General features: G+C 37.1%; 1 protein-coding gene across 1 annotated transcript; it reads right to left on the reverse strand.

Moving 5' to 3' along the window:
- Nucleotides 1-10392: 10392 nt before the first annotated feature.
- On the reverse strand, nt 10393-41858 carry LOC129234070 (serine/threonine-protein phosphatase 6 regulatory ankyrin repeat subunit A-like; the record flags this gene model as incomplete). The annotated part of the gene is made up of 5 exons (XM_054867961.1): nt 41820-41858; nt 29085-29164; nt 23104-23630; nt 22313-22985; nt 10393-10796 (listed from the first exon to the last, which is right to left on the reverse strand). Coding segments are annotated over exons 1-5 (1693 nt in total), but the record flags the coding sequence as incomplete, so codon positions are not given.
- Nucleotides 41859-72089: the final 30231 nt, after the last annotated feature.

Consider the following 72089-nt stretch of genomic DNA (forward strand, 5'->3'; position numbering starts at 1 on the left):
AGGTAAATATCTGCCGATGAATCCTCAGAAAGCACTTGCATGGTAATCTATTGGAAGGGATCCATCCCCTGAGTCATATTTGAACTTCCTCATCTTAGTCAGGGTTCGCAGATATATATCAGTCGATCTATATCATGATATATATCCGATATTTATTTTGAAAATATCATGATATTTTGATATTTTCTATATTTATTTTTCCAACTACAACACTTTCAATAAAAAAAAAAGTATGTAAATCATATTAATATTGTTCATTCTTCTTAAAAATAACCAAAAAGTTATGTCCTATATTTTATGATGTATTTATACATCATTAATATAGCAAAGTAATATAATATTCCTTTTTTACTTGTATTTTATATTCAAAAAATTATTAGTAATGTAATAATTTTAATTCATAGTAAAATTGCCTAATTAAATATTAAACATTGCTCAGAAAAAAAGAAAATGTCTAAACACTGTGCACCGACTAATGCATATTATTATTTCTGAATCATATACAACTGTAAAAGTAGCTAATAGAAGATGTTAAATTAAATCCATTAAAATTGATGGAAATGTAAAATGAAATATTAGACATAAATAATGAAAGAAACCTTAATTTTAAGTCTACACATTTTCGAACCCTGATCTTAGTTAAGTCCCACACATTGGGATTTCAAATTTTATTTTAATTCATTGATTTTATTAAATTTATTTATTGATTGATTTTTAAATTGTTTATTTTATTCTTTTTATCTGTTTATATTAAATTTCATTGATTTATTTAGGCTGTGTGTGTATGTTATTGACATAGCTCATAACTTTTCTAATAAAATAATGATAATAATAAAGTTATTAAAAATAAATAGATACTGAAGAAAACAATCTGTTTTAAAAAAATAAATAAAATTAAAACGATAGCTAAAAATGAAAAAAGGAAAGAGCGTTGAGATTTTTTTTGGGGGGGGGGGGGGTTTCTGCCATTAAACTTCGGGGAGAGGGGCACCCTTGTGAAAGTAACTAGTTCAATGTTGTTCTTTTTTTCTGCTTGAATTTTAAGGGATTATTAGCACTATTGTTTGTAGAAACGCATCAGTATTTCTGTGTTCTAATTGAGCACACACATTTTATTTGTATTAGTCCTACTATGAAGCATAAATTTTGAGGTTGTTTGTCACTTTAAAAAATACCCATGTATCGGTATTTTATGATCACTAATCACAGTTCTCAAAAATCAGCATAATCTTCAATGAAGTCAACTTTATTTGCGATTTAATAAAAACTGACCAATGTGACAGTCTTTTTAGTGTAAGGACTCCCCCCCCCCCTCCTCCCCTGAAACAGAATCCTGGCTCTGATCTCACATTACTCGTTTGCGATAGTTCCCTGCGAGGGGCTGGAAATCAACCCTTCAGCTGAGCGTTTTCTTTCTTTTTTTTTTCTTCAGAAATTCACATTTAACCTAGAAAGCAGTGTTGCCAGATTGGGGGTAATTTCCCCATTGTGGGGAAATCTGGTGCTCTCTGGAGAAATTTTGGGAAAATGGATTTTGAGGGGAATTTTTTGGGGAAAAATTTTTTTCTTGACGAAAACCTGGGGGGGGGGGGGGGGGGGGTAAACCTCGGGAAAAAAATAATTGTGATTAAATTTGCGTCTTGACATCTGGTAGTTACATTGTTTGTATCAAACAGTGTTGGTTTAGCTTTGCTCAACTTTATGGAATTAGCATTTCGTATTATGTGGAATATTTATGCTACGGAATTTGCATTAATAGTTTTGCGTGAGTTATTAGTTGATAAGTAAAACAGGCAAAAATAAGTGTGATGAAGAATGTTCTTGGATAAATATATACAAAAATCATAGTTTAAATTTTCATACAGAAGCAGAGTAGTAAATGCAAGTAGAAAAAAAAAACATTTGGCTATTTCTTATACTTTGGTCAGGCGCTTGTATTTATGACTAGTGGCACCCACATGGCTTTGCCCGTAGTAGAAAATTCAAAGGTGTTTTGGTTCCCCTGTATGTTTACAAATAATGCACGATGAAATTCTCCCCAATCGGCTTGCCCACGTTACGGTTCCACATTATGATAACTTGGTCATTTAGTGGTCCATTTTTAGGTCACAACTTTTTCATAGTATTAAACTCATTTTTAGCTGTTTTTCGCCAAATAGCATTTACGCAGTGTAGCATCAGTTTTGGGGGATGATAATTTCCTGAATTGTGCACAGTACAAAGCCTATTGAGCTGCGATACAATGGTATTTTCCCTACCTCTTAGCCCTCCCCCCCCCCCCCCCAAAAAAAAAGTTTGAAATAATAGTAAACGACTGTTGAACCTTTCTAACAACCATTTAAATTGCTCTAATTTTCTTAACAAAAAGTAGAATGTGCCTTTGAAAGATCCGAAACACAATGCTAATAAAAAAAAAATTTCACAAAAATAGATTATTGATACAGTACTTTCACAAGAATAGGTAGTGAGAAAAAAATCCTGGATTTGCCCCTGGATGTTGTCTCTACAGTGGCCGCCGCGTATAGGAATCCCGTTTGCTCCAAACAGTTTTGATTGCATAAAGCGGCCGATTCGATAAAGCTGGATTTTGTTCTGTTTTTGACGATTTGATTCCTTAAACAGGGTGTCTATCCACTTGGAAAACATGGAGATGTCCGGGAATTATTTGTACTGGAAAAGTCAGGGAAATTCACTTCTGTATGTAGAAAACCTGGAATTTTTTAAAAAATTATAACCAGTTTCGAAGGATTTGTTTTCCTTTTTTGCAGTTTAGTAAAATTAATTTATTCAGATATTCATGCAACTTGAAATAACTAAAAAATATACATATAATGAGATGTATTTGATGCTTAACAATTTAATAGAGCAATTTCTTTAAAAATCTCAAAGTTTCTCCGAAAACGAAAGCTTAAAAGTTTCCCGAGAAACAAAGTCTGTTTTAAGGATGGATGGATGTAATTGAAATTTACATTAAACAGTGATATAAACGTAAGGTGTATAAAATATGACGTAAGCGCAGTCAACCCTTAAAAAATAGTGAAAATAGGTTAACTAACCTTTAAAATATCACATGGAAAAATTTTGTTTGGGGCATGGAAAACCTGAAAAAGTGAGGGAAGTTTAAAAAACAATTTTTGGGTTTCCACCCTGATTAAAGCGGTTGATTCAATTAACTGGTTATTCAACTAACCGGCGTCCACTGTACATGCCAAAATTAAAAATGTAAGTACAGTCGGACCTCCATATATCGAAGTAGCAAATTGCCGAAAAAAAATCGATATATAGAAATTTCGACTTATAGAAACAACCTTATTTTATCGTACAAATCTCCTAAAACACTAAGATTAAAGCTAATTTTCATGTTATGAAACCCAATTTTCTAATTTATACGAGCATCGGAATAAATGAAAGTTAATAATTAAAATATTAACAAAAATTACATTTTTGCGCCTTCATACATCGTCATTCTTCGGCAATTAACTCGATTCGCAACATTAGGGTTGTTTCGTTTTGACAATGTAATCGAGAGAAAAGTTTTTAAAAAAAATCTTAACTTGAATGATTTTTACTGAAGCTAAAAAGACTGGGAATGATAATCAACAGACAAAAGGAATAACTTGAAACTGGTTTTACAGTGTTACTGGTTAAAACTTAGATTTGAAATAAACTTGAGGGAACTTAAGAACTCCAGAACAGAACAACGACCTATTTACACAGCCCTCAACCCCCTATTCCTTAGGAATTTTGCAGCAACCGTTAGTGGACATCATTTTCTCCCCTAATTTTCATTTTTCACGAAACAAACAGCCTGAAATTGAATCAAAATCTACGAATGTCTCGAAATTTTTTTCGATATATAGAGATTTCTATGTAATGAACATAGAAATTTGCTGAAATTTCGATATATAGAAAATTTAGATGTGTGGTAGTTTGTTATATGGAGGTTCGACTGTATCTCTTTGGAAAAGAGATTCCTACCCTTTGGCGTGCGGGCAGTCGCCATGATTTCGCATTTTGGATTCCATGCAACCACAGTAATAGGAAGATATAAATGAAACTAAAAGGAATAAAACAATTTTTCATGCTACAGGTAAGCAGGAGTGAGGAAACTTTTCTCTCTTCGTAATGCAAAATACATCGGGAGCCAATATGGCCCCTTTCGTCCTTCTAGGTACAAGGTTCAATAATTACTCCTCTAGTCAGTGGCGCAGCAAAGCGAGGGGAGGGGAGGTTTGGGGTGAAAACACCCTCACCTATTGCTTTTAACATAAATGCAAATTCTTGTGCAGTTGTTTATGAATATGAAAGGGTTGTTTTGAGCGAAGAAAATCCTTTCAAAAGGTATTTTTGATCAAAAAACCTCTTCCAGAAGGTATTTTTTATTTAAAAAAACCCCCTCCAGAAGGTATTTTTGATTAAAAAATCCCCCTCTAAAAATATTTCTGGCTGCGCTAATGGGCTAAGACTGAATGATTAAATAAGCAATCATATACGGTCATATTATAGAAAGTTCCTTTCCTTTCAGTTAATTATTATTCGATTTATTGAATAACAATCTGTGCACAAATTCAACGGGCCCCCGTCGTCTTTCTAGTGTCAAAGGTTTGAACGAAACCTTTCTGTTCTACCTCGGGGCCTCTTTTTTTTGGAATTTTCTAATTTTCTCAACAAAACAACTTCAAAAATTTGCTTTTGTACCAAAAAAGAAAGTGAGAGAGCTGAATTCAATCATTTCTAAAAACAACCATTTTGCCTTTAGGAGAAGAGTGGAAGCTTGTCACGATGCATCTGGGGAAATGAAACTCCATCGCGCCGTCCGATGCAGTGACCGGTGCGCAACTCTCGGAATCTCAACGGCTGGACCTAAAGACCTTCGCATGCGAGATGAGGCAGGGCGGACCGCCTTGCATGAGGCCGTCGTTTGGAGATCTGCAGAAGTTGTGAAAATGATGCTCGCAGCTTGGTCCAGCAGCCACCTCGGAGCCACAGACCCTCTTCTCGAGATACAGGACAATAAAGGGGACACCGCCTTACATGTGGCTGCGGATTATGGGTTCCTAGAAGCGGTCGAAATGTTGCTCGCAGCTCGCACTGACTTTAATCCAAGAGATGCCAGTGGACGAAAGCCCCTCGTAGACACACAGAACAAGGACGGGAGGACGGCCTTGCATAAGGCGGCATGTATGTATTCCCCAGAGATGGTGGCAATGCTGCTGGCTGCAGGGGCTAATACGCATCTTCAGGACAAGTGGGGCTGGACTGTTGGATATAATTTGAGGTTTATGGCCTACAGCTAAGCTGAAAATTAGGCAACTCATTTCCAACTAAAAATTTGAGGTAGTGGTCTGCCCGAAGAAAATAAAACATGAATCATTCTTTACACTGAAAAACATTTATTTGACACATATTGAAAATTGGTTACAACACAATGATTTGTTCCCCGGGAAAAATTAGAAAAAGAGATCTTACAATGAGTCCATGCGTGGATTAAAGTCCTGTTGGTGTTCCAAGGTGACGCCTCACCGGTCGTTGGACAGCATGGCAATTTCCACGAATTGCAGGCAGGTCGATTCACACCGCGTGAGCAACAGTTCACCACATCAGGGAAAGGTATACCAGGGATGGACGCGATCTTCTTCCGCAGGAGAACAAAAGACCCACATCAGGGAAACTTAGAACTCTTTGCTTTTGTAGACGTCATCACAACACACGGGTTCCAAACTCAAAACATCATCAGTGCTTTTCCAGGAAAAACCAGACCTCACCAAGAGGCCAATAGCAAAAATTTAGGATGACATTTGACGAACACGTTCACGGGACACAGACAACACGAGACGAGTAGAAGTAAAAAAACGAAGCGAAGCGATCGAGCTCCTGCCGGTCTGCGTATTTATAGCCAGATTCGGCCTTTCCAGAAACAACGTGACGTTACCTAATTTGCATATTGCCAGAACAACACAACCCGGAGAAAACACAGCTTGCCGGTTGCACAATTCTTATTTAATTTGGCATTCAGCACTTAACACCTCAACATGATTTCATCACGTCATCGACACGTGCTCCTTCGGGAATTTACCGACATCTGCCGAATGACAACAACCAATCATAGCATGCCCCATGTTTTCCGAACACTTCCGATTCAAACTCGGACATTTGAGTGTTGGTGGCAGGTGGATGGGATTCTTCGCGCAAAGTTTTCTCTCGGAATGGCAAAAGGTAAGTCACAAAATGATTTTTTTTAAAACAATATTGGTGAAATCCTTCAAGAACCAAAAATAAAGGCATTTAGCCCAACACTTAGAATGGTAACCGCTGCGGTAACCGGTTGATCATAGAACGCCGCGGTTAGTACCTGGTTACTTACCGGTTTACCGGTGAGGTTCGTCGAACGCAACCTCTGATATCATTGACGATTCTGAGGCCGCCGATGCATACGATGACGCGGTGATGACGGAAGCGGACTTTAATGAACTTTTTTTTGCGTCCGACTCGGAATCCGAGTTCGAAGGCTTTTAGAAATGTTTTCCTATTTAATTCCTATTTTATTTGTAAATAAATGTGTTCATTGTTTTGAAATTTCTTTGAAAATAATTCGCGATGTTTTTGGAAAGTATGGGAATCGACTTATACGCGGGTCTTAGATTTTTTTCTCTGAAAAAGGGGGGGGGGGGTCGACTTATACGCGAGATCGACCTATACGCGAGTATATACGGTACTTGATTTTTGTGAAAGTATCAAAAAGCGGCAGCAAAATCCTGTATTGGGCCCTGACTGAGTCGAAAAATTGCGATTTTCCGCTCATTAGTGCATTGTATGTGGAAGCCTATTCAGTATCGAGCCACGTGAACGTCATTCTTTTCAAAAAACTCCTTTTCAATTTTTTACCAGGGTTAAAAGAGGGCACGCCCCATCCTTTGTATGAGCCAGAGAAAGTTTTTCCTCTCTCCCGTTAAATGACCATAACGTGACTCACGTCCTTCTGAGGTACAGGCATTCCAAAACATTGGCTTACCTTGGCGTCAGTTCTGTTTTTGAAAGAAAAAATTCAAACAAAAGTAGTTTCACTTACGGAATTCATCTTTCCTTAGTTTTACTTCTTCACTCTTTCCAAGACTTAATTAAATATCTTCTTTTGTTTTTACTTCCCAGTGCCTGCAATTGCAGTTCCTGTAATTAGAACCAAAAGATAGAGCATAGGTTATGTATTCAAACAGATTTTAAACAATATTTATTATCCTATTCGCAAACATTTCAAAAATAAATTCCTCCCAAATCGAACATTTTAACTCAACAGCACACAAAAGTTTCATATCGGGGAGTCCGAGATTTAAATCGTAAACAAATTGCGCAAATGGTATTGACCGCTGCAGAAAGGCAAAAAAGGAGGCGAGATAAAATAAAAAACAAAGGAATGAAGATTACAGAAATTAAAACGGAGTAAAAGCTAAAAAGAGCAGAGGTTGAAAAACAAATTAATTCATTCATAAAAACCTAGCTAAATTACCAAAGTTAGTTCAGAATAAAGCTAGAAAGAGAAAAATAGAATAAGAGTAGAAAAAAATAGAGAGCATTGAGAAGTGTTGGTGAAATCATTGTTCATTTCGATGTAAACTCAAGTTGTGTTAAAATTTGTCAGACACTTGGTATCATTAACACCAACAGTAACATTAAAAAAGTAATAGAGTGAAACACTGTAAGTTGAATGGATAGAATTTAATTCTCCCATACAAATGTACAAAGTATTTGGAAGTATTTCAAGTAATTTTGAAGAATAAATGAGAGCAAAAAAAAAAGCTTATTTTAAAAACATATATAGGCATTTTTTTAAAAACAAAACTAAAGGTACAGGGGGGAAACACTTTTAAAAATTAAAAAGCAACACTACAGAAAAGTTACTATATTTATGTTACAGGCTATTTTGTATTCTTCATGTCTTTTGCTTTAGTTGTGATTAATTTCAGTTATAAATTTTGAAGAAAGTTTTAATTTGTTCACTACTACTGCTTAATGTAAATTACTTCTCTAATATTACATTTAATTAACTAAAAGTGCTGTGCTCAATTAAAAAACTTCCAACTAACAGATTTATTAGTTGCACAAAACACACATCTCTCACAAATTAGAAATGTATTTTCACATAATTTAGTTCTGGCCAGTTCTATGGTGGTTAAATCCAGTTTTGGCCAGTTTTAGCCAGTGGCTTGAAGGATAAAATCAGTTTTGTCCGGCCAGAACTACAACCCTGCCAAAGTTAGTTCAGAATAAAGCTAAAAGGAGAAAAATAGAATAAGAGTAGACAAAATATAGAGCATTGAGAAGTGCCACGTTTCAAATAACAGCTGCATTATCCCCCTTAAAAATAAAACCGTGTTGGTTAGTCATTCAAAGCACCACTTCTCATACCTTCACAAAAGAAAACAGCAGTTGTAAAAGGTTTTAGTCAAACAGATACTCCCAGATCTCCCTGTATTACAGTTGAATAAAAGTGCTTATCAATGTAAACAGTTAACATGGAATGGCAAAGTTCACTGGAATAACAATGGGTCTTAAGCAGGGTTGGCAAAGTTTGGGACACTACAGTAAAAACCCTGGTTTTTACCGTCCTGTCCAAAACTAGATTCATAGGGAAATTGTATTTTGTGACAAAACATCAAAGACAAAATAAAATCCATCAAAGTAATGTTTTATATTGAACATTTATTCAATGTGAACATTCAACTTATTTGTGCAGCTGACTTTAATCTAGTTACATAGAAGTTAAATTCTTGATCAAACTTTCAATTTGTATGAATTAGTTTATTTCTATTTATTTATTTTTTGGTAATAGTAACCAAGTTTCCCTATGTTTATACATGTGTAAATGAAAGCGGGGTCGGCAAGGTTTTAAACACCCATTCAAAACACTTGTGTACAGAACTATTTTTTGAGAAACTATATTTTGTGAGAAAATATCAAAAACAGAACAAAATTATTTTTTTTTTGACTATTTAATATATTTATTCAACGTGACCAATTCAAGTATAAATATATATGTAACTTATTTATGCAGCTTAATTTAATCTAGCTACGTAAAAATTAAATTCTTCATTAAAAATTTCAATTTGTATACAGGAGGGTTTTTTTTTCCCCCATAAATCAAATTTTTTGACATTTATGCATGTGTGCAAAATAAAGTGCTCAAAATAAATATTTCGAAATTGACTTTACAATTTTTTCTAGTTACAGAATGTATTATATTAAAAATATGAACTAAAAAAAGAATAGCACGAGTTTTATAATGTAAGTGTTTAGTCATCAACTTCTTGTTCTTTAATTCATGATTTGAAAAAAAAAATTCCTTAAAACATCATGTAAATATTACTTGCAAAAACTTTTTTAAAAACTAAGTTTTTTTTTTTTTTTTTTTTTTTGCACCTAAATATTGCACATTTAATACCATTCCTTTGTTATAAATGGAACTAAAATTACTTGTCTTGGTAGTGTTGTGAATTTCCCTTTATCGTACGTAACCAACTGTTACATAAGGAAGTTTTTATGTAATAGTTATTGGCAACTTTTTTAAGTAAAATATTTTTTAAATTAAGATTTTGGAGAAAAATATTATCAAATACTCATTATATATATAATTAAACCTCATCAATATCTATATTTATGCATTGTGAATATTGCAGTAAATACGAATTGATTATATTAAAAATCACCCATCCCGTCCTAAACCAGTTTCAGACAGTCCAAAACCCAATCCCGGTTAAGTTGACCGATACCAATTGAACAAGATTTGTGAAAACTTTTGAGCTTGTCCCAATTAATCTGCACAGAACTGCATACATATGATTACATTATACATTTTACAATCTACTTTTATTTTTGATTCAACAAAAAATTAATTATTAAATATCACAACAACAAAATAATTAATTACAGTAGAACCTCCCAATAAGGGACACGAAGGGGACCAGAAATTTTGTCCCTTAAATAGAGGTGTCCCTTATTCGGAGGTACAAAAATCAAGATTTCCAAACATTAAATAGAGCATTAACGTTATACAATAATAATTAATAAGAATTCAATAATAATTTGTAAAATGCCCTTTTAATTTTCTAGTACAGGCTAAGTCGTCCGGGTAACGCTAGTATTAAATAAAGTTTGAAAATATTTTGAATTTTAAGTTATTTATTTAGAAAAAATTAATTTTAGCAAAAATTTAGTGATGAAAAGTACTTACAGATATTTATTTAAAGTAATCTGTTACAAGGGTTTGTTTTGCAGCACGTAATATAGACGAATTTTTCTGTACATGTATACTAAAGTCGCTAATGAGTCCGAGTCCTTCACTGTCACCATTTATCAACATAAACTTTTGCAACTGTGTGATATGTCTTAAAGCATCACTATAATTTTTGATTTTGCAATCTTCTTCTGGCTCTTCTTCTTCCTCACTACTTTCAAGATCTTCTGGAAGACTTCCTCCTGCATCTTCAATTTTCTCAGAGATGAAAGCAGTGATATCCTCATTGGTGTCATCAGTGCATAAATTTTCATCTATCGCTATATAATCGTTAATCGGAATATCACAGCCAGTGACTCGAGCAAGTTCGGAGAGTTCATTTTCTTCGTTGTTACTTTCATTGACTATTACACCTTGGATTTTAAAGCCTGCTTTTTTAAAACAGTTCTGAACGCAACTTTTGGATATTGAGGAAACCGCTTTAGTGATCCACTGGATTGCATTCAATACATTCACGGACTTTGCGAGCTGAGCACTGTTTTCACTGGAAGCTTGCGAAATAACATGCCTTAAAAACAATTTCCTATATCCAACTTTAAAGTTTTGAATAATGCCTTGGTCTAAAGGCTGCAACACAGATGTAGCATTTGGTGGAAAAAATACCAATTTCACAGCCTTCAATTTTAAATTTTGTGGATGTGCTCTACAATTGTCAAGAAATAACAAAATCTTCCTATTTGTTTTGCACATTTTGTCATCAAGAGCAGTTAGCCATTCTACCATTATATTTTGAGTCATCCATGCCTTTCTGTTGAAATACCACTGAACTGATAAGGTTTTTGAGTTAATGTTTTTGAAACATCTAGGTTTTTTTGCCTTACCAATTACAAGTGGTACTTCAAATTCTCCTTCCGAGTTACAGCAGAGTAACACAGTTAACCGTTCCTTAGAACTTTTTCCGCCAGAACACTTTTCTCCTTTAAAACATAAGGTTTTATTTGGCAAAACTCTGAAAAACAGTCCAGTTTCATCAGCATTGTATATGTCCTTAGCTTCATAACCTTCACAAATTTCTGTCAATATTTCCAGCCATTCTGTAACACACTGCAAATCTACAGATTTTTCTTCCCCACAAACAGTTTTAAAAGTAACATTATGACGTAGTTTAAACTTCTCCAGCCATCCATTAGAGGCCTTAAAGTTCTGCAATCCTAAACTTTCGGCAACTTCTTTCTACTGGAATGTTCTTTCCTCTAATAGCCGAAAACCATTTAAAAACTATTTGATCAATATATTCTCCTTCAGTTTTCCTAAACTTAACAGTTTTAGAATTTTCATTTGAATTTGTAATCCACAATCTTTTTATTTCTTCTTTTTCCTTTAGCACATTACTTACTTGGTTTTTACTTATTTTAAATTTCTCACCTAAATCCCTTAAGCTTAGTTTTTCATTTTCTGCCACATTTATTACTTCAATCTTTTCTTTCAAAGTTAATCTTTTTCTTTTAGAAGCCATGGCTAGAATTAAAGCTTGAAAACTAAACAAATTCCTCTCAGCAACAGAGCTCTATATGACCTACCTGACTGGTGACAGGACATCAAAAGCAAAAAATCTCCTTTTTCCTACCGAATCTAAATTTAGCCTTTAAGAATAGTGACTGGGCCAATCAGTCAAGATAATCCCTGCCTTCTCCATTCTTGATTGTTAGTAAGCAACATTCTATGCATACAGCCTTTTCCTTCTCATAAGAAACCTTATCAAACTCTTCTGAACAACACCCCTCCCCCCTGACTTGCTAGTGAAATCTGCTTAGAGTTGAATACACCAGTGTACATTCCGAGATACCTGTGGAGCTTTTTCAAAGGCATTCTCAAAACTTGAGATAAGAATTTAAAAGATGAGTATGAGTGAGGGTGAGAACAAAAGCAAAATCAACCAGAAGTAATCCAGATCCACACTTTGTAAGAAACACCTTGCAGATAATTTCACCCCTTGCCCCTTCTAGAGCAATAGTATGCACTTTCCTGTTATGAATAGAAAATGTCAAGGGCGGTGCTCAAGTTGTCAGTGCTGAACCCACATGAATGGGGAAAGCATTTGGGAGTAGTTTTCAGCTAACATTTTAGTGTGATAATAGTACTTTTTCTTTGTTCATGTTTTGAAACCTATACCATTATTCCCCAGTTAGTTTGTTCAGAAAAAGTGGAACTTGAATTCTAGAAAATTCAATATTTTTTATCCATTTATGCATTAATTTTTGTTTTTTCGTTTCTTTGAGTGTCCCTTAAATAGAGTGTCCCTTAATGAGAGGTAAATACATTGGAGTCTCTATTCAAAGGGACTGGGACCAGCAAAAGTGTCCCTTAAATAGAGGTGTCCCTTATTCGGAGGTGTCCCTTACAGGAGGTACTACTGTATTATTTTTTAATTCATTATAAAAAAATATTAACATACATAAAAAAGAAGAAGAAAACTGATGGCTGAAGTAATGTTATTAATTTTTTTTTTAATTTTATGTTTTCTTTAATTTTCTATAATTTTGAATATATTAACTATGTATATAACGTTGCAACAACAACTTCTTTTATGTGTTGATGCTTTTCTCCTTAACCATTAGTGCTTTTAGAAAACTTTTTAATTTTCATTGCATTAAATGGCTACTAATAATTAAAAAATAAATTATAAGTGCTCCTAAATTAGCCTGCTGACCACAGACCACCCTTAATATTTTCATGTTTAGTTTGCATAATGTAATTTTATAAAACAATAGTGTGATAGTCCATACCTGCCAACCTCCGAGAAAAAAAATCCGGAAGATTTTTTTATTTTTATCCACAAGATTTTAACGCAAAATAAAATCAAACAGGACACCTACCCTCTTTACATTTAACAATATATTAGTTATGAAATTCATATCAATTGAACTTACTTTCGTTTAGTAAATATTACTTTTATTGCTTTCTTTAAAAGTTTGGAAATAACATTTGTTACTCATCTTAAAAAAAGAACGAAGCAAAAACAGATCGAATTGAGAGAATGAGAAGATAATTGGCGCCGAAATTGTGCCCCTAGTTGCCCGCCGCGACGCTTGCTTTGATTGGATCCCGATGAAGTCATGCGCTGTATCACCCAGTGACGTCATAATCTTGCCTCGCTTCTTCTCGTGCCATTCTCTTACGGCAACCTTTCCTTGGCTACTTGGCCTAAAACGCGGTGCCGCGTTCCACAAAAGTATCGTTAGCGCCAAAATTGGCGAGATAATTATTTTTTCTACAAAACGTGAAAAATCCGGAAGATTTTGCTCATAACCGGAAAAACGGAAAAGGACATAAAAATCCGTAAAACTTCCGGGAAATCCGGAAGGGTTGGCAGGTATGTAGTACGATCAAAAATTGGAATGAAATTTTAAAATTATTTGAGAAAATAACTTCTCTTGGGTAGAGAAAAATAAATAGCCTATTAGCAATGAACTTACGACTATTTCTAAAGCCAAAATAAGAGAAAACATAAGATCGAGAAATCGGCAGAATCAAAAATAATAATTGTGACTCCCCGATTAATCAGTAATCAGCATATTTACTTATCGGGGCATCCGTACCTTAAATAAACTTTCACGACTTTGATCGAAAATATCGATTTTCCATATCTGACATTTGTTTTCCCCCTTTGACTTTCCAGGATTTACATGACCCGTACAAAACCCTGAGCAGACCTTACAATGCTGCAAAATTAAAAAAAAAAAGAAATTTTGAACAGCTAATCACCTTTGTGGTTACTACAGGAGCCCAAACTGAGGAGGAACACAATATTGCAACTAAAATTACATGACTGAATTTTGCAGCATGGTACAAACATCATCTGGTCACTGGTTTATAGTGATGTAAAATACCCGGGTATTTATTTTTAGGGTAAATACCCAAAATGGGTATTTACCCGGGTATTTATTTCAAAAATTTATATTCAACTAAAATACTTTTCTGTATGTATTCCACTATGTATATATATACCCAACCATATACAAAACAATAAATTTTTGCCCAAAAATTGTATTTTGATCACATATGTAAAGAATTATTGTGTGAAACAACTTCAACAATCTAATATGATATTCACATTAAATGTGTCGGATATGCCTAATCAATGTTGATAGCCAAATTTCAGATATAAAAAAGCCATTTTACAAAAAGTAAAAAGCTTAACTGGTTACAAAAAAAAAGCAAACATCAATTTCTTAAGGTCCTACTCTTTTATAACCCAGTAATATGTCCCTGCATGACATCAACATGTAACGAAATGTCGCTCAATTTATTGTTACTATTTATTTACCTGTATCTTTTCCAGGATGTTAATGTCAAAACGGTTTCTATATTTGCCACTTTATCACTTAAACAGCAATAAAATAAATAAATAACATCATTGTCTTAATTACTTCTCAGTTTGTTCTTCTAAACATCCCTCATGCTTCCTTTTTTTCTTTCATTCTGGATATGACTCGCCTAGTTTGTGATTTTGAAATCATCAAGTTTAATCACTGAATTGCTTATACTTCTCCAATAATGACATTGAAAAGAGAGATTCTTTGGTTCACGATATGTTTCTTTCATATTTTCATCAAATCTTTCTATAAAAAATATTATAAACTGTGTAATAGCTACATATATGCATGTATCAGTTTTACCGAATATTTCATATTTTGCTTTTTAAAAAAAAACTTTCACTTTTTGCATTTTTTTTTTTTTTTTGTAAAATACCCAGTTTTTGGGTATTTATCCTGGTCTTTGGTAAATACCCAAAAAATATTTACCTACCCGCTGGGTATTTACCTGATCCACATCACTACTGGTCCACTACAAAATTTTACCGGTTTGCACACTTTTACTGGTCCTGGTATAAAATAATGAAAAATTAAAAATATTACCGAAAACAGTGTCACCGAATATTTGGTTTGGTTTAATACAAACCAAATTCCGAAACCAAACAGTTACAACTAATCGACAATAAACAAACACATATTTTCCTATGCAACAAAAGAAAGTTATAGAAAAGTACCAAAGTACAAAAATTATGATCAATGTAGATTAAATTCAATTCACTCAAACATTAAATTTAAATTCTGTTGCTTTTGACATCATCTCAAATATTATGACACATTAAACTCGCTTAAAGTTTTACACCGTATGAAACATCAATTATTGTTTAAAAACAATCCAAAAAACTAATCATTGTAAGGAAAGTTAAGCGATGATAAACTGTAGTATATTACTAAATATTCGATATTTGGCAAAATATGGCGTTTGGTGCATCTCTAATACGAATATCAATAAATGCTGTTTAACTTATAGTTTCGAACTAAAAAGCTGAGTGATTTCTTTGTTTTATGAAAATGAAATGAGAAATATTCAGAGACAGAATAAGATACCGACGGAGCCAGTCTTTTGTTTAAAATGGCGCCGCTTCTTTTGTTCGAAGTGACGAAAACAGACAGAAATCACAAGTCATTTTTGTAAAGAGTTCTTATAATTCTACCTTCGTAGAAACAACAGATGTAGAACATGAAATAAATTTCCAACTTGGGGGGGGGGGGGGAATAATTATAAAATTGTACCTTTAAAAATCGCAGTAGATTCACCTTTGGCAGCTGAAAAAGCACAAATAATGTTCTTAAACACTCGAGCTGGTTTCTGAACCAAAGTTTACATTTCTTTACATGATAGAAAGAAATTTATTAAAATGAAATCAAGTGGACAAAAACATGACCAAACATGCATGAGCCAAACAAAACACATTACACTACATTAAGTAATTGGAGTAGTAAAAAAGAAAAGAGATCTTTGTAAAAGGCTTCTCCTCTTCGCGACACATATGGAGCAGAAGAAGTGTACCTTTGCTTACGTTCGACGAGCACGACCGGTAGCGTCCGGTTAGTTAATCACATGACAGCTAATGATCACGTGCTCCATTCAACCACTCAACAGCTCAGAATGGTAACCGATTGATCATAGAACGCTAAGGTAATAGGCAAGCCTAAGTAACCGGTTACTTCGGCTTCCATATTCAGTGTTTGTAGCGTTAAAGATATGCGTTTTCCTGTAGCTTTATTTTTTACCACTTGATTTCATTTTAATAAATTTATTTCTATCATGGAAAGAAATGTAAACTTGCGCTGATATGTTTTGCAATAAAGGAAGCATTCCGTCATTCGTCTTTTCCGTTAAGCTGTACAAATACAATACAAACGTGACTATTAGCAACAGGCTCTGGGCCCAGCTAAGCTGATCCTAGTCAGTTTATAAGTCCCAAATGAAGATCAATGGTCTTCTTAAAGCTATCCACCCCCTTGCTCATCACCGCCTCTTCCGGTAAGCTGTTCCGAGTGCCCACGACCCTACTAAAGAAGTAATTTTTCCTCATTTCCGGGTTAGCCTGAGTTTTGGATAGCTTAAAACGGTGTCCGCTTACACTTGCTTTCCGTGAGAAAATGTAACCCGTTAACATCTTTCATTTTGAAAAATTTAAACAACTGAATCATGTCCCCTCTGGCTCTCCTTTGCTCCAGGCTATTAAGTCTGTTATCATAGTCTAAATCTGAAAGTACACTTACTAGTCTATTAACCCTTCTTTGAACCTTTCCAACACAGAAATATCTTTCCTGAGATTAGGAGACCAAAACTGAACAGCATACTCCAAATGAGGTGATATTAAACTCTCCTAGATAACGGCAGAAGAACCTTCTGAGATTTGTTTGAAATAGATCTATTGATAAACTTAAGCATTCTGTTGGTTTTGCTACTTGCAATGCTGCACTGTTGACTAAACTTGAAATCCCGATTTATTAAGATGCCAGAATCAATAACATTTTCTGCCTGACTAACGACCGAACCCTCTGTAAACGATAACTTACTACAGCAGTTAAAAACTATCACTCGTTTAAAACATTTGTTATTTGAGGGGAGGGGGGATTAGGAATAATCCGTGAGAAATTTATGGCCTTCTCAAATTTAGCAGCATTAGATTCGGGAAGGTTATTGAGGGCAAAAAAAAAAAAAGTAACACACACTTCTACTGAACGGGACACGAAAGCAGGGTCGTCGAGTGCTACGACGGGCCCCATGTCAGTTTTGGTCCCCCTTCTACCATTTAAATTTATAAAATTTATACTATTCCGATCCCAGATCATCAGCCGGGTAACTAGTTTCTGATTAGGCTGACATAGCCTCTCGTCGGCCCTTCAAGAAAGGCACGGGAATAATGAATGAACTTTGTTCCAACAATTCCAGCTTCATGGAATACAAACGAAACAAAAATTAGAGTAATTAGAGAGTATTAAAAAATCGTACCTTTGGAACTCCGAATTCGTACTTCTTCGCTTTCAAGAGACTACTTTCTTTCTACTTCGATGCAGCGCTCGATTTTAGTGCAGACTTCGAAATTTATCGTTCGTGCTGCCATCTAGCGAACAACTATACAAGTAGTCAACAAAAAAATTCTTCTGACACAATTTGGAGATTTCTTTTTTTTTAACGCTTATTCCTTAAAACAATATCAATGCTTTTTAAAAAATACTAAATAGGTTAAAACTATTGTTTACGCTGGAAAAAAAGGAAAAATATAATTTTGTCTTATATACATGATTATTTACATTAGATAGCGCTACTTAATAAAGGAAAGGTAAGAAGAAATTTTTTTTTTATTTTTTTTTTAACATTTACTATAAATGGATGAATTTATTTATTAATATTATTTTTAAGGACAATAAATTGCGTTGATGATTGCTACGATTCTTAAATTGGATAATGCATAAATTTGATAAAATTCTAATCGCCACAAGTTGTTAGAAATAATAAAGTTATTCAAAGAGAAAAAAATAAGGTGTTATACATTATTTTTCATTTGGTATATATTGAATAACTACATTGAGCATTCACATGAAATAAACTTTGCATATGTAAGAGCTATTATTTGAGGAAAAAAAAAATAATTTTAAATAGGACAAAATGAATAGAAAAAAGTGAACGTTCTTGGAAACGTTCTTTGATGAATTTACGTCTAAGATGAATTTCATCAAAGACTGAAAAGCAGACATTATGTTACGTTTATTTTTAAATGAGTAATTAAATAGCTTAACTCCAAACAGAGAAATATCCAATCCTATTTATTATGCTTAATTTCATTTAGCATCTTGTTGCATATATCCTTTGCTAGTTCTTTTCTTTTTTATCTCATTGCTATAATGATGTTTTTTTATTTATTTCTGTTCAGTTTCAATTCACTTCATTTAACAACAATATGTGTGTGTGAATCATTCTTTCTTCTTTTCGTGAAATTGTTAAAAAAATAATATTTGTTTGTTTATGATTTCTTCTGATAAAAATACTCTGACTTTCAAATTAATTCTTCTGAACTTAAAAAATTTTAAACATCATGATTTAAATTAATGATTTAAAAAATTCAACTGATTTAAATCAGGTTGATGGGAACTTTTGACGAAATCTTATATTGTAACATTTGATTATCGTACATACTATATCACTTCTACTTTTTATAATGTACGTTTATTGTAACACTAGCAGTACCCGCACAGCGATGCCCATGCTAAAAATTTAATGGAAGTCCGATGATTTAAAAAAAAATGACGCCCCCCTCACCCTCTGATCTGAAATAATCATTTTTCTTTGCATAAAATGCATACACACCATTTCGAAAAAAAAAAAACTATTAAAATTTCTTTGGCATTTAAAATTTTTCGTCAAATCACTAAATTAGATTTACAGTTGTTTTAAAACTCTATTTAGCGAGTGAAGCGGTTTTTACTGCAATTTAAAATATTTCGCCAAATAAACAAAAAAAAAAAAAAAAAAAAAGACATCAAATAATATCTTACAAATGCAAAAATAGTTCCGCAAAAAGGAATTTTTCACTCCCATGTTCGGGAATTTATGTGAAATTTGGGCCTTAATTGGAATAAAAAAAGAACTATTTATCGGATTTTTTCGAATTATAGCCTATGTCACTTAGTAAGAAAGCACCTTTCACATAGTGAAGGAATTTTTCAATAAGGTGCAGTGGTTCCGGAGATTACCTCGAGCATATAAAAATCCGCCCTCTCTCTTTATAATATTAGTACAGATAAGGTTCCGCCCAGATTTAGCATTGTTTATTAATACGCTAGTATCCAAACATTTTATTGCTTTATTATACAGTATAAGAGGAGATTATGTGTATGAGGGGGGGGAGGGGGGGGCATTCTGTTTATTGTTATTGAAAGTGTAATGCTTAAAATGACATAAAAACGAACTTCAAACTCAACGCAAAAGTTATTTTATTGGTACAAGTTAAAGGTAAACAACGACATATATAAAAAGCACAACATTTTCGTTAAATATTGTAAATATGTTAAGAAGCTTCGTTTTTAAGGCAAAAACATAAATTAATTGATGTGAAGAAGATTTGAGAGATACCAAGAGGGTCTTCAACTGATTTTTCCTTGTAACCCTGAAACCCATGTATACCATTATCTGCAAAATTATGCTTTTTTTAATATTGATTATAATTACTCTTCAGCACAAACATTTGTGAGTTCTTGATGTTTAAAGTTTTATTTCCACAAAAATAGGGTTTATGGAATGTTTTTTTCCCCCCTCTAAATGTTTTGAATCACGTTTTCTATATTTTGAGTGGAAAAACTTTTACAACCAGTTATGAACCAACACGGATAAAAAATAAAAAAAGTAAACTGAAATGCTCAGTTAGGAGGGTTCCCTCACAAATAATGTCACCCTTTGAGGGTGAGGGTAACAAAAAATGTGACATCACCGTTTTCTGACGTTATTTATTTGGACAGTCCACAGCTTTCAGAAACAGTGCACAGCTCGCTGCACTTGTTTTAGATTTTTTTTTTTTTACCATCTGAATCGAAAAAATGAAATATAAAAATCACAACTCACCATTACAATTTCTTTTATAGAGAACTCTATAGTCTATTTTTAGAAGGCTTTATTCTTGGATTTTCACCAATCTCAACCGACTTTATTTTTAACAGGATGACAGAAACAATTTATCCTTGCTATATCTTTCCGCAACCATGAGATCATATGGAAACTGTTTGACCAGAAAATTCATGGGGAAGAGTTTTAGTTGGTTGCACAATACTTCTATTTAGTATACTATAACCAGGGCCAGATTAAAGCATGGGCCATGGGCCCAGGGCACCAATAATGGGGGGGGGGGAGGCATCAAATCTGAAGCCAAAGTTTTTAAAAATGGAACGAATTCAAATTGCACCATAGCGAAGCCAAATATTAAGTCCAGCAAAAAAAAAATTAACTTAAAATTCACAAATCCCGAAACCACTCCAGGCTTAACCAGGGTGCCCACATAAAAGGAGGGAGGGGTCAGACTGCATCATTAAAACTGCTAGGAGGGTTATTTGAGGGGTATTTTTCTCTTTTTTTTCGGGGGGGGGGGGTAGGGCTACCCTAACATTATGCCATATTTTATTGCATTTTAAATGTTTTTCAGAGATATTATTGATAGTTATGTCTTATTGTTACCAGGCGAAAAGTTCGACAACAACATACGTATATTATAATACTTTCGTTGAAGCAAACATTCCCCCATTTAGCGTGAAGTATCAAAATATTTTATTGAAAGTTTGTATAAATAAGGGTAGGGGGGTTCATCGAATGAAGTTCGTGCCCAGTATCCTCAAAAGCGTTAGTCGGGCCCTGACTATAATTATTAAAAGGCATTTGCAGAAATATCATCATCTCTACCCCTAGCTAGATGACGAAAATGACACCAAAACAGGAAATAAATATTTACAAAAATAAAATTATTCTTTAGAAAAAAAAAAAAGAAAAAGTACAAACACTAACGAACTTAAGAAAACTTATTGACACTTATGAGTATTAGGAATAGAGGATTAAACGCAAACCAAAATTTTACAAAAAAGAAAGAGGAACCAGATTCTGCCATCGAAAAACAATGTGTGTAAAATCAATGGAACACACAATACACTTGTGCTCAATCTATTTTTCCAAAACTATGCTATTGAGAATCAAGACTTAGATGTTGATATTAACATTCAAACTCCCGCATATTCGTTAGACTTTTTTTTTTGTTTTGAGTGTCAATTTCTTGAGAAATTCGGTTTGACAGATAGAAACAGATACAAAAACAAATATTTGTTTTGTTTGTGGCCTGCAGTAGTTATGGCATTCAGCTAATAAAACATGAGCTTTGTGAGAAGAGCAAGAATTGTGACACTTTGAGAGAAAAGGGGGCAGGGGGCCAAATTTGTAGGAAAAAAATGCGAGCACCACCTTTGGACAGCCCTTTTATGGACTTAATAGGGATGGTTGTTTCTGCCAGAGGGTGGGAGAAGGGGGTACGCTAAAAGGCAGGGACAGTCCCTGCCACTTTTTGCAAATATAGAAAAAATATTTATTTGGCATGCAACGGTTTTGTTTTTACAAAATTTAACTCTAATCTTCCGATGATAAAATTTAGCTGAGAATATCTAAGGCGTCCTTGAAACGGTCATCTATAAGTCAAATTTATTCTGTTTGATTAAATCTCTTTTTTTAGTTAGTACTATGATTGCAGAACGTTAGAAAGGGTAGAGTAAATAATAACAGGTTCATACTGTTTCAAATTAAAGACATCAACAATTAAACAAATGAATAGTCTTATGGATTAAGGAAAACAATTATTTTGTTTCAGAATGAAAATAACTCCGTTTCGTATTTAAAGCGACCAAACCATAATCAAAGCTATGAGAGGACAGCTCCACTAGCTTCAAAAGCCCTCCGGTCAGGCACATCACAGTTAAAAGCTGCGAGGACGTTCTGCATATCTCGTTCACTCAAATAGGCTAATATGTCGTACAGGATCGTTCCCGGCAAAGGAGGGAGACTCCCGAACAACGTCTCGAAGCATTTAAGGCAGGGAGCCCTCACGATTCTCCTCCTTTCAGCCTTCTTCACTTTGAAGTCGATGAAGTCTGCATAATTGGGGAAGTCCCGCGCAAAACCACCCCCCAGCAACGCATCCCGGAACTCCGGGCTCTCCAGGTAGTCGGCCACCTTCCCACATGCCTCGCCGCGACATCGTAATAGGTGATATTGCGACTGAGCACTTTCGTCTCTTTCATTCGCCGGATCTCAGAAACACATTCTTCCATTCGTTTCTTGCAGATCTCGACTCTACGGGCATTCCAACCCTTCCAATCCACCGAAATGTCCTTCAAGGCAATAAAAGAAATGATCATCTCAGCCACGCTATTGTCCCCGCTGTCTACGAAGGCCAACTGCAGAGGAGAACTTCCTCCCTTATCTATCGTGTGAGGATGCTCGCCGTTAAACAACAGGTTTCTCACAGTACGTTTGGATTTTCTACTCGCAGCGTAATGCAAGGCGGTCCTTCCGTATTTATCCTGCAGGTGGTTTCCATCCTCAGCGCCACATAAGATTTCCGCAATGTCCTCCCGGTAACAATCGATAGCCACGTGGAGCGCCGTTTTGCCTTCTTTAGTCTGAAGAAGGGGATCTGTCCCTGCTGCGAGCAGCAGTTCAACAATCTCTGTGAAGCCATATTTTGCAGCATGGTGTAGGGCAGTCATTCCGTATTTGTCCCGTGCGTCGACCAGGTCCTCCTCGCTCGCCGAGAGAGCAATTCCTTCCCGTTCCGCCGCATTCGAAGTCGATTCCTTTCCCGAACGAAGAGTTTTCCGAAAGAGGTCCCGAAGACAGAAGTTTTCTAACAATAGTTTGCATTCCACATTTTGCAGCAAAATGCAAAACGGTCCGTCCACAGTCATCCCGAAGAACGTTTCTATCGTCGGCATCGCAGATGACTTCTGCAATCTCCTTCTTGCGTGAGCTGATGGCGACGTGAAGCGCAGTCTGGCCCCACTTGTCCTGCAGATGCGTATTAGCCCCTGCAGCCAGCAGCATTGCCACCATCTCTGTGGAATACCCACATGCCGCCTCGTGCAAGGCCGTCCTCCCGCATTCGTTCTGTATGTCTACGAGGGGCTTTCGTCCGTTGGCGTCTCTTGGATTAATGTCAGTGCGAGCGGCGAGCAACACTTCGACCATTTCGAGGGGCCCACAATACACAGCCAAATGTAAGGCGGTGTTTCCTTCATCGTCCTGTATCTCGAGAAGAGGGTGTGTGGCTCCGAGGTGGCTGCTGGACCAAGCTGCCAGCAACATTTTCACAACTTCTGTAGATCCACACCAGACGGCCTCATGCAAGGCGGTCCGCCCTCGCTCATCTTGCATGCCAAGGTCTTTCGGTTCAGCCGTTGAGATTGCCAGAGTTGCGCACCGGTCACTGCATCGGACGGCGCGGTGGAGTTTCATTTCCCCAGATGCATCGTGACAAGCTTCCACTCTTTTCCTAAAGACAAAATGGTTGTTTTTAGAAAGGATTGAATTCAGCTCTCTCACTTTCTTTTTTGATACAAAAGCAAATTTTTGAAGTTGCATTGTTGAGAAAATTAGAAAATTCCAAAAAAAGAGGCCCCGAGGTAAGACAGAAAGGTTTCGTTCAAACCTTTGACACTAGAAGGACGAGGGGGGGCCGTTGACTTTGTGCACAGATTGTTATTCAATGAATCGAATAATCATTAACTGAAAGGAAAGGAACTTTCCATAATATGAATGTATTTGATTGCTTATTTAATCATTTAGTCTTAGCCCATTGGCACAGCCAGAAATATTTTTGGAGGAGATTTTTTGATCAAAAATACCTTCCGGAGGGTTTTTTTTTTTAAATCAAAAATACCTTCTGGAAGGGTTTTTTGATCAAAAAATACATTCTGGAGGTTTATTTTCTTTTAATCAAAAATTGTTTCTGAAAGGCGTTTTTTGATCAAAAATACCTTTAGAAAGGATTTTCTTTGATCAAAACAACCCTTTCATATGCATAAACTACGGCACAAGAATTTGCATTTATGTTAAAAGCAATAGGTGGGGGTGTTTTCACCCCAAACCTCCGCCCTCCCCCCGCTTTGCTGCGCCACTGACTAGCCTCATAGAAGTGTAAATATTGAACCTTGTACCTAGAAGGACGAAAGGGGTCATATTGGCTCCCGATGTATTTTGCATTACGAAGAGAGAAAAGTTTCCTGACTCCTGCTTACCTGTAGCATGAAAAATTGTTTTATTCCTTTTAGTTTCATTTATATCTTCCTATTACTGTGGTTGCATGGAATCCAAAATGCGAAATCATGGCGACTGCCCGCACGCCAAAGGGTGGGAATCTCTTTTCCAAAGAGATACAGTCGAACCTCCATGTAACGAACTTCCACACATCTAAATTTTCTATATATCGAAATTTCAGCAAATTTCTATGTTCATTACATAGAAATCTCTATATATCGAAAAAAATTTCGAGACATTCGTAGATTTTGATTCAATTTCAGGCTGTTTGTTTCGAGAAAAATGAAAATTAGGGGAGAAAATGATGTCCACTAAAGGTTGCTGCAAAATTCATAAGGAATAGGGGGTTGAGGGCTGTGTAAATAGGTCGTTGTTCTGTTATGTTCTTAAATTCCCACAAGTTTATTTCAAATCTAAGTTGTGACCAGTAATACTGTAAAACCAGTTTCAAGTTATTCCTTTTGTCTGTTGATTATCATTACCAGTCTTTTTGGCTTCAGTAAAAATCATTCAAGTTAAGATTTTTTTTTTTACTTTTCTCTCGATTTCATTGTCAAAACGAAACAACCCTAATGTTGCGAATCGAGTTAATTGCCGAAGAATGACGATGTATGAAGGCGCAAAAATGTAATTTTTGATAATATTTTAATTATTAACTTTCATTTATTCCGATGCTCGTATAAATTAGAAAATTGGGTTTCATAACATGAAAATTAGCTTTAATCTTAGTGTTTTAGGAGATTTGTACGATAAAATAAGGTTGTTTCTATAAATCGTTATTTCTATATATCGATTTTTTTTCGGCAATTTGCTACTTCGATATATGGAGGTCCGACTGTACTTGCATTTTTAATTTTGGCATGTACAGTGGACGCCGGTTAGTTGAATAACCAGTTAATTGAATCAACCGCTTTAATCAGGGTGGAAACCCAAAAATTGTTTTTTAAACTTCCCTCACTTTTCCAGGTTTTCCATGCCCCAAACAAAATTCTTCCATGTCATTTTTTAGAGGTTAGTTTACGTATTTTCGCTATTTTTTAAGGGTTGACTGCGCTTACGTCACATTTTATACACCTTACGTTTATATCACTGTTTAATGTAAATTTCAATTACATCCATCCATCCTTAAAACAGACTTTGTTTCACGGGAAACTTTTAAGCTTTCGTTTTCGGAGAAACTTTGAGATTTTTAAAGAAATTGCTCCATTAAATTGTTAATCATCAAATACATCTCATTATATGTATATTTTTTAGTTATTTCAAGTTGCATGAATTTCTGAATAAATTAATTTTACTAAACTGCAAAAAAGGAAACCAAATCCTTCGAAACTGGTTATAATTTTTTAAAAAATTCCAGGTTTTCTACATACAGAAGTGAATTTCCCTGACTTTTCCCTGACATTTCCAGTACAAATAATTCCCTGACGTTTCCATGTTTTCCAAGTGGATAGACACCCTGTTTAAGGAATCAAATGGTCAAAAACAGAACAAATCCAGCTTCATCGAATCGGCCGCTTTATGAAATCAAAACTGTTTGGAGCAAACGGGATTCATGTACGCAGCGGCCACTGTAGAGACAACATCCAGGGGCAAATCCAGGATTTTTTTCTCACTTCCTATTCTTGTGAAAGTACTGTATCAATCATCTATTTTTGTGAAAATTTTTTTTTTTATTAGCATTGTGTTTCGGATCTTTCAAAGGCACATTCTACTTTTTGTTAAGAAAATTAGAGCAATTTAAATGGTTGTTGGAAAGGTTCAACAATCGTTTACTATTATTTCAAACTTTTTTTTTGGGGGGGGGGGGGGGGGCGAGGGCTAAGAGGTAGGGAAAATAGCATTGTATCTCAGCTCAATAGGCATTGTACTGTGTACAATTCAGGAAATTATCATCCCCCAAAACTGCGTAAATGCTATTTGGCGAAAAACAGCTAAAAATGAGTTTAATACTATGAAAAAGTTGTGACCTAAAAATGGACCACTAAATGACCAAGTTATCATAATGTGGAACCGTAACGTGGGCAAGCCAGTTGGCGAGAATTTCATCGTGCATTATTTGTAAACATACAGGGGAACCAAAACACCTTTGAATTTTCTACTACGGGCAAAGCCATGTGGGTGCCACTAGTCATAAATACAAGTGCCTGACCAAAGTATAAGAAATAGCCAAATGTTTTTTTTTTCTACTTGCATTTACTACTCTGCTTCTGTATGTACATTTAAACTATGATTTTTGTATATATTTATCCAAGAACATTCTTCATCACACTTATTTTTGCCTGTTTTACTTATCAACAAATAACTCACGCAAAACTATTAATGCAAATTCCGTAGCATACTATTCCACTTAATACGAAACGCTAACTCCATAAAGTTGAGCAAAGCTAAACCAACACTGTTTGATACAAACAATGTAACAACCAGATGTCAAGACGCAAATTTAATCACAATTATTTTTTTCCCGAGGTTTACCCCCCCCCCCCCCCCAGGTTTTCGTCAAGAAAAAAAATTTTCCCAAAAAAATTCCCCTCAAAACCCATTTTCCCAAAATTTCTCCAGAGAGCACCAGATTTCCCCAAAATGGAGAAATTACCCCCAATCTGGCAACACTGCTTTCTAGGTTAAATGTGAATTTCTGAAGAAAAAAAAAGAAAGAAAGAAAACGCTCAGCTGAAGGGTTGATTTCCAGCCCCTCACAGGGAACTATCGCAAACGAGTAATGTGAGATCAGAGCCAGGATTCTGTTTCAGAGGAGGAGGGGGGGGGGAGTCCTTACACTAAAAAGACTGTCACATTTGTCAGTTTTTATTAAATCGCAAAAAAAGTTGACTTCATTGAAGATTATGCTGATTTTTGAGAACTGTGATTAGTGATCATAAAATACCGATACATGGGTATTTTTTAAAGTGACAAACAACCTCAAAATTTATGCTTCATAGTAGGACTAATACAAATAAAATGTGTGTGCTCAATTAGAACACAGAAATACTGATGCGTTTCTACAAACAATAGTGCTAATAATCCCTTAAAATTCAAGCAGAAAAAAAGAACAACATTGAACTAGTTACTTTCACAAGGGTGCCCCTCTCCCCGAAGTTTAATGGCAGAAATCCCCCCCCCCAAAAAAAAATCTCAACGCTCTTTCCTTTTTTCATTTTAACTATTGTTTTGATTTTATTTATTTTTTAAAAACAGATTGTTTTCTTGAGTATCTATTTTTAATTACTTTATTATTACCATTATTTTATTAAAAAAGTTATGAGCTATGTCAATGACATACACACACAAAACCTAAATAAATTAATGAAATAAAATATAAAGAGATAAGAAAATAAAATGAACAATTTAAAAATCAATCAATAAATAAATTTAATAAAATCAATGAATTAAAATAAAATTTAAAATCCCAATGTGTGGGACTTGACTAAGATCAGGGTTCGAAAATATATTTTTTGAAAATATCCGACAGTTTGATATCTATCGGATATTTTGATATTATATCCGATATTTTCAACCAAAACAAACTAAAGTCTTCAAAATAGTAAATGCATCGTCAAATCGCTCTTTATTTTCTTACATTATTATTACAATATGTAGACTTAAAATTAAGGTTTCTTTCATTATTTATGTCTAATATTTCATTTTACATTTCCATCCATTTTAATGGAGTTCATTTAACATCTTCTATTAGCTACTTTTACAGTTGTATATGATTCAGAAATAATAATATGCATAAGTCGGTGCACAGTGATTAGACATTTCTTTTTTTCTGAGCAATGTTCAATATTTAATTACGCAATTTTACTATGAATTAAAATTATTACATTACTAATAATTTTTTGAATATAAAATACAAGTAAAAAAGGAATATTATATTACTTTGCTATATTAATGATGTATAAATACATCATAAAATATAGGACATTACTTTTTGGTTATTTTTAAGAAAAATGAACAATATTAATATGATTTACGTACTTTTTTTTATTGAAAATGTTGTATTTGGAAAAATAAATATAGAAAATGTCAAAATATCATTATATTTTCAAAATAAATATCGGATATGCAGTAGAGAACCAATTATCGGGGAAGTTTGGGACCATCGCTATCCTCGAGATATCTGAACTTCCAGGTTTTCTGGATCGCTAAAAAGCGCTATTGGCCGATTGTTTATAAAACTTAAATTACCGTAATAAATAGTATTAATAAATAGTAAACACGAAAATCTCAGACTTACGAGTGTACAAGTGTACGAGTGTTTAATTCAAGAAAATATTCCGGAAATTTTGCTCCTCGTAAAGGATGATACAACTTTAAAGTTCGTTTTCCTAAACATTTTCTCAAGTTATACGTGATTAACATTATATTCATTAACGTACCGTTCATATTCTTTCAGGTATTTCAAAAAAAAAAAAAAGATCTTAGTTTTCAAAAATTGCCGAAAATGCGTATTTTTAAAAAAAATGGCGGAAAAATCGGCAAAAAATTGCCGGTTTTCTGGTTTCCCGGCTTTTTGGTTCCCGGATAAAAGGTTCTGCACTGTATATCATGATATACATCGACTGATGTATATCTGCGAACCCAGACTAAGATGAGGAAGTTCAAATATGACTCAGGGGATGGATCCCTTCTCAGCTTAAAATAGATTACCATGCAAGTGCTTTCTGAGGATTCATCGGCAGATATTTACCTGGGAGGTTCTTTCTCCGAATCTTCGGATTGCCGTTTCGACGTTGACGGCAGCTCGCGATTCGCTCCACAGCCATCTCCCTGGAAAAAAGAGAGCTCTTAGGACAGACAACGTGGCTCACAAATCAAACCCCAGTCGAAGAGGTAGTCGGAAAAGGACGGTTCCTTTCCCGGCAATAGAGAGTTGCCCTTTCTTGGGCGGAGGATGTGTCAGTGTTGCCAGATTGGGGGAATTTTCCCCATTTTGGGGAAATCTGGTGCTCTCTGGGGAAATGGGTTTTTTGAGGGGAATTCTTTGGGGAAATTTTTTTTCTCTTGGGGAATCCTGGGGAAAAAAGATTTGTTTTTCATGTTTAAATTCCCGTCAAGAAGTAGTTACATTGTTTGTATCAAACAGCGTTGGTTTTGCTCTGGTCAACTTTATGGAATTCGCATTATGTGGAATATTATGCTACGGAAATCGCATTAATGTTCTGCGTGAGTAACTAGTTGATACGGTAAAAATAAGTGTGATTCTTGGATAAATATATACAAAAATCATAGTTAAAATGTACATACAGAAGCAGTCGCAAATGGAGCCCACAAAAACTTCTACGTGTTCTGCACGAAATCTGTCTTCTTGTATAGCCAATTATGGTAGGTATCTGCAGGGGCACAACCAGGGGGGAGCACAGGGCCTGTGCCCTCCCCCCCCCAGAACGCAAATTTGAACAATTATCAAAAATAGTTTTTTTTTTTATTCGAACGAAGATGGACGCGCTTTGAGAAAACAAAGTGGTTCTGAAGTAAGCAGGGATTGTAGACAATAAGACAATTTTATAAGTGTACATATGCAATGTGGGTATATAGGACTCATCAAGTGTAAGTGATTTTATTGACTATTTTGTTGTATTTTTAAGTGATTTCATGCCATTTTAATGTGTTCCTTTTTTTTCTTTCCTAGAATGATCTTAAAAATGTGAATAGTTTAGAGCTTTTGGTGATAAAAATTCGTGTGCATTTTGATTTATTTCATTAATATAATAAATGAAGTAATAACAAGTATTGATTTCCATTTATTAATTTGAACATCTTACCGCCGTACTGTTGTTTCAAGTACTTTAAAGTTTATTCTTAACGTGATTTCAATTCTGGCATAAGAACAATTCATGTTTTTGCAACAGTTTTTGAATAAATTGTAAAACTTACACAATTTTAAGGAATTTTACTAAATAATATTAATACAAATACGAAAGTGACGACCAGCAACAGGCTCTCGGCCCAGCTAGACTGGTCCTAGTCAGTTTACAATCCCCAGTGAAGATCAATGGCCCCCTTAAAACTATCCACTCCCTTGCTCATGACCACCTCTTCCGGTGAGCTGTTCCCAGGTTCCACTACCCTGCTAAAATGATCATTTTTCCTAACGTAGATGTTAACCTGAGATTTCAATAGCTTAAAACAGTGACCCCTCGTCCTGTTTTCAGTGCTGAACTTCGGCCCCGTAACATCTTTCATTTTAGTAAATTTAAACAACTGAATCACGTCCCCGCGATCTCTTCTTTGCTCGAGACTGTACATTTTAAGCCTTCTCAGCCTGGAATCGTAGTCCAAATGAGAAAGTCCATTTATTAGCCTTGTAGCCCCCCTCTGAGCCCTTTCCAATACATTCATATCTTTGTTAAGATAAGGAGACCAAAACTGAACAGCATACTCCAAATGGGGTCTCACCAAACTTCTATATAAGGGCAGAAGAACTTCTTTAGATTCATTTGAAATAGATCTATTGATAAACCCAAGCATCTTATTATTGGCTTTGTTACTAGCAAAGCTGCACTGTTGGCTAAACTTTAAATCCTGACTTATTAAGACCCCCAGATCAGTAACTTTGTCTGCCTGACTAATGACTGAACCTTGCAAATAATAATAACTTGTACACATATATAATAATAATAAATATATGTATTGATGTAAAGAGAGAGAGAGTGCTGATAGAGTGCTGTGAAAGAAAAATTGTGCCCCCCCCCTCCCCTAAAAATATTTTCTGGTTGCACCCCTGGGTATCTGTCGATCCTTGTACCGTAAAAATGAAGCTGTGAGTAATGAACGAGGAAAATTGTCGCTAAAAAAGAATTCAACCAAATGTGTATCTTGATGGTGGGTAGCGAATCATGTGCTGGTTCACAAAATACCTCACTGTCAGTCTTAGAATGGGAAATTACTGACTTTATACATTACTAGCAGTACCTGCACAGCGATGCCCGTGCTGAAAATGTAATGGAAGTCCGTTGAATAAAAAAAAAATTGACGCTCCCTCCCCCTCTGATGTAAAACGATCATTTTTCTTTGTATAAAATGCGTACACATCTTTTCAAAGAAAAAAAAAACCTATTAAAGTTTCTTTGGAATTTAAAACTTTTCGTCAAATCATTAAATTAGATTTACAGTTGTTTTAAAACTCTATTTAGCCAGTGAAGTGGTTTTTATTTCAATTTAAAATATTTCGCCAAATAAACAAAAAAGACATCAAATAATATCTTTCAAATGTAAAAATAGTTCCGCAACTCTATTGTTTATCGCCAAACTCGCCCAGCAACCACGCTCTCATAATCCATCTGTCTAACGAAAAAAACAAAAAAAGCAAAAAAAAAAAAAAAAATCCAGTGGAACATTTAAAAATTGTCAGAAAATAAGAAGAAAATGTTGTACATTGCACTCGGATAAAAACAAAAAAAAAAAAAAAAAAAATCAAAACTCGGAAAAATATCAAAACTTTTTCTTCCAAAACAAATTGCCAATACAATGAACTGATTTTATACATTATTGATATCGTTGCTACAGCATTTACTCAGAATCAAATATTTTTAGTAGGTTTTCACTCCAAAGAAACTGAAATGCTTCGGCATTTAAAAATGTACGGGTTTTTAGTCATTATCTTTGACAGTAAAATTTTTTTTTAGAATGAAATGGATTATGTTAGAGGACCAGGGGCTTCTAATAGGGCAAGAGGATCTGTAATAAGTTATAGTGCATCGAATAACAAGAATAAAGTATTAATAATGAACATTAAAGGATAAATTGATTACAGAATTTTTTTTTAATACCTTTAAATAATTTAGCAAATTCATTTTTATTTTAAATCTCATTATAGCTTTTATTTAAACAAGCAGTTCTTGTGGATGTTTGTGTATATACATATTGTAACAAATTCTGTAAATAGTAATTATTTTTGTGATCTAGCTAAATTTGGCTTTTATTTCATTATTTTTATCTAAAATTATCTTAGTAACGTAACCCGTAAATAGCTTTTTGTGATGTACATACCACCCCATAACATTCGGCTGAAGTATACGGCCCCCTCACTTCGGAATGATAAAATTTGTGAATGGAATAAAAAGAAAATATGAGATGGTCGTAGAACGGTCTGCGATTTTCTGGAATATTCGAGAGCTCTCTTCGGGGTTTTATAAATAGCCCTGCGGCAAGTTCGAAGTCAGTCTCGTTTTAGTTTTTGCTTGTGAATCGTGTCAGTGGCGCGCTGGTTGTTTTGTGAAGCCCTTCAGCTGTATTTTTGCGAATTTTGATGTAAATACGTGTTCGACCGTTGAGTGGTGTCAATCGATATTTGCCTAATTGCTATGGTTAATTTAGCAGTTGTTAACGATATTTCTTGTAGATAGTTGTAAATAAATCTCCTGCGTTTTCTCAAGAACTGTGTCGTCATTTCAAGAAAGTTTGAAGCTGCACGAACTCTTAACAATATATATACAGCAATTTCGGATTTAATTGTAGTTATTCTCATTCATCTACATCCGTGTTTTTTCTGTAAAAATGCAAATTAAAAAAATCATTTCATAATGCAGACTTTGCTTAGGTTAAGCCCCATAGCACAGACGATTTGCAACCCTTGTGATGAAAATGAGTGTCCATATAAAATTTTAAACTTGCTCAGGGTTGCCAGGCTTGGTTGTTATCAGGCTTTTTTCCACTAATTTCAACCACACTCAACTGAGGGGAAAAAATTCAAAAGCAGATATTTGGCCTTTTTTTTTCAAAGCGAAACTATTATTTGACTGTTGCACCTTATTATATTTATTTTCTTTTTTATATTTTAAATAGTTTTTCTTACTTTTTAAATCCCACATCTGCAAGACACAATATACAAACTATATCTAATACTCTATACAAATGTCTTGACACGGCAAGAAAAAAAAACGATTGAATTAAAGTCTCAAGTTTTCGGTTGTTTTTAACTATTTGCCTCAATTAAGCAACGCCTCACATTTCGCTTTTTGTAAAGTAAAGTAGCTCGTATGATCATAATTATCTTGAAAAACTTTCGGTGAATTCATTTCTCCTCGCTTTCTCCGTTTAAATATTTCCAGCCCGATAAGACTATTAAACAGTCAGGCAGACATACTGTGAATAATATTACAGGAAAAAGTTTGCTTTCAAGTATCATGTCAGAATAACAGAATTTTTATAAAAATAAAAGCACTTTTCATGATGCACTGAAAAGGACAAAATAACTTTTCTGGGTCGGAAAGAACAATTTAAGTATACCTGCAGTTTTCAATTATTCGAAGAAAAAGATTTCACAAACGAAGAAAAGTGCGCTCAAGTCAAATCGAGAATTTCTCTGTTATAACTAACTAGCTTTCAATCATAAATTTGAGTGTTGCATATTTTTCTTAATGGGAAAGTTTGGTTTGAAATGTCCCTTTCCAGAACTGTTTTTTGAAAACCATGGTTAAAATTCATTGTAAAGGCCTCGTTTAAATTTCTTACAAACATTTTATTTGTACGCAAACAGAAAATGGCAACAAATTTTTTTTAAATCACCGATAGTTTTCCATGTTTTGCCGGAGCATCGCGTCATTTTGACATTTTATCCTGCATTTGTTTTGTATCACAAAGCAGTGCTTTCCAAATGTTGAACAATACAAAAATTTTGTCTACTTGTATGTGCATGTGTATTACTGTATTGAGAAAATGAGTGGTTGGTGGGTTATTTTTAATCGGTGATCGTCGTCTACATCGCTCTATTCCTCCTTCTGTCAAAGATCTCATCCCCGCAAACTTACAGCACATTCGTTATTTTTCAATTAACAATCAAACTGTTCACTGTAGAATATTTATATGGCCGAACAACGTTTGCTGGGTCAGCTAGTGATCAATAAAATTTCATTTTATTCATATACAGTCAGGCCCCAAAGCAGAATACTTGACAATGTTCTGCAACGTAAAACCATTTGACCAAAAATGTTCTGCAAGTACTTCAAGCACAGCATACACAAACATTGAAAGTGGCCTTTCCCACAAATGCCCTAAACCAAAATCGTTTCATACAGGAGAGTCATTCCATTTCAAATCAGGCAGGCAGGTATGAAAAGTGTCATATGACCATCACCGATTTTTTTGAAAAAAATACATTAGTTACAACTAAGGGACATATGAAATATCCCAAAAGGATTTTGCAAGAAAAAATTTTTTCCTTCAGTTACAGCCTGTTAAAATTCTGCACAAAATCCGCCATTTTGGAAAAAACCGGCAAAACACTCCATTTTAAATGGACATTATTTCAAAAGCATTTAACCTATTTGAATAATTCTTTTTTCTAAAAATAAATAAGGACCCATATATCCTCTAGACATCGTTTTTGAAAGTTTAGTTCGGTTTTTCGATAAAGAAAAAAAATCATTTTTGTCGCGAAAAAACTGCATTTTTACCGATTTTATGATTTTTTTTCTCCATGAAAAAAAAGTTTTTTTTACTAAACGGAGATGGCAGTCTAAAGCCCTTAAATGATAGTTTCATAACATATTTTATTATAATCCTTGGATGCATACAGCCTCGGAAATAAAATTTGAAATTTTGAAAATTTTCAAAAATTAGCGATTTTTGAAGTGATTTTACTCAAAAAACCCATTTTTTAAAAATCTAAAAATTGGCTCATTTGAACCCCATATAATGCTTAACCAGTGGGTAGACACCGTATCCCGTATTTTTTCCCATAAAATGTTTTATGATTTTTTGAAAGTGACCTTATCGCCCATAGCATGCATGTAAAATAAAAATTTCTAATAATTTCAGTAACTGAAATTCTGGTTATATTAATGCCCAATAACTACAATAAAGGTGCCCGTTATCAGGAACAACTAAAATCTTACTAACTTTTAATAATATATCAGTAACAAACCGCTGTTGATGACCTAGTCAATTCGTCTTTTTGTAAGACTCTGTGTGTAGCCTTTAGATAGAAGAGCCTTTGGTGATTATATTAATGACTAATAGCTACGATAATGATGTACTTTATCAGAAACAGTAAAAATCTATATTTTTTTTATAAATATTAGTTTATTTTGTCTCCAAAGCTATGCATTCACCGTTACTTTCATATGCAGCAACAAATCATATTTTTTCTCTTTCAATTCTCTTTCTCTTCAACTCAATTACACAACAGGGGAAACCATCAAAGGGAAGAACAATACAATGCATTTAAAACGATTAATTTTAATTTCGTGCTTTGGTTGACATTGGCGAATGTTGTTGTCACATAATTTTTGGATCCTACCTAGTATGATTTTTTTTATACGTAAGAATATGTATACTAAATTCATACCGCAAAACTCACTTGTAGTTTAAGAATTTAAAAAGCCCACTGTTTTATGAGAGAAATTATTAATTGAACATGGTTGTAAGTTGAGGTAACCAAACAGATCTCACCAAAGGTAGCTATTATAGCCAGGGATCCAATTTCTAACAAAAGAAGGTCAGGATCCCTATCGTCTTCAGAACTTATTTTAATGCTTAAGTGGCCTGAATTCGGTCAAAAATACAAAAGTTTGAGTGAAACAAATAAGGAAGTATGGGATCTCAGCTCCCATAACAATTAGGCGCTGATCAGCAGAAAAATATATTCATTTAACAAAGTACAAAAAGACGAATTGACTGGGTCAACAGAAGCGGTTTGATACTGCTACATTATTAAAAGTTAATAAGATTTTAGTTGTTCCTGATAAAGGGCACCTTTATTGTAGTTATTAGGCATTAATATAACCAGAATTTCAGTTACTGAAATTATTAGAAATTTTTATTTTACATGCACGCCATGGGCGATAAGGTCACTTTCAAAAAATCATAAAACATTTTATGGGAAAAAATACGGGAAACGGTGTCTACCCACTGGTTAAGCATTATATGGGGTTCAAATGAGCCAATTTTTAGATTTTTAAAAATGGGTTTTTTGAGTAAAATCACTTCAAAAATCGCTAATTTTTGAAAATTTTCAAAATTTCAAATTTTATTTCCGAGGCTGTATGCATCCAAGGATTATAATAAAATATGTTATGAAACTATCATATAAGGGCTTTAGACTGCCATCTCCGTTTAGTAAAAAAATCTTTTTTTTCATGGACAAAAAAATCATAAAATCGGTAAAAATGCAATTTTTTCGCGACAAAAATGATTTTTTTTCTTTATTAAAAAATCTAACTAAACTTTCAAAAACGATGTCTAGAGGATATATGGGTCCTTATTTATTTTTAGAAAAAAGAATTATTCAAATAAGTTAAATACTTTTGAAATAATGTCCATTTGAAATGGAGTGTTTTGCCGGTTTTTTCCAAAATGGCGGATTTTGTGCAGAATTTTAATAGACTGTAACTGAAGAAAAAAAAATTTTCTTGCAAAATCCTTTTGGGATATTTCATATGTCCCTTAGTTGTAACTACTGTATTTTTTTCAAAAAAATTGGTGATGGTCATGTGACAGACCCTGCCTGATCTGAAATGGAATGGCTCAGGAGTTTTTTTTTTTTTTTTTAAATACTACTGTTGCTAGCTATGCATTTCTGTGGAACTTAAACCGATTGAGATTCCCTAAAATATTTTATATGCTTACTTAAACGCTTAGAAAGAGCAAAGATACAAAATTTTATAAAAATCCGAACCTAGATGTTGAACATGTTTTTGGTTAATTTTACATGTCATGAAGGAGGAATAAAATAACATTAATAAATAAATTACTAAAATAATTTATAAAATGAGTCGAGTTAGAGTAGCATATAATAAAACGCTTCAAAACGTTCAAAAAATTTGCAATATTTTTAGGATGCAAATGGATAGAAATCTCAAACACACGCAATGTTTGGCGATGGATGTGTTTTAACGTTGGCATGTTTCTAAAACATACGTTTGTGAAGGAAATTGCAGTGGTGAAGATCGATTGGGGAAAAATAAGGAAAAGACGAAGCAAAAATGCTAGAAAAATTAGATTATTTTTTAAAATTAGAATATGAAATTTCTACAGAAATTGTCGATTTTATACAATTATCATCCAATTCAAAAGAGAATTTTGTACAAATTCTGAAGATTTCTTTAAGTTCAAAGTAAATCTAAAGTCCCTGCAGATGACTTATCGAATTCAACATTTTTTGTGAGCTTTCCGCCAAATTATCGTTATTTCCGAGAATTTCACATTTTTTTCTAATTTATAAAGAAATCTGCAGAATTTGTGCAAATTCTACCTTGAGTTGGAAGATATTTGCAAAAAATCTGCAGTTTCTGCAGATTTCCTGCAGAAATTTCACAAAAATCAGTAGAATTTCTGCAGAAAATTTGTATGAGTTTTCCTGTCACAATTGAACAGAACTGTTCTGCAGCTCAGGCATCTGTTCTGCGACGTACGTCGCAAATTTAGTAGTATTCTGCTTTGGGGCAGTCAGGGTTGGCAAGTTTCTGCCGAGACGGTTAAAACCACTGGTAGAAACCGGTTAAAACCGGCATGGCAAAAACCACTTTCTGCAACATTTGTGGCAGAAACTGACGAAAACTCACAAAATGAAAAATTAATTCTTTAAATACAACAGAAAATGCATGGAAAAAATAATTAATTGTTAAGCACTGTAATTTTATTGCAAAATTATCACAATTCAAAATCAAATGTTACATTGTTGGAACCCTGCAATTGCGTCTTCGAAAAGGTGGATTCTAAAATCTAAACAGGTTCTCAATTTACTACGCACAAATGAGAAACTTAAGAATATTCTTGAAACAGAAGAGCTAGCAGGCAATGCATCAAGAAGCAAACAATGTTTGTGAAACTTTCATCTATTGTATCACTGGTCCACCATGTAGTAACTGGGGTTGTGGTAAAAATTTGACTAGAAAAATAAGTTTTGAGTAATGGGGCCAATTTGTTTTGCAAAGCTGTGACATTAGGTACAAAATTCTAGGCAAGTAAAATTCTGGCACTTTCTTCTTGAAGCACATGACATTATAATTTCAATCACAAACAATTTAGAGGAAGCATATAAATGAGCAAATTACAATCAGTAATGCCTGTTTAATTCTGTATGTCCCTTCTCTTTTCTAAGCTCTCCCGTATGATTTTTTATCCTTTGTTAAATTAATCCAAATACTATGAGCCTCTGTAATTGAAAAGTTCACTTTCTGAACTAAATCAAGGGCTAGCATTGGATTTTATTTTTTAAAATGATGAAATGATGTTTAATTTTTTAGTTGACTTAAACAAATATCATTTGTTAATTACTTGAGTCATTAAAGACACTTTTAAGTTTTTGCCAGTTTCTGCCGCTTTTTACCGCTTATAACCAGTTTCTGCCACTGGCATTGCAAAAACTGGTTTCTGCCGGCAGAAAGCCAACCCTGTATACAGTAGGCGCCGCTTAATGTGATCACGGTTAATGTTATCATTCGCTTAATGTTATCAGAATCACGAAGTCCCGGAACACTTGTACGTTAACAAACGTTTAAAAACTCGCATATTGTAATCGGCGTCTTCGTTTATTGTTATCACTTTTTCCTAAACTTTCAATCTTTTCCCCGTTTTTGTTCCTCAATTAACAGAAATCCATAGGCAAACCCTGACGAGACTCACATTCTGTGTAGCATTTTGTGGTTTTCAATCAAAATTTTTCTGGGAATGAAGCTGCAGAAAGTTCGCCCTCAGTGACCACAAACTCCCCCTAAGAAAACTTTCTTTTGCACCCAAAAAAATTCAGTCGCTGGACATGGCATTGATGTAGGACCTCTATTGTTGCCATTACTTCGTAAACTATTAAAGAATTGTGTCAAGATTGAGAACAAAGCAAAGTTAAATTAAAATTTAAACAACAAACAAAACCACGCTGGAAAAGATAGAAGAGCTGAATGTGCTTTGAAACTGGTTTACGAATGTCGGGGGAAACGGTCATGTTTTACTTCTCTATTTACTATGTGATTAAAAATTGCATAATTTAGCTTAAACTTTTCATAATTCAGATATTTTCATTCTATTAATTTAATAATTTGTAATTTGAAACTGCGTTCAGTTGACTCATTGTGATTTTAATTTGAGGTTGCCAAAATAAATGCATCTTAATTGGAAAAAAATCATTATTTTGTGTCTCCTGGATTCTTTTCGGTTATTGTTATCGGTCGGTTATTGTTATCGAATTATATTTGTCCCAAAGTGATCACATTAAGCGGCGCCTACTGTACTTTGATGATTTTTGTTACAATACTTTATTTAAATGAGGGGGTGCCACTTTATGTACGTGAAAGATATAAATGCTAAAAATGATGTAGCTATTAAATTTAGAAGATAAAAAATGTGATGGGTACACAACATTACCCCTGCTAAATATTTTATGTCTTTTTCTAACTCAAAAGAACAGATGCTACACATTCGAATATACGCACCCCTTAACTTAATATTTTTTGACACCTTTAAAATATGTTATCTAAGAGTTTGAGACTTTCAAATTCAAAAAATTTGGATGTTCTTGTGTGTTTTATGCATTCAAAATCTGGAGGAAAACACTGTATTGCTTTGAAAGAAATGATATTCATAGTAACTACAGTAAAAATAAATACAGCAGATAAAGCAGAATTTGAGAGCTGCACCATTCTTCAAAAACTGATAATTTAAACATTCAACAAAAAATGTGGTGAAAAGAAATTTTAAAAACAGTTTAGAAAAAATTCAGAGGAGGTTCAAACCCTAGAAACCCGCCCCTTAATGCGGCCTTGAAAGTATTACATAATATTACATGATATAATAAACCATATTCTAAATACATTCTACATTTTTTCCTATTTTTATTGATGAATGAATCACTTCGATACAATCGAAAGCCCGATTTTACGTCCTCCGAATTTACGTTTTTTCTGCATTTAAAGATTTTTCATCAAATCCCGTCGACAGATTTGCTGCTATTTATTTCCCATTATTTACGTTTTTTTAACCAAGATCCTCGAGAATCGTAAAATCGGATTTTCACTCAAATAATTTTTAGATAGTTTCTAAAACAACTATCTTAAACATTAGATATCGTGATATTTTCAAAATAAATATTGGATACATATCATCCTATTAAATACAGTTGGCTCTCTGTTTAACGACTTTCAAGGGACCACAAAAAATTGTCCTTAAGTAGAAAGTGTCCTTAAATAGAATGCTTTTAACACTACAGTGGACCATTCGGGACCGTGAAAAGCCGTCGTTAAATAGAGCAAGTCGTTAAGTGGAGTGCCGTGAAACAGAGAGCCAACTGTATCATGGTACATATCAATCGATACATATTGGTGATCCCTGGTTTGCATACAAAACTGTGGAATGTGACGTAGAAAAAAAATCAGAGAGTTTGTGTTCAAATTGGAAATGTAAGGGAGGAAAAAAAAAGGTTGATAAACTGGAATTCAATTTTTAGCAAGCGTCACTTTAACGAGTCTCCACACACACAAAACTTAGGGTTCATTTCAAAATACTTTCTAACGCCATTTTCTTTCTTGCTCTGAAGAAGCCCACGTTCCATTCAAGATAATATCTGCACCCCAGAGCCAGACTGAACTAACAGGGGCCGATCCAGGATTTTTTTCTCCGCTACCTATTTTTGTGAAAGTATTGCATCCTTCTATTTTTGTGAAAGTTTTTTTTTTTCTCAGCATTGTTTTTGTGAAATTTTAGGCGCATCCTAAATTTTGTAAAAGAAGTAGTGGAACAAGTGAAATTTTAGTTCGAAAAGTGTAAATGTCATCTGGTATTATTTTTAACCCAAGAAGTACTAAAAATACCGTCGTAATTTCAGTTTAATGGTCTATGTGCTGTGTACAATGTAGGAAATTATGACAAAAACGGTTCCTCAAAACAGATGTTTAAAAGATTGCGATAGTCTTGCTTTGGAGTGAAACAGCTAAAAATTAGTTAAAATATTACAAAAAGGTTTCGATTTAAGCAATCGTTCACATAAACCTGCTTATAATTTTATTTTATGAGTATATTTTGTTTTAAACAGAGAAACAAATTTTATTTTGAAATGCGAATTTTTGTGAAATTTTCGACGTTTTTGTGAAGCTACTGATTTTATTACTTGATTTTTGTGAAAGTAACGATTTCAAAATAAGATTTTTGTGAAGGTACCGAAAAATGGTAGCAAAATCCTGTATTGGGCCCTGACTGAGTCGAAAAATTGCGATTTTCCGCTCATTAGTGCATTGTATGTGGAAGCCTATTCAGTATCGAGCCACGTGAACGTCATTCTTTTCAAAAAACTCCTTTTCATTTTTTTACCAATTTTAAAAGAGCGCACGCCCCATCCTTTGTATGAGCCAGAAAAAGTTTTTCCTCTCTCCCGTTAAATGACCATAACGTGACTCACGTCCTTCTGAGGTACAGGCATTCCAAAACATTGGCTTACCTTGGCGTCAGTTCTGTTTTTGAAAGAAAAAATTCAAACAAAAGTAGTTTCACTTACGGAGTTCATCTTTCCTGGATTTTACTTCTTCACTCTTTCCAAGACTTAAATATCTTCTTTTGTTTTTACTTCCCAGTGCCTGCAATTGCAGTTCCTGTAATTAGAATCAAAAGATAGAACATAGGTTATGTATTCAAACAGATTTTAAACAATATATATTATCCTATTCGCAAACATTTCAAAAATAAATTCCTCCTAAATCGAACATTTTAACTGAACAGCACACAAAAGTTTCATATCGGGGAGTCCGAGATTTAAATCGTAAACAAATTGCGCAAATGGCCCCGACCGCTGGAGAAGGGCAAAAAAGGAGGCGAGATAAAATAAAAAACAAAGGAATGAAGATTACAGAAATTAAAACGAAGTAAAAGCTAAAAAGAGCAGAGGTTGAAAAACAAATTAATTCATTCATAAAAACCTAACTAAATTACCAAAGTTAGTTCAGAATAAAGCTAGAAAGAGAAAAATAGAATAAGAGTAGAAAAAAATAGAGAGCATTGAGAAGTGCCAGGTTTCAAGTAACAGTTGCATTATCCCCCTTAAAAATAAAACCTCGTTAATTTCTGTTAGTCCAGGGGTTCCCAACCCGTGGGCGGCCACCTCCAAGGGGGTCGCGACATTACCCCCACATTTAAAAATATGTCATTGCACAGTTGAAAAATTCAAATACATAGGGGGAAATAGAGTAGCATCAATTCTCGAACGCAATGGCGAATCAAAACCCTTGTGCCTAAAACTATTTTTTGAAAACTACGTTTTGTGAGAAAATATCAAAAACAGAACAAAATGTGTCAAAATTATTTTTTCGACCATTTAATATTTAGTAAGTTACCGCCCTATAGCCAGGGCTAAGGCAGAAATACATGAAATACACCGACAGCTCAGTCGATTCCAGCCGAGGACAACAGTTTCTTGCTTATTAGCACCGAACCATCGTTTCGGTCACTCGTCTGGTCAGTGCTAATTCTATATTAGCTACCAGTTTGTTTGGCACTCTTGGCTTCCTTAAGAGGTTTTCCACCTCCAGCTCAGTCACTCCTATGCCGGGCTGATGAGTGCAAATAAGCACGAAACTGCAGTCCTCGGCTGGAATTGACTGAGCTGGCGGTGTATTTCATGTATTTAATATTTATTCAATGTGATCAATTCAAGTATCAATATATATGTAACTTATTTATGCAGCTGATTTTAATCTAGTTACGTAAAAATTAAATTCTTCATTAAAAATTTCAATTTGTATACAGGAGGGTTTTTTTTCCCCGTAAATCAAATTTTTTGACATTTATGCATGTGTGCAAAATAAAGTGTTCAAAATAAAAATTAAAAAAAAATTGACTTAAATACAAAAAATTACAATTTTTTCTAATTACAGAACGTATAATATTAACAATATGAACTAAAAACAGAATAGCACAAGTTTTATTATGTAAGTGTTTAGTCATCAACTTCTTGTTCTTTGATCCATGATTTGAAAAAAAAAATTCCTTAAAACATCATGTAAATATTATTTGCGAAAACGTTTTAAAAAATTAAGCTTTTTTTTTTGCACCTTAATATTGCACATTTTAATAACATTCCTTTGTTATAAATGGAACTAAAATTACTTGTCTTGGTAGTGTTGTGAATTTCCCTTTATCGTACGTAACCAACTGTTACATAAGGAAGTTTTTATGTAATAGTTATTGGCAATTTTTTTAAGTAAAATATTTTTTTAATTAAGATTTTGGAGAAAAATATTATCAAATACTCATTATATATATATTTAAACCTCATTAATATCTATATTTATGCATTGTGAATATTGCAGTAAATACGAATTGATTATGTTAAAAACCACCTATCCAGTCCTAAACCAGTTTCGGACAGTCCAAAAACCAACCCCGGTTAAGTTGACCGATACCAATTGAACAAGATTTGTGAAAACTTTTGAGCTTGTCCCAATTAATCAGCACAGAACTGCATACATATGATTATATTATACATTTTACTAGAGACGTACCGAGTAGCACTTTGGCCGAGTAGCCGAGTACTCGGCCGACTTACCAATTACCGATTATGCTTTAAGAAGAACCACCAACACACATGTGATGAATTTTGAACTTATTGGAATACAGTCGACGCTCGATATAACGACCATCTCCGTCCCAGAGAAAAAGGTCTTTATAACGAGTGGTCGTTATAAGAGGTATAATTAGGTTGGACTTCAAGTTTAGTCAACAGTGCAGTATTGCTAGTAACAAAGCCAACAAAATGCTTGGGTTCATCAAGAGATCTATTTCAAACAAATCTAAGAAAGTTCTTCTGCCTTTATATAAGAGTTTAGTAAGACCTCATTTGGAGTATGCTGTTCAGTTTTGGTCGCCTTATCTGAAGAAAGATATTTTCGTATTGGAAAGGGTTCAAAGAAGGGTAACTAAATTAGTAAGGGGACTCTCAGATTTAGATTATGATACCAGACTTAATAGGCTTAACATGTATAGCCTGGAGCAAAGGAGAGTCAGAGGAGACATGATTCAGTTATTTAAATTTATCAAAATGAAAGATGTAAATGGATTAAATTTTTGCGGGGAAAGCAGGACAAGAGGTCATTGTTTTAAGCTATTTAAATCTCAGGCTAACTTGGAAATCAGGAAAAACTACTACTTTAGCAGGGTCGTGGGCACTTGGAATAGCTTACCGGAAGAGGCGGTAATGAGCAAGGGAGTGGATAGCTTTAAGAGGGCCATTGATCTTCATTGGGGACTAATTAATTGACTAGGACCAGCCTAGCTGGGCCCAGAGCCTGTTGCTGGTCGTCACATTTGTATTTGTATTTGTAATTAAAAAAAATATACACGGTCATCATGCATGCCCCGCTGTTCCGAAAAAAATGGTACTTTTTCAAACATTCCAGTTAAATAGTAAAGTCAGAACAAACAACGTAAGTAGAAGCACAAATTTGTAAATAACGGCAGACACGTGTTTCGGCATTACAGGGAACGCCTTTTTCAATGCAAAAAATAATGAGCATATGGATGAAAAGACATCCGACAAAAGCTTTTGTCGGCTTAGCTTTTGTCGGATGTCTTTTCATCCATATGCTCATTATTTTTTGCATTGAAAAAGGCGTTCCCTGTAACGCCGAAACACGTGTCTGCCGTTATTTACAAATTTGTGCTTCTACTTACGTTGTTTGTTCTGACTTTACTATTCTGCACAAAGGTATTTATTTATCTTATTCCAGTTAAATGCCCAAATTATTTTTATCATAGGAATTTTTTAGAAAAATCGTGTGCAAAATATTATGACAGAATATTAAACAAATTTTAAAGTAGAAAATATAGGGAGGAAAATGTTACACACTTGCAAATCTGCTACTACTACTACTACCACAACATTTTCTGAAGATAAAACCAGACAGATGTTTGCCTTTTTGACAGGAGTGATTTTTGCGAAACATTATTTTCTGTTTCAGATATAGGTGATAAATTGCGGTTTTCTTGCTTTTCAAAGAAGCATTTAAATGTCCCTCGAGAACCCCAAATTTTAAAAACTACTAGATTCAAACACCAAACTACCAACACATCTGTCAACTCCCTTTTCTTAGGAATCTGGAAATTTCTCGATTTTTCCTCCCATTATATTTTCTGTGCTAGCAGTGGTGAATGGTAATCCCTCCACCCCTCTCAAAGTTCGATTTGACATTGAAAACTTCAGGCAGATGTCCGTAAACAATAATCAAAGTCATTTCAAGCTACAAATTTGTTTATTGGAAAGAACACCAGAAATAGCGTCCACTGAATTCGGTCGCTGTATTGGATTAGACGATACAAAAAGGTCGTTATAATGAAAGCAAATTAACATAGAGTTCATAGGAACAAAGTTGGGACTTTTACCACTGGTCGTTATAATGGGACGGTCTTTATAATGTGTGGTCGTTATAATGAGCGTCGACTGTAGTTGTATAGACCTCCTTGTCCATATAATAGTTTTTAAAACTAAATTCCTGCTGAAATTTAATTACGCATTATTTAAAAAATTTTGTTTATGTCAAAAATTTTACGAAAAAATATTTTTTAAATTAAAAATAAATAAAATAAAAGGTATGATTAATCAAGTTGGAATTAAAACAAATTATACCAATCTATTATACTTCTAGTCCGCCAAACATAAATAATTTTTAAAAGCAAATAAAACAAATGTGCAGGAAAACGGCAGACACATGTTTCTGTGTTACAAGTAGTGATGTAAAATACCTGGGTATTTATTTTTAGGGGTAAATACCCAGGGTATATACCCGGGTAAATACCCAAAATGGGTATTTACCCGGGTATTTATTTCAAAAATTTATATTCAACTAAAATACTTTTTTTGTCTGTATTTCACTATGTATATATATATAACCAACCATATGCAAAACAAATTTTTGCCCAAAAATTGTTTTTTGATCTCCTATTCAAAGAATTATTGTGTGAAACAACTTAGCAATATAATATGATATTCACATTAAATGGATTGGATATTCCTAATCAATGTCCCCATCTTTCTTTTTTGTTTTTCACTTTTCAAAGCAAAATTTAAAGTTTTACCAGTACAAATACAAAGTGAGTGACCAACTAACTCCTCCTAAATACTAAATGCCTATCGCGTTCTCCCTTTTAACATAGAGCAAAATGATCCCATAAGTATATTTTCAGTCTTCTGACTACTGCCAACTATCGAAGGTCGAAAGCATTAGAAATTAAAAGCTGAGAAAACAGTTGGTGAACGTCTAAATTAAAGTTTTAAAATTAACCAATTAATTAACGATTTGATTTGAATTGTTTGGATCCATCGTTATAGCAACACCATCCATGTATTGCCGTCAGGTAGTAGCGTTGTTTGTGTACCGGCGGAGGATCACTTTTAAAGCAAATGTGATATGCGTTTTAGTATTTAGGAGGCTTTGGACAAACTGATTACAACTCAAAGCCAAAACTAACTAGTAACATGATATTATGAAAAATCAATGAAAAGTTGTGCTAGTGCCATCTATTTGACAAAATTAAACTTAAATCCTTTTGCTTTACCCCATAAAAAAATAAATTATCCTGCCATCCTATTTAAGTTTTAGAATAGTTCATTCTAACTTCTGACAGTTTTTTTTTTTTGATAAGATTTAATTATGCCTTTAATTAAAGAAATTATAATATATAAATTTTTATATTTTTAAGCTTTCATTTAACAGTTTATGTTTTAAAAAGAAAATCATCACCTTTTGATACCACCTAAATTTTTTTTTGGCAAAATGCGTGCGCAATTACTAGGGGATTTACCCTGCCTTAGGATAAATACCCAAAAAATATATTTACCTTCCCACCTGATATCACTAATTGCGTGTATTAAAAATAGTTCAAATAAATTTTCATCATGAAGTACTGGGAAGCAAATGCAAATGAGCAAGGCAACAGAAAACAATATTTTTTTTTTCGCTTATTAATATGAAAACTGTTTCTATATTTGCTACGTTACCACTTAAACGGCAATAAAATAAATAAATAAATAACATCATAATCTTAATAACTTCTCAGTAAATTCTTCCAAGCATCCTCCATGCTTCCTTTTATTTTATTTATTTTTTTTTTTTTTTCATTTTGGATATGACTAACCCAGATTGTGATTTTGAAATCCTGAAGTTCATCATTGAATTGCTTATACTTGTCCAATTATGACATTGAAAAGAAAGATTCTTTGGTTCACGATATGTTTCTTTCATAATTTCATCAAGTCTTCTAATAAAAAATATTATAAACTGTGTAATACATATGTATGTATAAGTTTTACCAATTATTTCATACTTAGATTTAAAAAAAAAATAATTCAGACTTACTTTTTGCATTTTTTTGTAAAATACCCAGTTTTTGGGTATTTACCCAGGGCTTGGGTAAATACCCGGGTAAATACCCAAAAAATATTTACCTACCCACTGGGTATTTACCCGATCCACATCACTAGTTACAAGGAACGTCTTTTTCAGCCTATAAAATGTGAGCTAAAGAATGTAAAGACATTCGACGGAAGAATCCGACTTTTATCGGATTCCTTTAAATCAACGAGCTCCCATTTCGTGCATTGAAAAAGGAATCACCGAGTAGGCCGAGTACCGAGTAGTTACCGAGTACTCGGTATGTCTCTACATATTACAATCTACTTTTATTTTTGAGTCAACAAAAAATTAACTATTATTTTTGAATTCATTATAAAAAAATATTAACATACTAAAAAAGAAGAAAAAACTGATGGCTGAAGTAATGGTATTTATTTACTGTGCTTGTAACATTGTTTTATTTCCATTTACTTTTTAAGGAAAGGTACTTTTATATTTCTAATAACTAATTTTTGTTTGTAGCAAAAATCCATTTTTAATATACAAATTCCATGTTTTCTACTCTTACTTTCTTTGCACAATTTTTAATAAATAAGTTTTATTAACTTTGGGGACATTGAAACAAAGATTAATTCCATTGAAGTATTACAAACTTCATTATTCTCAAAATTTAAATTTGACTTGTAAATGATTGCAGAATATAATATGTGATTGCAATTTTTTTTATAAATTTTAATATCTGTCTTAGACAATATTCAACTTTTTGCAACTACTCGGTATTGGCGGAGTATCTGATCAAAATTGGGCCGAGTACCGAGTACTCGGTAAATTCGCCGAGTAGGCGGAGTACCGAGTAGTTACCGAGTACTCGGTATGTCTCTACATTTTACAATCTACTTTTATTTTTGATTCAACAAAAAATTAACTATTATTTTTGAATTCATTATAAAAAAATAGTAACATACTAAAAAAGAAGAAAAAACTGATGGCTGAAGTAATGTTATTTATTTTTTTAAATTTTATGTTTTTCTTTAATTTTCTATAATTTTGAATATATTAACTATGTATACAACGTTGCAACAACAACTTCTTTTATGTGTTGATGCTTTTCTCCTTAACCATTAGTGCTTTTAGATAACTTTTTAATTTTCATTGCATTAAATGGCTACTAATAATTAAAAAATAAATTATAAGTGCTCCTAAATTAGCCTGCTGACCACAGACTACCCTTAATATTTTCAAGTTTAGTTTGCATAATGTGATTTTATAAACAATAATGTGATAATCGGATCAAAAATTGGAATGAAATTTAAAAATTATTTAAGAAAATAACTTCTCTTGGGTGAAGAAAAATAGCCTCTTAGCAATGAACTTACGACTATTTCTAAAGTCAAAATAAGAGAAAACATATGGTCAAGAAATCGGCAGAATCAAAAATAATAATTGTGACTTCCTGATTAATCAGTAATCAGCATATTTATTTATCGGGGCATCCGTACTTCAAATAAACTTTCAGGACTTTGAACGAAAATATCAATTTTCCATATCTGAAATTTGTTTTTTCCCTATGACTTTCCAGTATTTACATGACGCGTACGAACCCTGAGCAGAACTTACAATGTTACAAAATTTAAAAAAAAAAAAGAAATTTTGAACAGCTACTCACCTTTGTGGTTACTACAGGAGCCCAAACTGAGGTAGGAACACAATATTGCAAAAAAAATTACAAGACTGAATTTTGCAACACGGTACAAACATCATCTGGTCACTGGTCCATAGTGATGTAAAATACCCGGGTATTTTACATCACTATGGACCCGGGGGGGGGGGATCCATACCGGGGAAATACCCAAAATGGGTATTTACCCGGGTATTTATTTCAAAAATTTATATTCAACTAAAATACTTTTCTGTATGTATTCCACTATGTATATAAATAACCAACCATATACAAAACAATAAATTTTTGCCCAAAAATTGTATTTTGATCACATATGTAAAGAATTATTGTGTGAAACAACGTAGCAATCTAATATGATATTCAGATTAAATGTGTCGGATATGAATAATCAATGTTGATAGCCAAATTTCAGATATAAAAAGCCATTCTACAAAAAGTAAAAAGCTTAACTGGTTACAAAAAAAAGCAAACATCAATTTTTTAAGGTCCTAGTCTTTTATAACCCAGTAATATGTCCCTGCATGACATCAACATGTAACGAAATGTTGCTCAATTTATTGTTATACTATTTATTTACCTGTATCTTTTCCAGGATGTTAATGTGAAAACGGTTTCTATATTTGCCACTTTATCACTTAAACAGCAATAAAATAAATAAATAACATCACTGTCTTAATTACTTCTCAGTTTGTTCTTCTAAACATCCCTCATGCTTCCTTTTTTTTCTTTCATTCTGGATATGACTAACCTAGTTTGTGATTTCGAAATCATGAAGTTTAATCACTGAACTGCTTATATTTCTCCAATTATGACATTGAAAAGAGAGATTCTTTGGTTCACGATATGTTTCTTTCATATTTTCATCAAATCTTTCTATAAAAAATATTATAAACTGTGTAATAGCTACATATATGCATGTATCAGTTTTACCGAATATTTCATATTTAGCTTAAAAAAAAAAAATCACTTTTTGCTTTTTTTTTTTTTTTTTTTGTAAAATACCCAGTTTTTGGGTATTTATCCTGGTCTTTGGTAAATACCCAAAAAATATTTACCTACCCGCTGGGTATTTACCTGATCCACATTACTACTGGTCCACTACAAAATTTTACAGGTTTGCACACTTTTACTGGTCCTGGTATAAAATAATGAAAAATTAAAAATATTACCGAAAACAGTGTTACCGAATATTTGGTTTGGTTTAATACAAACCAAATTTCGAAACCAAACAGTTACAACTATTCGACAATTTAAAACACATATTTTCCCATGCAACAAAAGAAAGTTATAGAAATGTACCAAAGTACAAAAATTATGATCAATGTAGATTAAATTCCATCCACTCAAACACTAAATTTAAATTCTGTTGCTTTTAACATTTTCGCAAATATTATGACACATTAAACTCACTTAAAGTTTTAAACCATATGAAACATCAATTATTGTTTAAAAACAATCAAAAAAATTGATCATTGTAATGAAAGCTAAGCGATGATAAACTGTAGTATATTACTAAATATTCGATATTTGGCAAAATATGGCGTTTGGTGCATCTCTAATACGAATATCAATAAATGCTGTTTAACTTATAGTTGCGAACTAAAAAGCTTAGTGATTTCATTGTTTTATGAAAATGAAATGAGAAAAATTCAGAGATAGAATAAGATACCGAAGGAGCCAGTCTTTTGTTTAAAATGGCGCCGCTTCTTTTGTTGCAAGTGACGAGAAACAGACAGAAAACACAAGTCATTTTTCTAAAGAGTTCTTATTATTCTACCTTCGTAGATACAACAGATGTAGAACATGAAATAAATTTCCAACTTGGGGGGGGGGGGGATAATTATAAAATTGTACCTTTAAAAATCGCAGTAGATTCACCTTTGGCAGCTAAAAAAGCACAAATAATGTTCTCAAACACTCGAACTGGTTTTTGAACCAAAGTTTACATTTCTTTCCAAGACAGAAAGAAATTTATTAAAATGAAATCAAGTGGAAAAAAACATGAACCAAACACGTTCGGTTAGAGACCGAAAGATTCTGAAAGCGTCAGGGTGAAATAGTGCAATATCTTCGCTTTTCTACTTGATTTTCTCATCGTTCATGCTGCCATCTAGTGGATAAATGTATGAGTATCGGATCAATAATTATTATAAAAATAAGAATGCAAAGCCCTATTAATGGAGGTTCTCCTTCTTTCTTTTTTTTTAGTATTCATTTATTCTTTATAATTGGCAAAAATAAAAATATTCGAATAATTAAAAAGGCTTATAATTTTGTTTACGGTGGAAAAAAATGAAAAAATACTTTTCAATTAACGTGCATGATTATTTACATTAGATAGTGCAATCTTATAAAGGAAAGAGAAGACTATTATTTTTGGTTACTCTTGGTATAAATGGGTGAATAAATAAATTTTCCAATTCAGTAATATTTTAGCATGATAAAAGTCAAATCGCCTGCAATTGTTAGTAATAGTAAAATTATTCAAAGAGACAAGAATAAGGTAACATTATTAAAGGTTTTTTCATTTGTGTTATTCTGAATAAGTATATTGCGCATTCACGTGAAATAGACTTAACATATGTAATAGCTACGATTCATGGAAAGAGTAATTTAAAATTGGACGACAAACATTGGACGTTCTTGGGAATTGGTATTTGTTACATTTGAAGGAATGTAACCTCAACTGATGAAAGTACTCAATAAACTTCAGTAAAAAGTATTTTAGAAAAACTATTCAAATTTAACGATGAACAGACAAAAGCACTCAAATATTTTATTCTGCAAGACTCTCATATGTGAAACACATTTTCTATGTTAAAATTCTATATGCAAATAGTTTGTGATAATGATAAAGGTTAGAAATGACTACTTAACATCAGGGATTGTGATTTTTTAATTTTTTTAATAAAAAAATTCGGATTTTTTTATTCAGATTTTTTTTTTAGTCTTGAAACACTTGTAGCATCAATTATCATTATTGATCTTTTCAGCGCTGTGTCCAAGGGGAGGGTTTTAGGGGTTAAACCCCTCCCTTGGGGAAAAAATAAGCAAAATGAAGAAAATGTATATTTGACTTAAATTTACTTTAATGAGAAAGTTTGCGTTCAGCGTTTTTATTTTATTTTAATTTTCTCTCTGAAGTTTTTTGCGATTTACAACTGCTAAAGCCTTACAAACTGATGTAATATTTCGGAAAAAGTATGGCGGACGAACCGCTGAATGATCTACCAATGCAAAGAAAGAATATTGCTATATCTATGAAGATGCATTAGTGGTTGTGCTTGGCTATGTAATTTGCATCTGCAAAGAGCTCTTTCTTGTTTAGTTTATTAAGCATTATTTCAGAACAAACAACCTGATATACATTCTACATTATAGAAGAATTTGTGAAGAGTTTTTAATACTCATTGCAATATACTACATAGTAAACAGATTTAATTAAAAAGAAGCAAGCAAAGTTTGATTAAAGCGAATCTGTGAAACGAAGGAATACTTTGGTAATTTGTACAGCTAGAGGTATCCTTCAAGAATACAGCAGTTCTTACATGTGAATAAACGCCATATTGGGATCGGCAATTTGTCGTAAAACTAAAAGCTGTAAGGGGGTTGAATTCTCCCCCCCCCCTGCTGGTGAGATTAAAACCCCTCCCCTTATGAAAATCTGGACACGGGCCTGGATCTTTTAGTGCTAATCCAGAGGCATAGTTCATAGTAAATTTTTATCATAAAATGGTTGTACATTGTGCATTGCAATCTAGAATTTTTTCCAAGTCCCTTCTCCCCCCTTTTTCACGCAGTTTTCAAACAAAATTTTTTTCCTTTTATAAAAAGAAAAGTGTTACACATGATGATAGAAGTTTTACAATGACAATTGGAAATCCTTGCTAAAAATTTCGTTACTGCTAGGTTTCAACTCTAGCTGGTCTGCCCCTCCCCCCCCCCCCTTTCTCCAGCTACTACGACCAATCATTCAACTATACTTCTAGGAAACATTGGTGCTACTATATTTCCTAGAATTATAACTTTTATACTTTTTTCAAGATAAATTCTTAAAATTTGACAATTTTCTATGTTTATCAGCTCGAGCTGATATTCTGAAATAAATTCAATTGGGGTAAATAAGGCAATTGTTAGTTAATTAATAAATTAATACTTAAAATGATTGAATAAGTAAACGAATTGAACTATGTCACTTTGCCCAGCATGCACTTGACTAATTTAAGAAAACGTTAAAAAAATTTTGAATTTTGCTATCTTGAATGCAAGTTATGTTTTTCGCAATCGTGTTTTTTGCGTGTGTGCAGGCATGTGTGTGTGTGTGTGTGTGTGGATATGTGTGTAAGTGTGTGTGTGTGTTTGTGTCTGCGTGCAGACGTGTGTGTGGGTATGTGCGTGAGTGTGTGTGCTTGTGTCTGTGCGCAGGCGTGTGTGTGTGTGTGTAGGCGTGTTTTTGTGCCTGTGTGTAAGCATGCGTGTGTGTGTGTAGGTGTGTGTGTGTGTTGGTGTGTATGTACGCGTGTGTGTGTAGGACATGGACACAACCTGGAGACGGTTTTCGCTAAAGGAGCAGCATCGTGAGGACGATGGACGGTGGTGCTGGCCAGGGGCGGACTGGCCCTAAACTTTTAATGTGGAAAAAAAAATTTATGCCAGCCCCATCCAAAAACGTTTGGCTGTAGTTTTCCAAACCTAAAAAGTTTCTAGTGTGTTTAAAAAAAAAAAAGGTTCCTCCCCCCCCCAGCAGCCCTCACCTCTCTCCCCCCGCTGAAATACCTAGATTTTTTTTTTTTTTTCAGAAATCCTTATTTAACTTTTCATTTGAAGCAAACTAGTGGGCAGATTGATTTAAACTAAGCATACAGCAAACGCCCATAATATACAGATGATATTTCAAGGATCTAACTTTCTCAAAAATATTTGCAAGCTTAAATTGCTCTACGCAATAAAAAAACCACTGTGAAAACTGTGTGGCTTCTTTGAAAAGCCGCATTTAAGAATATTTCGTTTATGTAAAAGTGAATAAAAATCTTATTTAAAACAAAACGTAATACATTTGAGGCAGTGAGAAGCAAAGGGGTGTAAGCAGACATTTTCAAGTTTTGAGTAAAATTCGTATAAAGATTACATCCTAGGTAGGCTTTCATTGAATTTTTTTCTAAATCATGCTGTACAGCGGCACCTACCAGGGCTGCTGGTACTATCTCTTGCCCCAAGACAGAGGAGGGGTCCACCTACCATTTGTACTGGTTATCTCCAAATTTTCAAATTTTCCTCTTGCATCCCTTGCTTCTCACTACCTCATATGGCCATGAGCGGTACTATTTACCCTTCAGAAAAAAAATTCTTTTTTTTTTAAGTCTTTTCTTAAAATTGTATTGTACGTATTCAAACTAATGAAAATTTTCATGTAAACCAAACGTAATATATCCGTTCAGAATGAATTCATCACAGATCATGAGACAGTGAGAACTGATCGGAAATATCGGATAAGCCCGAATTAATCTAAAAAAAAAAAAAAAAAAAAAAAAAAAGAATTTCGTCCGAAAAAGTCGCCATTTGTCTCAGTGAGAAAACTGATTTTCAAAGGTATCTCTCAAAATGTTATCTAGTGAGTGAAATTTATTTGTCAGGTTCTAAGAACTAAAGTGAAAATCATGGGATATACACTTGGGGTGGGGGGATTGCGGTCTCCTCCCAAGGCCCTTGGTTTTAACGTAGATTTATATTGCCAATAATTTTAATACGGTAGTTTATATGCATGTAAAGATGGTTATGACCAAACTCCCCTCCCCTCTCCACAGAAAGCAAGTTCTGGCAGTGCTTGTGCTTTATGGTATATGTGTGGCCTATGCTACATATTAACTTGCCTTTAATAATAATATTCCACTGACACAACGTTTTCAAGTAAGAACAATTTATTTATCAGCTTCCAAGATTTAAAGTGAAAACGAAGAAATGTATTGGGAAAAGCAATAAGATGTGCGTATTCTTTTTCGTAAGTAATTATGTTCAACTAGAGTTTAACCTACGAAGATGTTCAACAAAGTGAAACTCAACCGCTTAAACCAAAAATATAACAATTTATACTTCTATTGTACGAGTTTACATGCTTGCTGAAAATAAATAATAATCGAGTAACAAAAGAAAGCACAACACAGAAATGGTCCGACTTAAACCTTTTTAATGACATAAATTAAACGAAATTAATGAAAACGAAATAATATTTGAAAAAAGTTACTCAAGAGTAATAAACTAAAAATGACAAAATTAATATTACTCTTCAAGAATCAGTGAAAATGTTTTCATATAAGGCCCTAATTTCGTCAAACTGAAAAATCTAATAATAACTTTGTAAATTTCAAATTAGTGCTAAATCTTATCATTTTATCCGGAAAAATTTTATCCGAAATTTGAAAGTATGCTATTTAACGAATTTCAACATTGCATTTATCAATTTGACACTGAATAATAACATTAAAATTGAAAAGTATATGATGATAAGATTTTGAAAAATGTACTTTTCGTACTAGTTGCAATATGGTAGTGCTACTAATAAATTAAAAACTAATAGTTTCTGGGAATACTGCATTTTAGATTCGGAAATTTTAGATTTGCTTTTAAGATTGTAACATTAAAAATATAAGTAAAAATAGATACATTATTTATGATTAAAATGGGCAAAAACACTTAAAGCAATTACACTTATCAATCTAGCTAAGAAAGAAAAATCTATAAACAAGCATTACAAATCAGTTAACTGGAAAAAAACTTCAAAAATAAAGATTATTTGATGAAATATTATTAAATACTTAAAATATGGTTAAAGAACCTAATTTTTTTTTCTTCTATAACTCAGTGTATCCCTTTAAAAGATAGGGAAACAAAGTTTTACAGTATTTAAGACATAATAATTACTTAAATTTTTCAACATTCCTTTTTAATTTTATCAAAAAATTTCTTTCAAAGCATGTAACTTATATTTTTTTCCTTAAAAGTAATAGATTATGAATATCCGTTAAAGACTACTTGGTACTAAAGATAAAAATAAAAGAAATCGCGAGAAAAAAACACATTTCTACAACATTAATCTTTCTTACAAAAAAAAGTCTACTTTGTTGAGCAACAGCATCAATGGTTTCCTCTGAATCTATTTGATTTAAAATGTCCTTCTCTAAAGACATCAACATGAGAGCTTCTAAATTTTCTTGAGAAAGGGTTAAACAAAAAATCATGAGTGAAAAAAAGAAATGAATTAAGTTCAGGAGGGCCATGCACATCCTCATATCTTGGACAAGCATACGAATTGTACTCAGGGCAGGTTCTGGATACCGGAACAAACCCTTCTCTTTCTCTCTCTCTTTTTTTTCTTCAAGTTTAAACTGCACAAGTTTATTATTCTTCCAAATCCTAAATTTCATACCAAAAAAAAGGGGGGGGGGGGGAGAGAAAAATGTTCTGCTGTCTTTGAGAAGTATATTAATAATCTTAGTTTATTATCTCCCTTCAAAAATTAATTACTCTTGAAAAAAAGACATAAAAAATGTGTGTAACAATAATTGGATAAAATTGGTACAGTATTTAGGCTTTAAATTAAAATTAAGTACAGTAAAACCTGTAGAGTTGACCACCCTTGTAAGTTGACCACCTGTCTATGTTGACCTCTTTTGTCAGGAACGGAATTAGTCCTATCTTATATAATGAAGGAAAACTTCTGTAACTTGACCACCTGTCTATCTTGACTACTAATGTACGCCAAATTTGGTTTAGAGCATTGTAAAAAAAACCTTTGTAAGTTTATCACTTGGTTTTTTTAAACTTTCTTCAGTAAATTATTTTATTTTATTATTCATTAATTTATTATTATTGTATAATTATTTGATAGCTTTCCAAGAATGTTTTTAATGCTTTGATGACGGACTAGCAATTTACTAACTAAACAGCAGCATAAAGCTTATGCTGCTCTTTATTCTCCAAACTTGTTTTCATTTGTTGTTCTATTTGAGATAGTTTTTTGTACTTTGTTCAATAAAAATAGGTGTCAGTAGAAAAGTACAAAGTGTTTTCTTTCAGTTGCAATAGGTTGTGGCAATTCTGGAATTGCGCTAAGGCCCGGATCTGTACATTTTGGGCCCTCTGCAACAAAATTGGTAGGGCATCTCCCTAGTGGCCCAGTGTCTATTTGTAAAGTTAATAAGTCTCAATGCTAGTTTTTTTCCTTCAATTTCTAGGGCCGTCAGCCCCCTAGAGGAAGTGAGCCCCCCCCCCCCCCCGCACTGCGGGTACGCAGATATGGGCTTGCTAAAGAGCTCTTCTGGCTTATTTCGAGTGTAAGGGATTAAGATATAGGACATTTTAATTTTGCCTTTATGAACTGAGAGAGTCGAGCATGTTGCTCTTTGGGCTGTAAGTGTTACATAAAAAGGCTTCAAAAAGAAAGTTTTGAATTTGAAATTAATAAGAAGTATGAAATATTAAAATGAATTCAAAAAGGAGAAAGCCAGAGAAAATTAGCTGGCACATATGGAATTTCTAAAACTACGGCGTCTAATGTAGTTTAAAACAAGGAAAAAATAATAAAACTATTTGAATAGTATTTTTAATTATGGTTTCACTTTCAATAATGTTAAACAATGAAAGTTAGTTGAACAGAAAGAGTAATAAGGGTGAATTCCTCGAAAAATGAATACACGGTGCGAGAAATGACAAAAAATATTTCAAAAAATCATTACTGCCCTTTATAAGTTGACCACCAAAGTACTGCACCGCGAGTGGTCAACTTACACAGGTTTCACTGTATGCAAAAAATACCTAATATCGATTTTACGTTCCTCTAAAATTTGCTTTTTTTCAAGGAAAAAGGTAAGGGGGCGACGGATAAAAAAATGTTGGAAATCACTGTTTTAAATATTTATACTGTTTGTTCTTTTATAAATTTTATCTTTGCTAAACGAAAATAGATGAATTGGACGGTGTTATACAAAAATGAGTTATCCAACAAAAATTTTCAAAAAAAAAAATGAGTTATTCACATAGCTTGGCAGATAAACTGATACACTACGGGGATACAAAGACGATTTCTATTAATATGCCATCTATAAAGATCAGTTTAGAACTCAATTTACTCAAAAGTACTGCTTGGTGGGTTGACCCATTTTTTTGTAACACCGTCAATTTGTTATAATTATAACTGACAGTTCAAGTTCTTATTATTTAAAGTGCTGATGACAAAAAAAAAATAAAAAACACATGATGATTAAAAATATTAAACTTACCTAAAAAAAATTCTTGTCACCCTTGAATTTAAAACACATGCAATCCCATTGAGCAGTCAACACGGTGTATAACAAATGACTCGTTTTTTTCCTCGGAGACAAAATTGTGGAGTTCTCAAAATTATCTAATTGGTTGAGAAAGTCGTGGATCTATCTATTGCAAAGTGCTGGGAAACAGAAGAAAAAAAAAACGAAGGATGAAAAGGGAAAAAAAAAAGCTTTTTAGCAGACGTTTTGCTCCTATTCATTCTATTCTTAGGATGGCGCCTTTCTCTTAGTTCATTTGAAAAAGGTTCAATGTAATCTTTTCCCAGACAGTCTCGGATCAGATCGTCTCAGATGGCCACAAAAAAGATCCCCACCCCCAATAAAACTCCTTACCAGAATTCCAGGAAACATCAATCCCGAACAGATACGAGAGACACCCATGGACCCTGAAGGCTTCGCTTCGGACGAAGACCACCCAACAAAGACATTCTCCCCTACGTAACAAGATACGGTAATAGTTAAACAGAGTAACGTCCTGAGAGTGACCGTTGGAAAAGGAGCGGCCGTTCTCCTCTCCCTCCGCCCCCCCCCCCCCCCACCCAAAAAAGAGCTGTTCTGGCTGCAGCCCTCGACACAAGAACGGCCGGCCTAGCTGAAAACTTTTTTTTAAAATAAAATTGAGAAAAACGGCACGTACACATTGAATACACAGAAAACGGCCCGAGTTAAGGACGGCCCATGTGGAATTTTCCACATCTCACACGTGGCCAGTCCGCCCCTGGTGCTGGCAGAGGGAGGCGGGGAAGAAATAAAATTATAGCACGCCAAAAAAACAGTCAAGTGGAGAACAATAAGCGATCGTGATTGCTAAAAAAAAAAAAGTTCTTGACTGACAACAAGATATTAAAATATGAGCACCATTTTTTTTAATCCTAATTGTTATCATTTTTTAATACTCAATGTGTTCATAATTTGGAACCGTACACGCTTTTGATTTTGTTAATACTTACTGTTAACTGCTTGACAATCTTACTTAATGTTTAGCAGTGTTCGTTGATTTAAATCATGATTTTAATTAAGTAGTTTAAAAAAAAACCGTTGATTTGAATCAAGAAATTGTTTTAACAAAATCATTGATTAAAATCAGTTGATTTAATTTTTATTAATTAAATTTGAAAATTTAGAATGTATTGCTATAAATTTAACTGCACTGCATTATACTATCTTAACTTCAACTGGCTAAACTACATAGATTATTCTTGCAATATTTTTATTCCAAAATTACAGTTCGGGAAAAAGTATATGTAAAAAATTGCATTTTTTCTTATACACCATGACTTTAAGTAAAGTAATTAAGTAAACTTATTAAGTAAAGTAATTGTTTAACAATTTATTTTACACTAAAAATGTACATGATGATGGAAACCTTATCATTAGCCAGGGGTGCCCACCAAAGGAGGGGAAGGGGTCATGCAGCAGACTGATACATTGAAATTTTTAGGTGGGTTGTTTTTAGGAGTATTTTTCTCAATTTTGGGGAGCTCTTGATAAGGGGGGGACACTTCGTTACATTTAGGGGTGTGTGCTCTTTCCCTTTAGGATGAGGGGCACCCCTGATTAAGCAAAGCGTTAAACAAAATCGCATCTTATTTAAACGTTATAACGTATTTATGAATCTTAAGAATTTATTGAATATTTAGAGAACTAATCCTAATTTTAAGAGTAAGCTGAAAGGTTTATTAGTTCAGACTGCTTCATAATCAAGTTTTAACAATTGCCTTATTCACTCCAATTGAATCTATTTCAGAACATTTGTCGACTCTAAGCTGATAAACATAGAAAACTGCCGAATTTTAATATTTTTTCTTCTAAAAAGTATGAAACATATAATAATAGGAAATAGTGGTACTACTGTTTCCCAGAAGTATAGTTAAAGGATTGGTGGTAGTAGCTGGGGGAAGGGGGGGGGGCAGAACAGCTAGAGTTAAAACCTAGTGGTTGATAGTCAAAATTTGTTATGAAGGATTTCTAATTGTCATTGTAAAATTTCTATCATCATGTGTGACAGTTTTCAGTTTAAAAAAAGAGAAAATTATACTTGAGAACTGCTTGAAAAAAGGGGGAGAAGAGACTGGGGGGAAAATTGTAGATTACTATGCACAATGTACATGTACAGACATTTTATGATAAAAATTTATTATGGACTATGCCTCTAGACTTGCACCAAAAGATCAAAATAAAAATTCTATGAACCTTTTTTTAAATTTTAAACTCTAAATTTATTTTGAATCTTACATTATTTGTGTTAAAACTGGTCTACTTATACCTATTATTCAAACATAGCTACTGCCATGAAATGAAAATACCTAACAAGTTGCTGTATCACCTATTGTGCGGGAAATATATTATGTTTTTAAATGTAACGTAAGATCGGTTGGGGTAAGTGGGACCTCTTTTGAGAATAGTTCGTTTTTGAAACCTTATGCATCAGTTTTGAAGCAAAAATTTTTAAACTTATTGTCTTATTTTATCTTATATATTATTAATAAACAAAACTTCTTCATTATTTTCTAAAATAATGTTTTAAATATTCTTAACGATTATATTTTTTAAAAAATCGGATGGGGCTCCCACTTACCCCATAGTAAGAGCAGGGCCGGCTCTAGTAGTTCTGCCGCCCTAGGCGATGTTGACTAGTGCCGCACCCCAATCACCCCCATTGAATAATAATAATCATAATATAAAATAAAATTTTTGGGTTTTGCATATTCAAGCTGTGGTACACACTTTAAGTTCACACTTTAAGCTGAGCTTACCGGCCGTTCACCTGAGCTGCCGGACAGTCAGTACAACTTATGGGTCGGTACCCAATGGTCAGTTGAGCTTACTGGCCGGTCACCTGAGCTGCCCAACAGTCAGTACAGCTTACGGGTGGGTACCCAACGGTCAGTTGAGCTTACTGGGCGGTCACCTGAGCTGCCCGACAGTCAGTACAGCTTACGGGTGGGTACCCAACGGTCAGTTGAGCTTAGTGGCCGGTCAACTGAGCTGCCCGAAAGTCAGTACAGCTTACCGGTAGGTACCCAACGGTCAGTTGAGCTTACTGGCCGGTCATTTGAGCTGCCCGACAGTCAGTACAGCTTACGGGTGGTTACCCAGCGGTCAGTTGAGCTTACTGGCCGGTCACCTGAGCTGCCCGACAGTCAGTACAGCTTACGGGTGGTTACCCAGCGGACAGTTGAGCTTACTGGCCGGTCACCTGAGCTGCCCGACAGTCAGTACAGCTTACAGGTGGGTACCCAACGGTCAGTTGAGCTTACTGGCCGGTCACTTGAGCTGCCGGACAGTCAGTACAGCTTACGGGTGGGTACCCAACGGTCAGTTGAGCTTACTGGCCGGTCACCTGAGCTGCCGGACAGTCAGTACAGCTTAAGGGTGGGTACCCAACGGTCAGTTGAGCTTACTGGCCGGTCACCTGAGCTGCCGCACAGTCAGTACAGCTTACGGGTGGGTACCCAACGGTCAGTTGAGCTTACTGGCCGGTCACCTGAGCTGCCCGATAGTCAGTACAGCTTACGGGTGGCTACCCAAACGTCAGTTGAGCTTACTGGCCGGTCGCCTGAGCTGCCGCACAGTCAGTACAGCTTACGGGTGGGTACCCAACGGTCAGTTGAGCTTACTCGCCAGTCAACTGAGCTGCCCGACAGTCAGTACAGCTTACGGGTGGGTACCCAAACATCAGCTGAGCTTACTGGCCGGTCACCTGAGCTGCCCGACAGTCAGTACAGCTTACGGCTGGGTACCCAAACGTCAGTTGAGCTTACTGGCCGGTCACCTGAGCTGCCCGACAGTCAGTACAGCTTACGGTTGGGTACCCGACCGTTAGTTGAGCTTACTGGCCGGTTATCTGAGCTGCCCGAAAGTCAGTGCAGCTTACGGGTGGGTACCCAACCGTCAGTTGAGCTTACTGGCCGGTCACCTGAGCTGCCGGACAGTCAGTACAGCTTACGGGTGGGTACCTAACCGTCATTTGAGATTACTGGCCGGTCACCTGAGCTGCCGGACAATCATTACAGCTTACGGGTGGGTACCCAACGGTCAGTTGAGCTTACTGGCCGGTCACCTGAGCTGCTGGACAGACAGTACAGCTTACGGGTGGGTACCCAACGGTCAGTTGAGCTTACTGGCCGTTCACCTGAGCTGCCGCACAGTCAGTACAGCTTACGGCTGGGTACCCAAACGTCAGTTGAGCTTACTGGCCGGTCACCTGAGCTGCCCGACAGTCAGTACAGCTTACGGTTGGGTACCCAACCGTCAGTTGAGCTTACTGGCCGGTCACCTGAGCTGCGCTACAGTCAGTACAGCTTACGGGTGGGTACCCAACGGTCAGTTGAGCTTACTGGCCGGTCACCTGAGCTGCGCGACAGTCAGTACAGCTTATGGGTGGGTACTCAACGGTCAGTTGAGCTTACTGGCCGTTCACCTGAGCTGCCGCACAGTCAGTACAGCTTACGGGTGGGTACCCAACGGTCAGTTGAGCTTACTGGCTGGTCACCTGAGCTGCCCGATAGTCAGTACAGCTTACGGGTGGGTACCCAAACGTCAGTTGAGCTTACTGGCCGGTCGCCTGAGCTGCCGCACAGTCAGTACAGCTTACGGGTGGGTACCCAACGGTCAGTTGAGCTTACTGGCCGGTCAACTGAGCTGCCCGACAGTCAGTACAGCTTACGGGTGGGTACCCAAACGTCAGCTGAGCTTACTGGCCGGTCACCTGAGCTGCCCGACAGTCAGTACAGCTTACGGCTGGGTACGCAAACGTCAGTTGAGCTTACTGGCCGGTTATCTGAGCTGCCCGAAAGTCAGTGCAGCATACGGGTGGGTACCCAACGGTCAGTTGAGCTTACTGGCCGGTCACCTGAGCTGCCGGACAGTCAGTACAGCTTACGGGTGGGTACCCAACGGTGAGTTGAGCTTACTAGCCGGTCACCTGAGCTGCCGCACAGTCAGTACAGCTTACGGGTGGGTACCCAACGGTCAGTTGAGCTTACTGGCCGGTCACCTGAGCTGCCCGATAGTCAGTACAGCTTACTGGTGGGTACCCAAACGTCAGTTGAGCTTACTGGCCGGTCGCCTGAGCTGCCGCACAGTGAGTACAGCTTACGGGTGGGTACCCAACGGTCAGTTGAGCTTACTGGCCGGTCAACTGAGCTGCCCGACAGTCAGTACAACTTACGGTTGGGTACCCAACCGTCAGTTGAGCTTACTGGCCGGTTATCTGAGCTGCCCGAAAGTCAGTGCAGCTTACGGGTGGGTACCCAACCGTCAGTTGAGCTTACTGGCCGGTTATCTGAGCTGCCCGAAAGTCAGTGCAGCTTACGGGTGGGTACCCAACCGTCAGTTGAGCTTACTGGCCGGTCACCTGAGCTGCCGGACAGTCAGTACAGCTTACGGGTGGGTACCTAACCGTCATTTGAGATTACTGGCCGGTCACCTGAGCTGCCGGACAGTCATTACAGCTTACGGGTGGGTACCCAAACGTCAGTTGAGCTTACTGGCCGGTCGCCTGAGCTGCCGCACAGTGAGTACAGCTTACGGGTGGGTACCCAACCGTCAGTTGAGCGTACTGGCCGGTCACCTGAGCTGCCGGACAGTCAGTACAGCTTACGGGTGGGTACCAAACGGTGGGTACCAAACGGGTGGGTACCCAACGGTCAGTTGAGCTTACTGGCCGGTCACCTGAGCCTCTGGACAGTCAGTACAGCTTACGGGTGGTTACCCAACGGTCAGTTGAGCTTACTGGCCGGTCACCTGAGCTGCCCGACAGTCTGTACAGCTTACTGGTGGGTGCCCAACGGTCAGTTGAGCTTACTGGCCGGTCACCTGAGCTGCCGGATAGTCAATACAGCTTACCGGTGGGAACCCAACCGTCAGTTGAGATTACTGGCCGGTCACCTGAGCTGCCGGACAGTCAGTACAGCTTACGGGTGGGGACCCAACGGTCAGTTGAGCTTACTGGCCGGTCACCTGAGCTGCCCGACAGTCAGTACAGCTTACGGGTGGTTACCCAGCGGACAGTTGAGCTTACTGGCCGGTCACCTGAGCTGCCCGACAGTCAGTACAGCTTACAGGTGGGTACCCAACGGTCAGTTGAGCTTACTGGCCGGTCACCTGAGCTGCCCGACAGTCAGTACAGCTTACGGGTGGTTACCCAGCGGACAGTTGAGCTTACTGGCCGGTCACCTGAGCTGCCCGACAGTCAGTACAGCTTACAGGTGGGTACCCAACGGTCAGTTGAGCTTACTGGCCGGTCACCTGAGCTGCCGGACAGTCAGTACAACTTACGGGTGGGTACCCAACGGTCAGTTGAGCTTACTGGCCGGTCACCTGAGCTGCCGGACAGTCAGTACAGCTTAAGGGTGGGTACCCAACGGTCAGTTGAGCTTACTGGCCGGTCACCTGAGCTGCCGCACAGTCAGTACAGCTTACGGGTGGGTACCCAACGGTCAGTTGAGCTTACTGGCCGGTCACCTGAGCTGCCCGATAGTCAGTACAGCTTACGGGTGGCTACCCAAACGTCAGTTGAGCTTACTGGCCGGTCGCCTGAGCTGCCGCACAGTCAGTACAGCTTACGGGTGGGTACCCAACGGTCAGTTGAGCTTACTCGCCGGTCAACTGAGCTGCCCGACAGTCAGTACAGCTTACGGGTGGGTACCCAAACATCAGCTGAGCTTACTGGCCGGTCACCTGAGCTGCCCGACAGTCAGTACAGCTTACGGCTGGGTACCCAAACGTCAGTTGAGCTTACTGGCCGGTCACCTGAGCTGCCCGACAGTCAGTACAGCTTACGGTTGGGTACCCAACCGTTAGTTGAGCTTACTGGCCGGTTATCTGAGCTGCCCGAAAGTCAGTGCAGCTTACGGGTGGGTACCCAACCGTCAGTTGAGCTTACTGGCCGGTCACCTGAGCTGCCGGACAGTCAGTACAGCTTACGGGTGGGTACCCAACCGTCATTTGAGATTACTGGCCGGTCACCTGAGCTGCCGGACAGTCATTACAGTTTACGGGTGGGTACCCAACGGTCAGTTGAGCTTACTGGCCGGTCACCTGAGCTGCTGGACAGACAGTACAGCTTACGGGTGGGTACCCAACGGTCAGTTGAGCTTACTGGCCGTTCACCTGAGCTGCCGCACAGTCAGTACAGCTTACGGCTGGGTACCCAAACGTCAGTTGAGCTTACTGGCCGGTCACCTGAGCTGCCCGACAGTCAGTACAGCTTACGGTTGGGTACCCAACCGTCAGTTGAGCTTACTGGCCGGTCACCTGAGCTGCGCGACAGTCAATACAGCTTACGGGTGGGTACCCAACGGTCAGTTGAGCTTACTGGCCGGTCACCTGAGCTGCGCGACAGTCAGTACAGCTTATGGGTGGGTACTCAACGGTCAGTTGAGCTTACTGGCCGTTCACCTGAGCTGCCGCACAGTCAGTACAGCTTACGGGTGGGTACCCAACGGTCAGTTGAGCTTACTGGCTGGTCACCTGAGCTGCCCGATAGTCAGTACAGCTTACAGGTGGGTACCCAAACGTCAGTTGAGCTTACTGGCCGGTCGCCTGAGCTGCCGCACAGTCAGTACAGCTTACGGGTGGGTACCCAACGGTCAGTTGAGCTTACTGGCCGGTCAACTGAGCTGCCCGACAGTCAGTACAGCTTACGGGTGGGTACCCAAACGTCAGTTGAGCTTACTCGCCGGTCACCTGAGCTGCCCGACAGTCAGTACAGCTTACGGCTGGGTACGCAAACGTCAGTTGAGCTTACTGGCCGGTTATCTGAGCTGCCCGAAAGTCAGTGCAGCTTACGGGTGGGTACCCAACGGTCAGTTGAGCTTACTGGCCGGTCACCTGAGCTGCCGGACAGTCAGTACAGCTTACGGGTGGGTACCCAACAGTGAGTTGAGCTTACTAGCCGGTCACCTGAGCTGCCGCACAGTCAGTACAGCTTACGGGTGGGTACCCAACGGTCAGTTGAGCTTACTGGCCGGTCACCTGAGCTGCCCGATAGTCAGTACAGCTTACGGGTGGGTACCCAAACGTCAGTTGAGCTTACTGGCCGGTCGCCTGAGCTGCCGCACAGTCAGTACAGCTTACGGGTGGGTACCCAACGGTCAGTTGAGCTTACTGGCCGGTCAACTGAGCTGCCCGACAGTCAGTACAACTTACGGTTGGGTACCCAACCGTCAGTTGAGCTTACTGGCCGGTTATCTGAGCTGCCCGAAAGTCAGTGCAGCTTACGGGTGGGTACCCAACCGTCAGTTGAGATTACTGGCCGGTCACCTGAGCTGCCGGACAGTCAGAACAGTTTACGGGTGGGTTCCCAACGGTCAGTTGAGCTTACTGGCCGGTCACCTGAGTTGCCGGACAGTCAGTACAGCTTACGGGTGGGTACCCAACGCTCAGTTGAGCTTACTGTCCGGTCACCTGAGCTGCCCGTTAGTCAGTACAGCTTACGGGTGGGTACCAAACGGTCAGTTGAGCTTACTGGCCAGTCACCTGAGCTGCCCGACAGTCAGTACAGCTTACGGGTGGGTACCCAACCGTCAGTTGAACGTACTGGCCGGTCACCTGAGCTGCCGGACAGTCAGTACAGCTTACGGGTGGGTACCAAACGGTGGGTACCAAACGGGTGGGTACCCAACGGTCAGTTGAGCTTACTGGCCGGTCACCTGAGCCTCTGGACAGTCAGTACAGCTTACGGGTGGTTACCCAACGGTCAGTTGAGCTTACTGGCCGGTCACCTGAGCTGCCCGACAGTCTGTACAGCTTACTGGTGGGTGCCCAACGGTCAGTTGAGCTTACTGGCCGGACACCTGAGCTGCCGGATAGTCAGTACAGCTTACCGGCGGGAACCCAACCGTCAGTTGAGATTACTGGCCGGTCACCTGAGCTGCCGGACAGTCAGTACAGCTTACGGGTGGGGACCCAACGGTCAGTTGAGCTTACTGGCTGGTCACCTGTACTGCCCGACAGTCAGTACAGCTTATGGGTGGGTACCCAACGGTCAGTTGAGCTTACGGGCTGGTCACCTGAACTGCCCGCCAGTCAGTACAGCTTACGGGAGGGTACCCAACGGTCAGTTGAGCTTACTGGCCGTTCACCTGAGCTGCCCGACAGTCAGTACAGCTTACGGGTGGGTACCCAACGGTCAGTTGAGCTTACTGGCCTGTCACCTGAGCTGCCCGACAGTCAGTACAGCTTACGGGTGGGTCCCCAACGGTCAGTTGAGCTTACGGGCCGGTCACCTGAGCTACTGGACAGTCAGTACAGCTTACGGGTGGGTACCCAACGGTCAGTTGAGCTTACCGGCCGTTCACCTGAGCTACCGGACAGTCAGTACAACTTATGGGTCGGTACCCAATGGTCAGTTGAGCTTACTGGCCGGTCACCTGAGCTGCCCAACAGTCAGTACAGCTTACGGGTGGGTACCCAAACGTCAGTTGAGCTTACTGGCCGGTCGCCTGAGCTGCCGCGCAGTCAGTACAGCTTACGGGTGGGTAGCCAACGGTCAGTTGAGCTTACTGGCTGGTCAACTGAGCTGCCCGATAGTCAGTACAGCTTATGGGTGGGTACCCAAACGTCAGCTGAGCTTACTGGCCGGTCACCTGAGCTGCCCGACAGTCAGTACAGCTTACGGCTGGGTACCCAAACGTCAGTTGAGCTTACTGGCCGGTCACCTGAGCTGCCCGACAGTCAGTACAGCTTACGGTTGGGTACCCAACCGTCAGTTGAGCTTACTGGCCGGTTATCTGAGCTGCCCGAAAGTCAGTGCAGCTTACGGGTGGGTACCCAACGGTCAGTTGAGCTTACTGGCCGGTCACCTGAGCTGCCGGACAGTCAGTACAGCTTACGGGTGGGTACCCAACGGTGAGTTGAGCTTACTGGCCGGTCACCTGAGCTGCCGCACAGTCAGTACAGCTTACGGGTGGGTACCCAACGGTCAGTTGAGCTTACTGGCCGGTCACCTGAGCTGCCCGATAGTCAGTACAGCTTACGGGTGGGTACCCAAACGTCAGTTGAGCTTACTGGCCGGTCGCCTGAGCTGCCGCACAGTCAGTACAGCTTACGGGTTTGTACCCAACGGTCAGTTGAGCTTACTGGCCGGTCAACTGAGCTGCCCGACAGTCAGTACAACTTACGGTTGGGTACCCAACCGTCAGTTGAGCTTACTGGCCAGTTATCTGAGCTGCCCGAAAGTCAGTGCAGCTTACGGGTGGGTACCCAACCGTCAGTTGAGCTTACTGGCCGGTCACCTGAGCTGCCGGACAGTCAGTACAGCTTACGGGTGGGTACCCAACCGTCAGTTGAGATTACTGGCCGGTCACCTGAGCTGCCGGACAGTCAGAACAGCTTACGGGTGGGTACCCAACGGTCAGTTGAGTTTACTGGCCGGTCACCTGAGCTGCCGGACAGTCAGTACAGCTTACGGGTGGGTACCCAACGGTCAATTGAGCTTACTGGCCGGTCACCTGAGCTGCACGACAGTCAGTACAGCTTATGGTTGGGCACCCAACGGTCAGTTGAGCTTACTGGCCGTTCACCTGAGCTGACGGACAGTCTGTACAGCTTACGGGTGGGTACCCAACGGTCAGTTGAGCTTACTGTCCGGTCACTTGAGCTGCCCGACAGTCAGTACAGCTTACGGGTGGGTACCAAACGGTCAGTTGAGCTTACTGGCCAGTCACCTGAGCTGCCCGACAGTCAGTACAGCTTACGGGTGGGTACCCAACCGTCAGTTGAGCGTACTGGCCGGTCACCTGAGCTGCCGGATAGTCAGTACAGCTTATCGGTGGGAACCCAACCGTCAGTTGAGATTACTGGCTGGTCAACTGAGCTGCCGGACAGTCAGTACAGCTTACGGGTGGGGACCCAACGGTCAGTTGAGCTTACTGGCTGGTCACCTGAGCTGCCCGACAGTCAGTACAGCTTACGGGTGGGTACCCAACAGTCAGTTGAGCTTACGGGTTGGTCACCTGATCTGCCTGACAGTCAGTACAGCTTACGGGTGGGTACCCAACGGTTAGTTGAGCTTACTGGCCGTTCACCTGAGCTGCCTGACAGTCAGTACAGCTTACGGGTGGGTACCCAATGTCAGTTGAGCTTACCGGCCGGTCACCTGAGCTGCCCGACAGTCAGCACAGCTTACGGGTGGGGACCCAACGGTCAGTTGAGCTTACTGGCCGGTCACCTGAGCTGCCCGACAGTCAGTACAGCTTACGGGTGGGTACCCAACGGTCAGTTGAGCTTACGGGCTGGTCACCTGAACTGCCCGACAGTCAGTACAGCTTACGGGTGGGTACCCAACGGTCAGTTGAGCTTACTGGCCGGTCACCTGAGCTGCCCGACAGTCAGTACAGCTTACGGGTGGGTACCCAACGGTCAGTTGAGCTTACGGGCTGGTCACCTGAACTGCCCGACAGTCAGTACAGCTTACGGGTATGTACCCAACGGTCAGTTGAGCTTACTGGCGGTTCACCTGAGCTGCCCGACAGTCAGTACAGCTTACGGGTGGGTACCCAACGGTCAGTTGAGCTTACTGGCCTGTCAACTGAGCTGCCCGACAGTCAGTACTGCTTACGGGTGGGTACCCAACGGTCAGTTGAGCTTACGGGCCGGTCACCTGAGCTGCCGGACAGTCAGTACAGCTTACAGGTGGGTACCCAACGGTCAGTTGAGCTTACTGGCCGGTCATTTGAGCTGCCCGACAGTCAGTACAGCTTACGGGTGGTTATCAAGCAGTCAGTTGAGCTTACTGGCCGGTCACCTGAGCTGACCGACAGTCAGTACAGCTTACAGGTGGGTACACAACAGTCAGTTGAGCTTACTGGCCGGTCACCTGAGCTGCCGGACAGTCAGTACAGCTTACGGGTGGGTCCCCAACGGTCAGTTGAGCTTACGGGCCGGTCACCTGAGCTGCCGGACATTCAGTACAGCTTACGGGTGGGTACCCAATGTCAGTTGAGCTTACTGGCTGGTCACCTGAGCTGCCGCACAGTCAGTACAGCTTACGGGTGGGTACCCAACGGTCAGTTGAGCTTACTGGCCGGTCAACTGAGCTGCCCGACAGTCAGTACAACTTACGGTTGGGTACCCAACCGTCAGTTGAGCTTACTGGCCGGTTATCTGAGCTGCCCGAAAGTCAGTGCAGCTTACGGGTGGGTACCCAACCGTCAGTTCAGCTTACTGGCCGGTTATCTGAGCTGCCCGAAAGTCAGTGCAGCTTACGGGTGGGTACCCAACCGTCAGTTGAGCTTACTGGCCGGTCACCTGAGCTGCCGGACAGTCAGTACAGCTTACGGGTGGGTACCTAACCGTCATTTGAGATTACTGGCCGGTCACCTGAGCTGCCGGACAGTCATTACAGCTTACGGGTGGGTACCCAAACGTCAGTTGAGCTTACTGGCCGGTCGCCTGAGCTGCCGCACAGTGAGTACAGCTTACGGGTGGGTACCCAACCGTCAGTTGAGCGTACTGGCCGGTCACCTGAGCTGCCGGACAGTCAGTACAGCTTACGGGTGGGTACCAAACGGTGGGTACCAAACGGGTGGGTACCCAACGGTCAGTTGAGCTTACTGGCCGGTCACCTGAGCCTCTGGACAGTCAGTACAGCTTACGGGTGGTTACCCAACGGTCAGTTGAGCTTACTGGCCGGTCACCTGAGCTGCCCGACAGTCTGTACAGCTTACTGGTGGGTGCCCAACGGTCAGTTGAGCTTACTGGCCGGTCACCTGAGCTGCCGGATAGTCAATACAGCTTACCGGTGGGAACCCAACCGTCAGTTGAGATTACTGGCCGGTCACCTGAGCTGCCGGACAGTCAGTACAGCTTACGGGTGGGGACCCAACGGTCAGTTGAGCTTACTGGCCGGTCACCTGAGCTGCCCGACAGTCAGTACAGCTTACGGGTGGTTACCCAGCGGAGAGTTGAGCTTCCTGGCCGGTCACCTGAGCTGCCCGACAGTCAGTACAGCTTACAGGTGGGTACCCAACGGTCAGTTGAGCTTACTGGCCGGTCACCTGAGCTGCCCGACAGTCAGTACAGCTTACGGGTGGTTACCCAGCGGACAGTTGAGCTTACTGGCCGGTCACCTGAGCTGCCCGACAGTCAGTACAGCTTACAGGTGGGTACCCAACGGTCAGTTGAGCTTACTGGCCGGTCACCTGAGCTGCCGGACAGTCAGTACAACTTACGGGTGGGTACCCAACGGTCAGTTGAGCTTACTGGCCGGTCACCTGAGCTGCCGGACAGTCAGTACAGCTTAAGGGTGGGTACCCAACGGTCAGTTGAGCTTACTGGCCGGTCACCTGAGCTGCCGCACAGTCAGTACAGCTTACGGGTGGGTACCCAACGGTCAGTTGAGCTTACTGGCCGGTCACCTGAGCTGCCCGATAGTCAGTACAGCTTACGGGTGGCTACCCAAACGTCAGTTGAGC

This window comes from Uloborus diversus, unplaced genomic scaffold, assembly GCF_026930045.1.
Source record: "Uloborus diversus isolate 005 unplaced genomic scaffold, Udiv.v.3.1 scaffold_971, whole genome shotgun sequence".
NCBI lineage: Eukaryota > Metazoa > Arthropoda > Arachnida > Araneae > Uloboridae > Uloborus > Uloborus diversus.